At 41.3% G+C, this 52684-nt stretch overlaps 4 protein-coding genes across 5 annotated transcripts; 1 reads left to right on the top strand and 3 right to left on the bottom strand.

The window, feature by feature from the left end:
- Nucleotides 1-4017: 4017 nt before the first annotated feature.
- On the bottom strand, nt 4018-16679 carry rgl3a (ral guanine nucleotide dissociation stimulator-like 3a). Its single transcript, XM_079158699.1, has 17 exons — nt 16456-16679; nt 14918-15207; nt 12387-12431; nt 12072-12241; nt 11854-11981; nt 11448-11759; nt 11241-11344; nt 10960-11044; nt 9957-10007; nt 9214-9300; nt 9103-9135; nt 8822-8943; nt 8526-8621; nt 7911-8046; nt 7068-7334; nt 6287-6401; nt 4018-5866 (listed from the first exon to the last, which is right to left on the bottom strand). Exons 1-17 carry the CDS (start codon nt 16477-16479, stop codon nt 5712-5714), a joined length of 2220 nt encoding a protein of 739 aa, XP_079014825.1. The 5' UTR covers nt 16480-16679; the 3' UTR covers nt 4018-5711.
- Nucleotides 16680-23406: 6727 nt separating this feature from the next.
- Nucleotides 23407-28832, bottom strand: odad3 (outer dynein arm docking complex subunit 3; the record flags this gene model as incomplete). The annotated part of the gene is made up of 13 exons (XM_079160051.1): nt 23407-23584; nt 23664-23751; nt 24894-25043; nt 25219-25375; nt 25480-25640; nt 25780-25929; nt 26147-26269; nt 26536-26661; nt 27353-27454; nt 27593-27784; nt 28085-28162; nt 28546-28667; nt 28754-28832. 13 exons carry the CDS (start codon nt 28830-28832, stop codon nt 23445-23447), a joined length of 1668 nt encoding a protein of 555 aa, XP_079016177.1. The 3' UTR covers nt 23407-23444.
- A 700-nt stretch (nt 28833-29532) lies between these two features.
- slc44a2 (solute carrier family 44 member 2 (CTL2 blood group)) lies at nt 29533-45645 on the bottom strand. Of its 2 annotated transcripts, none has more exons than XM_079159178.1 (22): nt 45508-45645; nt 40154-40202; nt 39962-40035; nt 39425-39509; nt 39210-39294; nt 38995-39114; nt 38845-38905; nt 38588-38714; nt 37435-37518; nt 37023-37135; nt 36820-36951; nt 36625-36724; nt 35854-35946; nt 35373-35457; nt 34915-35177; nt 34678-34772; nt 34050-34153; nt 33895-33968; nt 33707-33777; nt 33509-33597; nt 33331-33415; nt 29533-30362 (listed from the first exon to the last, which is right to left on the bottom strand). In XM_079159178.1, the coding sequence occupies exons 1-22, from the start codon at nt 45542-45544 to the stop codon at nt 30253-30255; spliced, it is 2136 nt and encodes a 711-aa protein (XP_079015304.1). In that variant the 5' UTR covers nt 45545-45645; the 3' UTR covers nt 29533-30252. The 2 variants fall into 2 exon arrangements, with proteins under 2 accessions (XP_079015304.1, XP_079015303.1); XM_079159177.1 differs by lacking the exon at nt 29533-30362 and adding an exon at nt 30373-33093.
- A 1834-nt stretch (nt 45646-47479) lies between these two features.
- Nucleotides 47480-51970, top strand: gcdha (glutaryl-CoA dehydrogenase a). The gene is made up of 12 exons (XM_079158716.1): nt 47480-47506; nt 48180-48289; nt 48475-48507; nt 48627-48767; nt 49126-49188; nt 49341-49511; nt 49609-49738; nt 50221-50437; nt 50536-50639; nt 50815-50940; nt 51030-51190; nt 51559-51970. The coding sequence occupies exons 2-12, from the start codon at nt 48187-48189 to the stop codon at nt 51630-51632; spliced, it is 1323 nt and encodes a 440-aa protein (XP_079014842.1). The 5' UTR covers nt 47480-47506; nt 48180-48186; the 3' UTR covers nt 51633-51970.
- The last annotated feature ends 714 nt before the right edge of the window (nt 51971-52684 follow it).

Below are 52684 nucleotides of genomic sequence, written 5' to 3'. Positions count from 1 at the left end.
CACACACACACTGAACAAACATTCGCTCACATGCTTACATTTTACTGTATGCTGACATGCTCACAGTGACCTCTGTCTCACAAGCAAGAAAACACGCACGCGTACACTAATCTGTGATTAGTCGTTAGTTATTATTCTCAGTGAACAGGAGACTTGCCACTCAGGTTGCAGGTTTTGCACATCCCTCCATACTGACAGAGTTAGATTTAATGTATTTTTGCATTTATTTTGTCTCCTTATAGTCTCTTTGTGATTGTTTAATTGAGTTTCCAACAACTAATGTTATAAGCATGTTTACTCCGATTTCTTTGAAATTGATTAAACTTATTCTGATGAAAGCCTAAAGCCAAAATGCAAGGGCCAGAGCAGATCATATTTCTGATTATGATCTATGATTTATTATTTCTTGATCAGCAGCATGAATACATGTAAACTTACACTCTAATCTCAAAATATCCCTGCATGTTTCAATCAATCATATATATATATATTTATATATATATATATATATATATATAAAATACAGAGTATCTCTATATATATATATAAAAGTTTAGAATATACGTTTTGAATAAGTTTAATTCATTTAAAAAACCCTAGAAACAAACTTATAACATTCATTGCTGGAAAGTAAATCAAAAGATTACAAAGAGATGCAAAATAGCCACAAAGAGACACATATGACAATATATCGATGCTGCCTAATATCGGTACCGGCCCCAGAAATCCAGTATCAGCAGGGCCCTATTACACAGACATGTGGCCTTTACTGTAAGCAGACTGATCATGCTTACTTTCATGAAGAACTGACCAGGTTGCCCCGAAAGGTTTCTATGGAACGTCTGTAACATTTTGAAATCAAACAAACTATTATTTGCATCACAATCTGAGCAACTATCAAATCAAACTATTGAGGAGTTGTTTTTTTCTGCAGGTCTAATTTCTACCATTAAAAGGAACAAATGCTCCATGAAACACAAATCATGTAAAACTAATTTCAGCAGCCCCTAAGTGAATCTTCCGTGAGTCTACCCGAGCTGAACTTAGACTAATTTATATTCGTCTCTCACATGATACCAGTTGACTGAATGGTTGGTCAGCCGATCGATTGATTCGACAGTCGGTAAACTCATGACAGCAAAGTGGCCCGATCTGGCTCCGTGCAAACGGGAAGTCATTAAGACTCAATTAGCCATGAGGCCCCAGGGCAGAGGAGGACAACAAGAAACCACAAGTGAGGAAAAAGAGACTCTGCTCTTCCAAAAACAAACGGATGCCTTGATGTAATACAAGCGATCAGGTAAGGGTGAAGGGAGCATGTGAGTTAAGTGTCACTGAAACATCCTGCACAGGTGTCAAAACTAATAAAAGGTAATCACACACATGAACAATTGATCTGCCATTTGATGCATTTAAACTAATGACTACAAACCATCATCAACACCACATTCTGCACATATAGACCAACACGGGCTAGAGAGGCTGTAGTTTTGTTACGGCAGATAAAAGCGAGAGAATCAAAAACAAGGTTTAAAAGGATAAACGGAGAAGAAGAAATAATAGAGCAAGTATAGTTATAGTATACCATTCGCATAGTGCATTGAGGAATCTAACCCCTTTCCTACAGTTAAGGTGTTAATGAGTGTGTGTGTTCGAAATATGGAAATTAGAGCTCCAATAACACGCAGAACTGGTCAGACAGGTCACAACCTTCCACTGCCACAAATGCACACAGGGACATCTGTCACTTTGACCTCTGACCTCACGCTGTTTACTGTTTCATCAGGGTGCAGAGGCAGGAGAACAACCCCGCTGACCCGGGTCTCCTCTCCTCACGCACTTTTAGCAACGTTTCTGCAGATCTTTAGTCTCATCTCTGTCTGCTGAGACAACGTTGTTTCACCACAGAGGTTTTGTCTGAGCTCGCTTTACACTGCCCAAAATGTAGGTCACCCTGACCAGACTGGATGTTTGACTGGAGGATAAACTAGTTAGTTTGTTTTTGGATGGTAAACTGTGCGGTGAGCAAAGCGAGACAAAATATTTAAAGTAATGGTGTTTGGCTCCACCTGGTGGTCAGCTATAAACCGTGTTTATCCAGAATTCAGTTTATAAAATATTATCACTGAAACTACAACTTAAGCCTGAATTGAATATTAACCATAACAGTGAACCAACAGCCCAAATATCAGCCATTACTTTTTTTTATGGACTCTCCTTAATCATAAGCAATACAATCACAATCAGGTTTATGGGCCAAATATGTGCGCACACACAAGGAATTTTAAATGTTTTTTTTTAAATCTCTCTCAATGTACTTACACAGAAATAGAAATACTAGCTAGGGACAACAAAGCTGGTAAAGGTAAAGAATAGACAGTACTGTTAAGTACACATGTAGCGAAAAAAAAGGTGTAAATATAAATATTATACAAATATATACAGTATATATAAAAAAGTACCAATGACCAACAATAAAATAAGAAAATGTAAAGTCATGTGTTCTGTAAGTTGTAAACAACACAAATAGTGCAAAGATATACATATTGAATGGATATTGCATAGACTGGATGACATTATGTACATAAAGGTCTATATATGTTCCTATGAAAAACAAATTAAAAAGTCCAGACTCATATGTAGTGAAGACTTTGAATTTAAAATAAAGGTGTATTTTGGCAAATGGAAGTTAAAACTATATTGACATGATTGATTCCAGTGAATAATACGGCATCTTCACTTAAGTGACTATTCTCTCGTCACATGATGCAACGACGCCCTCTGTCCTGGATGTCATTCAGGGAGAGGAAGTGAAGAACCTTGGGGTCCAAATCAATAAAAACGGGTCTGGACTCACAACACTGTTCAGGAAGGGACTGAGCCGACTGTTCTTCCTGAGGAGACTGAGATACACTCCTGCAGATCTTACATTAGCCTGTATGAGCTCTGTTCTTCGCAGTGGTGTGCTGGGGTTCTGGCATCAAGGCTTGGAGGTCAGCAGTCTCAACAAGCTCTTAAGGAAGACCAGCTAGGTGATCAGGTTGGAACTACACAGTGGGGTAGGAGAAGACGATGAGGGACAAAATAACCATTCTCACTCTCTCTTTGACGAGCTTTGGCAGATTGGCAGCGCGTTGCAGAGAGAAGGATGAAGGACGAGATCACAGCCTGGGAGTTGTTCCTCATCCGAGTCGTGAGTCTAAGGATAGAGGATGTCGTCTGCTGTGCAGTTGGGAAGCCTCGAGGCGAACTTTTGATTTGTGATACAAGGATATATGAATAAATATGACTTGGCTTTGTAAAGCTTTGTTGTTCTTCTTCTGCTGAATGTCTATTAGCGTGTAAGTTCACTGAGAGAAACAACGATCACAGTCAAATTCCTTGTATGTGTTCACGTGCTCGGCCAATAAAGTCGATTTTGATAGAACACAAAAGTTGTAGCCTTGACAGATGAGAATGTTTCAAATACGCCTCCAAAAGGCTTCAAATGCTAAAACGTAAATGCTTACACACACACACACACACACACACACACACACACCTCAACCCAGCAGCGCAGCACAGAAGATCTCTATACAATCATCACAGTTTCAAGGTGGCCACCCAAGATCAGCGTCAACAATTCAGTATCCGACCAAATGGGAAATATGGTCACAATCTCCCCCTTTTGTTCTCAAGGCATGAAATAGTGGCCAGAAAAATAATATGATGATGTTGCAGCGAAGTTGACCTCGTGCATATACAATGTCATGACTTCCATCATTCTTATCAATTCTAGAGTGATGGCCAAAAGGGGGTTTTGTGAGGTCATAGAGACCTTTGATTACCAAAATCTACTCAGTTCATCATTGCGTCCCAGTATAGATGTTCTTGCGAAATGTGAAGAAATATCCTCCAGGTGTCCTCGAGAAATCCCATATACGAGAATGGGACTGACGGACAAACTAGAAACATTATGTCTCTGTGACAGCCGTGAACGGAGACCCATTCTCGTGATGAAAAAGAAACACTATGATAAATAGTAAATTGGCTTTATTAGTGTACATTAATACTAATAATACACATTAAGTGCTAGCTTTAAAAATAAAGAATCTGTGAAGAAAATATTAGAACGAAGACATTTAGGCTTCAGTTACAACTTGCGTACAGTAACTTCACTTCCATTTCAAACATACTGGAGAATAGACATGAAAACCTATAATAATACAGCGGACAGACGGACAGAAAGACAGATGGACACAGCAGATGTCACTCTGTCGACTCCTCCTTCCTACTGTATACTTATTGCAGCTGCCAGACCTTTGTTATCTTAACCTTTCACCTGACTTACAACGAACCACAGCAGCATTGAAGCTGCACACAGAGATGTAAAATCCTGCCCCAAACTGAGGAGAAACTTCACCAGCGTTTTTTTTTTTGTTCACTTTAAACAGGAATGCAAACCACTCTAAAATCTACCTTCACACCAGTTGTCTCTTTTAATACTTGCAGAAAACTGCCTTAAGAGTTTTGGGGAGGATTTCACATCACTGAGAGGATTGTATATTACATCCACATACACAGACACTTCATTTTCACATACATGAACCATTCTTCAGATCATTCACAGCCTCACGGGGAAGTGAGCTTCGTACCACTCCTTGTAGAAAGTCTGTTGTTATTTAATTGCCTCATGATTACAGAGTGCAGTGACCAGCAGCCTCACCCGAATCGCACCCTTCACCACCAGTGAGGAAAACACACCAGAGACTTCTACGTCAGCAATACAAGTCCTATTCAAACTCTTGGACATAAATGCCACAGTCCAGAGTCTCCTTTACAGCAGACAGTTAAAAAGTCTTCACTCAAAATAATGCAAACTTGTTGAGTTGAGCTTATTTAAGTACACTTAACAAGACTGGAGAGAGAAACAAAACAAACAAAAACTCAAAACACATTTTCCTCATGCCCCTTGTGCTCTAAAAGCTGAATACTGAAATGTATTTAATAATTTAAGTTGATAAAAATTACCTTAAGTTACAATAAAACATTTAAATCCACAAGTAGAAGACAACTGAATACTTATTTCAGACAAATGAAAACTCACTGTCAGGAGTCCAAACAGTGTTTCAAACACCATTTGATTTAAGGGCGTCTTGTTGCTCTTCATTGAAATGTTGACTCATCAACTAACAGTAGGCAGGATCCCTACTTAGTCACTGAGCTTGACGTGGTTAAGAGTTAGTGAGTCATTCAGCCACACAGGCTGAAGGAAAAGTCCCACATCTGCTGTACGAGTCCTGCAGCCTGATTCTGCAGCCACAATGAACACACATGAATGTTTTCAACCTCCTCCTGTTTGAGTGAAAGTTGGTGCATTTATCCAAAGATGTTGATGTTTAAGATGAGAATCCTTTTTTCTTTCTCAGTTTCTTCTTGGTGTCTCACCGCTGTGTACTTGGGCATTCCGCTCCTCTTGCATTACTCTTTAAACAGTCCAGAGTAATTCTTGGTATGCCACATTTCAGTGTTGCTCCCTTGACGAGAACTTCTCAGGACTATTTGTCAGCATTGGTTGTTTGTGAGTCTTGTCTCAGAGCGGCTGAGAGACAATCTCATGGCGGTGAGTCGACACAAACGGCCATACGAGTGCTGTTGGGGTGTTGTTTGCAGATGAGCAGCCCCCTCGTCTTCTAGATGAACTCCTAACATTCAGCCAGGACGGATGCTTGTCACTTGGCGTAAAGGCTCTTGGGTTGAGCTCCAGGACTGGAGGAGGAGCCCAGACGTCTCCCGTGGCTCCTCCAGCGCCGACGCAGCACAAAGTCATAGTTGGCGGAGGTGCACATGGCATAAAATACGTTGGCTTTGTCGGGGATCTGAAGATCTGAGGCAGAAAGAGGAATGAAGGGGTGCAATTTGTTTTCCATCAGCCTGCATCATCTGCTTCTATTTCAGTTAGTGATTACTGATTTTTCTCAGAATGATACGAAGGGTTATTTTTTAGAAATGCCGGCATTTTAAAAAAGGTTGATTTTTCTAAAAGGAACCAGAAGAATGACTCCTGTCTATTAGACTGTAAGTGTTCGGTCTGATGTTGCTTGACTGGCAGCTTTGTAGTTCATTATCAGCTTTAAATTCTACATGCCATTTGGTGGTCTTGTATTTAATCACAAGTTACTGACAAAAAGGGAAACCCGGTGTGCAAAAAAACAGAAAAGTAGGCCTTAGAGTTAATCCTGTCAATCCATGTTTTACATGTAAACATTAGACTGCTAGAGGAAAAGCCTGGGGAGGAAATATTCACCTTTTCCATTGTTGAGCATCTGGCAGAGGTTGAAATTATGGCAGCTGACATCCTCCATGCTGTGTTTTTCAAGAGCCCTCTCGATCACCTGACGTGTGTGGTCCTGACTGGTCAGCTGGAGATGAAGCAGACAACCAGATGTCAAAATACAACCAAGAATGTCATTCAGAATATCGACAGATGTGACAACCACCTACACTTTAAAGCCAGTAGGTTTTATTTAGATAGATAGAAGATAAAGGATATTTTTGTGGGTATTCCTGCTTTTAATAGTGACTATTTCTAAAGTCATAAAGTAAATACACAGTTTTTGATAATTAATAATTTACTAAGTAGAAATTTGTAAGAATTGTGAAACATTTTAGACTCTGGTTACTTGCATTGACATTTATCGTCATTATTTTAAGCCTCACATTTTTTTTTTTAATAACATTTAAAATAGAAAATAACTGTTACTTGCAGTCTAAATTAATAATGCTGTCTTTAGGGTTCATTCGTAAATATAAGGCTGATAACAGCATAGCAGCTATATTTGCATATCTGATTTTCTGATCATGCACAAATCTTTGGTGTTATTTTTAAATGCTCTGAAATGAAACACGTCAGTTTTCTTTCCACATAATGAGGCTGACATAAATGACTCAGCAATGCCAACTCCTTCCTCTTCTTCTGTCTTTTCATTTTGTTTTATTCTTCTACTTTCATATCTCAGAAAGCGTTTAGACGCCCAGTCAACCATAAAACCAGCTGTCTGACCTCAGAAACACAACATTGCTCTCACCAGAATGCTCTTGTAGACGTTTCCATTGCTGACGGACTCCACGCTGACCCTAATGATACACGAGTCAGCAACCTGCTTGTTGTAGACGGGCAGCACGGCCTGAGAGGAGCAGCTGGACGAAGATGACTCTGGGCTCAGCACCAGAGAGGAAGAGCTGAGGTCTGGAGGGGAGGAGCTGCAGGAGGAGCTGGAAAGACTGGGAGAGGAGGACGACGAGGAGCAGCAGGAAAAATCCTCGGCAACATCATGGGGAGAGCCTGAGAGAGACTGAGGGAGGGAAAGAGAGAGAGACGGAGGAGAAAATATGAATACAGTGGAAACCTCTTATGGTGATCACGTCTGTCGGGGTCAAATTGATCACAATACAGTACTCTATATATAATATAGCCTACTGTAGGCCAGCTGAAGGGGTATATGTGAGCGGGCATTTCTCGTTGTTTGAGTAGATGACTAAAGGTCGCCTGAGGAACACTTTTTTCGCTGCTACATCTCGTTGAGGTTTAGTTTTCCACAAGCTTTAAGGAGATTTGACTCCGTTTCCTGTCAAGATTTCAACGTTCTCGCAGCACCAATCTCAGGTAACTGGAAACAGACTAGTGACCGCAGGGCAAAGCATCATGGGAGTAAAGTAAAAATATTAAAAAGTAAAATTACCGTAGTTTTAATTCTTTCCCCCCAAAATGATCACTGTAAGTGGACTCCACTGTATTATGTTCCAGTTTTAAAACAATTTCCCACGTTTTTTTTAAACCAACTAAGTAGAAAATCCTTGTGAAATGTTGGTTGTTTTAAGTTTGTAAACTATGACCCTGATGATCTCCACACACTGCAACGATAGAGCACCTTGAGTCTGTGCCTGAGGGGGGAGGGCTGGGGGACAGAGAGGTCCTCCAACTCTGAACTGCTGGAGCCAGACGATGACACACTGATCTGGTCAGCGTGGGTCTTCCTCAGGGAGTTGTAGCTGCCTGTTCGCAACCTACACACACACACACACACACACACACACACACACACACACACACACACACACACACACACACACACACACACACACACACACACACACACACACACACACACACACACACACACACACACACACACACACACACACACACACACACAGTTTAGATGTGTACCTTTTTCCTGGATAACCTTTTGCAAGATAAAGATGTGGGAACCATTTAAAAAGGACTCATAAACTACTCTATTTGCTTGAATTAAAAAGTAAATCTGGCTCATGTGTCTCATGACTGAATATGTGTATTTGGCTGCAGATCAAAAATATTTACATTTATCTTACCATTAACATTACAAATTCAAAGTCTTCTGGGTCTAACAATACATACATACATACAAGGGGCTGAGGATTTATATCAGAGCAGTCAGCTGTGGTTGAATCTTACAGGCTGGAGGTGGGTCTATACGTTGCGAGAGGTTTTTATCCAGACTTACAAGGCAAGTTTCTTAGTCAGCAGACGACTGCTCCATGAGTTGGGAGAGCTGGGACAGGGGTCGACTGGAGGCTCCAGGTCACGAGACAGCTCATAGCTTCAGTAGACAGAGAAAGGCAATTTTAGGAAATGAGATGAAAAAGTTAAGAAATGCAAAAGTCCTCAATGCTCAACCCCAGTGAGTCTGCGACGTGCTGGCAATGGAACACATAAAATTGGCCGCCACTCTGACCATCCTGTTACGTTGATTTTAATGTGAATGTCCGTTTATTTCCTACTCTATTTCTATGGTCTCACCTCTCCTGGTCTGTGAGCAGCGTGTGAGCCTGCAGCCAGACGGCGATATGAGGATTTACTGGGAGGCTGTAGCGGGAGCAAGAAGCCTGAAGCTGCTGAATCTGAGAGAGAATCTCAAACTCCTACAAGAGAAAGAAACAAAACCAAGCACAGAATAAACCATAGAACATAAAAAAGAACATGGCAGAACATACAAATATTGAGTACAAGTCAGCACTGATTATTAAATTGATAACAATTGTAGTCATTCATGCAAAACACCACTAGGAGGAGACACCTACCCGTCTGCGCTTCTCAAAGTTGATGAGTCCGCCCTGTGTAAAAAGGAACAGCGTTACAAACATGGCATCAGAGAAACTACAGGAGGGTTTGGAGGCGAGATGCGTCCTTACCTCTACAGTGTCAGTCAGAGCTGTATCCAGCATGGTGAGGACAGTCAGGTAGGTGCCCAGGTACGGCACAACACCACTGCTGAAGCTCTGAGGTCACAAAATCAAGACGCATTTTACATTTTGGTACCCACAATGGCTGCACAAGTGACAATCAACTTCTTGCAAATATTTAATTTAACATATTTGCAAAAAAAGTGAAAGTGTTTCATTAGTACTCTTTAAATTGGCTCTAATGGAAAACTAGCATGAAGTAAGAAAGAGTAAGAAACTCACTATGCGTCACATCAATGAAAATAAAAACATCTACTCTCACTGAAGTAGACATGTACACAGAAAACTGGAGACATAAGACCATTGCTATTTAAACAGAGTGAATAGGGGGGTATAAAACAGCCCCACCCGGACTAAGTAAACTGCCAATCTGTGAGAAACATTGCACACACGTCAGCTTTTACACCGTTAAACTGCGTATGGGGGGAAACTAAACTGCCAGTTATATTTGTATGAACAGACTGAAGAAGGAGAGGGAACTGGAAATCTGGTGACTATTTTAGAAAATTATATCAGCTTGAAAACATGTGACTTTTAGGGAAGTAGAATTGATGATCCAGTAAAAAATAAAGACCTCTGCCTTTCATTTTTAAGCGGTATAGCCGAGACATTCATTTCACTTTGGTGATCAGACCCGAAATTGAAAAACCACTAAAGGTTATTTCCAAACAAAATGATGACGGTTTTCTTACAGGTCTGGTGGCTGAGCCCGGGGTGGCACTGCCATCTGGATGAGTCCCATCCTGCAGAGAATAGACAACATGCCATGTCAACTTTGATGAAACACAATAACTATAATTAGCATGAGATGACAACAAAACACATTTATACAATTATTCTCTTCAGGGTGGAGCGCCTGCTAACAGGGTGTTGCTGGGTGTCTCTGCAGTAACTTCTAGTCATTGCCAAACTTTTATTTGTAGTTTTATTGTGTTGGCTGCCTCTATAGAAACTTGGCTGCTGATAACAGCGCTAAATACACATTCTTATCAATTAGTTTTCACAGCGAAACAAAGGACACAGAATGGCAGGTGAACTGGAGACTGAACATTCATAAAATTTGGTGATAAGACAAGAGTAAGTAATTGGATTTTCATGTTCACGTTTGTTTAACACTTTTACTTATACACTAAGGCATAAACTTACAATTATTTTACTTATGCTTGTTCTGTAGATTATTTTTCGATAATGACGAGATCTTCAAATATCTTGTTTTGCCTCATCAACACTCCAAAACCGTCAATGTACAATGATATATATATATATATAACAGAGAAAGGCAGCAAATCCTCACATTGGAGAAGCTACAAACAGAAAATGGTTTAAGTTTTAATAACCAGTTGATAATCACAATAGTTGCCAATTATTTTTCTGTTGACTGAATATCCACTAATTGTTTCAGCGAATATAATTACAGTTTGCACAAATAGAGGTCAGGGACAAACAGTCCGTATGGTAGAAAATGCACAAGCAACCTGTTATTTTCTTTCTGCATTCAATAGTGTGTTCAGCGACTCCTTTAGTGCTGGACTGAATTAACCCAATTAACTAAGAAAACACCCCTCCACCCAAGCCTCTGAACATACGTGGGACACTGATAATAAGTACACAGATAATTTCCTCATTAAAATCGGTCAGAACCACCAGTCCCCATCATCTCACGTCTGTGTTTACATCAAACACACATGCAGTTACCTCCAACAGGATCTCTCTGCTGGTTAGCACACAGTTCTCGTCGGGGAAAGTCTCACTCAAGTGGTCAAAGGTGTTCATGCTTTCCCTGAAACCAAACAAACAACATCTGTTAAGACAGTCTTCTTTTAGCGTCACTATTCCCCTTGAACAAGGCTGCATGCTCAAAAACGATAAAGGATTCAGAGAAACACACTATGGAATTGATTTTCTTTCTTTATTCAGTGTTGTACTTCAGAGCACTCTGTTTTATAAGGTATAGTGTCTGGCAATAGTTTGCTGACCTGCTTACGGCAGCCCAGGTCTTCTTGAGGCGATACAAAGAGTTGGACTGCAGGGCTGAAAGGATGGCCCTCAAAGAGGAGAAATTCTTCAGCTGTCTGCACTCCTGCAGGGAGAAAATACAGTTACGTTAGTGTTGTTTTGACAAAAGTTGTGTTCATTTATGCATTTGATGATCAACTCAATTCGAAACTTGTTTTGACCCTGACCTGAGCAACAGCGATCCAGCCCTCGATGATGCGTGCCCTGTGTCCGGGGCCGGTGTGAGAGCAGCGAGGTGAGCTGGGAGCAGTGGAGGGGTACAGGAAGGTAGAGGAGGAGCTGGGTGATGAGTTGGGAGAGGAAGTGGAAGGGCTGGGAGAGGACGGGCAGAGGAGTGAGGTGATGACACGGTTGGTGACGGCGTTGAACTGGGAGATGGTGGCGCGGACGGTGGGCGCCAGGTTTCTGTTTTCCTTCTTGTCGCGTTGTGACCAGACGCAGCCCAAACAGTGGAAGGGCTCCACTCTGACGAACAGCTCCTGAGGGACAGACGGAGACAAGGAGACACAATATGAATGAGTGACCCACACCGACACAAAAATGAGCTTCGAGACATTCGTAAATGAAACCTACAGCGTCCAACCGGGTCAGCTGCTCCGCCACTTCTCTCACAGCGAAGTCCATAAAGTTGTATTTGTCTTCCTCCTTAATGGCCGTCTCTCCGCTGTCCTCCTGCTGCTGTGACGAAGACTGGCTGCAATCTGTCAAACAAACCAATTCATAAATGACAACGAAACTGGATATGATATTATCCACAATCCATCATAATCACGTCCGCTAATCCCCTGTACCTTGTTCCTGGAGCCTCTTGAGGAGGCTCTCTGCAGTCTGAGCCAAGCGTCTGAAACGGAGGCGATGCCGCAAGTGGACGCACAACAGCCGGAGGGCCTGATACTTGGGGGGCTCATGGAAGTCTTCACCATATTCCTTTAGCCACAGCCGGATCACCGGGTATAAGGTACTGATGGAATGATCAGGGACATTAAATAGAGTGAATTACAGTGTGCCAGTCCTCTTCATCTTCAGGTTCATCAACAATGTTTTCCTCCATCACATCCAATTATCAAAACTAATTCTTTGCTACATCGAGGAGTGAGAACACTCACCTGCGTTGGCAGATGGTGTTATCCAGATTGGTGACTGAGTCATCTCTGTGGAATTAAGGTAAACACAATCAGCTGAGAGCTACATTTCAGTGAAAATCATTACATGAAGGGACAACATGTTGACCTCGTGGTGATAGAAGACATCCTGTAAACAACAAATGTCCCAGGGTTGGTCCTCTCTAACAGGTGGTTCATCCTGTGGAAATGTCCTGCAACACTCTGCATCCCTGCAGAGACACTGTGGCCTTAAATCAAGGTCACACTACAGGACTTTTAAAGTCATCAGATCGCTGTTCACACTACACGACTGGCTGTCTTGTTGTTGGGAGTCTTAAAGTCGTTGTGGTTTTCACACTACATGACTGACAAAGATCTTTCACCAGGAGGAATCCTAGATGAGGTCTCCAAAGCCTCTGAGCCGCTGCAGTTAACAATAAAAGCTGTAATATGTCACTTTATTAAGTTAAAGCGGGAAAGTAACCGATTTCCAGTAGGTAATAATACCCGTTATTTCTTGCAACGTTTTCAGAGATATGACGGCGCTGCTGGCCTCAAGAACGGCCCGGCCTTCACGTGAGCGTTTCAGCATGAAAGTTCTGCTGGTTTATTTCGTAGTACGAAGTGCATTCTGATTTCGAACACAACCTCTTTGTCACGTTTATTCATGCAAACATCAAACACCCTAGGTGCAACAGCAACTTTGGTACGTGTTGCAAATCCAACACATACAGTGAAGTTCCTATTGTTCCAGGTGACCCCTGTGCCAGGTTTCCCCTCAACCCTTGTCTCACTCTCTCATTGGCTGTCGCTCCCTGTGTGACGCCCCGACAGGTCACCCACCGTCTCTGAACAGTTCACACACAGCGCTCGAGTGCCAACGTGCGAGCGCTGAGCCGACGCAGATTTGCCTTTGATCTGGAGCTTTTGACATTCGCTCCAAAAACTGTGTTGGCGAGCGGAAAATCATGGCTGAAGTCTTTTAGTGTGAACTGGGCATTACAGAGTGTCGGGTGTAAACAGACACATTATGACATAATAAAAATACATGTGCAGAATAACTGAAGCATATCGCCGTGTTAAAGTTGTATAACCTGGTAATTCTCTTTCCTGCATCAAAACTTGACACAAATGATCAGAAAGATAAGATAAGTAAATTGTAATTTACATAGCACCTATCAAGTTTAAGAGCAGGTTGTTTACAAGTTAATGCCACAAAATGACACATCCTCTACAAAATCCTTTGAGGCAAAAGAGGGAAAACTGTTCACATGTTGTCCTGACCTCACATGAAGCTCACAGGAAATCTGTTGCCACCAGCACCACAGATATGAGGGCGACTGTTTGGCGAACAATATATCAGCTGAACAGCACTAATGGCCACAGTTTTTTCAGTACATTCAGCAAAGGTGAGCTGTAAGGACCTGAGAGAGACAAAAGAGCAGTTCTGTGAACTGGATGTGTTTTATCTGAAACTAATAATACGTCAATATTAAACATTTCTTATGGAAATCTCCTTAAAACCCAATGAGGCTCTCTGTGTCTAGCCCTGACATGTATTAAATGCATTCTTCACGGTCAGTCAAATTAAATCTCAGTGTTTCAGGTTACTGAGCTTCAGTTGGATGTAGAAGTGCCTCCGCTGGGTGTGGAGGGTGCAGTCATGACCACACTGGAACGGAACAAAGCTCCAAACTGCTTTGTTTCGTTCATGGCAATAACACCCGTCACAGAAACCTGCCACGAGTCACTAGAGCTTTGCCTTGTGAAGAGCTGAGGCGACATGAAGAGGGTGTTTAATAGCTGCCTCCTCTGAAACATAATTTGTGCATCTGGCATCTTGTAAAAAACCTGGTTACGCTCCACTTACATACAGTGACGACCTTTCTAAAAGTAGCACATGGTGGCAAAACAAACCAATGTCAATTAGTTCTGAAGAAAAAATGAAAGCCGCTGATGGCGTTAGTGGTTGTGAAAAAGGGCTCGGTCGATGTGAACAATTACAATAACACGTTGATTTTATTGGTAGATAGTGGAGGGAAGCTCCAGGGTCCAGTCTACATTTAAAAACTGCACACGCTACCTTGTTTGCGGTCAAAACTTTCCCTCTGCTAATGCAAACTCTCGCTTTAGATCTTAGAATGTAGTGAAGTGCACAAACTTCACAGGTACAAGTGAGCACAGTCTAGGTCAGACATTTAAGGGGACATAAACATAAGAAAAAACACATTTTTGAGTGGAGGGGATCTTGAATTTTAAATTTAACCTGAAAATCGAAACATTTTGGGGCTTTCTTGCCGAGAGTTAGTTGAGAAGACCGATACCACGAACTAACAATCTTCTAACCAAACTCTATTAATCAGGATAAATCTTAAGTGCTAAACCGTGAAGATCTCTTTCTGAGTCAAACAGCAAAATATACCTCTCATGTGGGCTTGCACACCAGCGGATTGAACCCTTATGTGGTGTGTTTTTTTTTAACATGTCTCAGTTCAACAAAAGTCTTCAGAGCTTTGGTGTGGACGGTTTCTCACCTCTGAAACAGCAGCACGATGAGGGTGCTGGTGGAGGTGAAGGCCCTGTAGGTGCAGAGGAAGACCCGGATGAAGTCGGGCTCCTGGTGCTCGGTGTCCAGCAGGTGGGTGACCAGGCGCTCCAGGGTGCCGGCCTTCAGCCTGCGCACCTTCACCGTGTGGTACTGGACGAAGCTGAAGGCTGTCGGGAGCTCCGGCGTGTCCGAGCTCGGCAGGACGGGCTCCCTGCGCAGCGTGACGCCAAACACAGCCCCGTCCTCCTCCTCCTCCCCCCACTCCTGCACCGGATCCTGCCGGACAGAAAGCAAGGTCATCAAGATCTGGCGAATAATAACTCAAATACGCGATACAGCCTTCTATTGTGTTCCTTTCTTCATGACATGGCATGATAACACAGACTTCAACGAGCTTGAAATCTTGTCCAGGTGTCATATACAACATAACAGAAGCACGTGAAATAAGTCAATAAACCCATGACAAATTCAATACACCTCCAGACTGAGTCATTTTGTCAAACTCAACGTCAATTAACTTCATTCTTGAGATCCTGCGTGTGACGCAGCCTTGAACTGACGCAGACAGACACCTGGTGACTGGACCGATCACTGGGCAACGACACATCCACCGCTAGATCTGTTTGTGTCCACAAACACAGGGACAACGTATACCGACCCATGACACCACTTTCCCTTCATCTCAGTTTTACTTTGCACCTGTTTAGAACAGCAACAGTCGTACGTCTCCCCACACACACTACATGTTATTAAAACTGTAGAGAAACAATAACAAAAAAACTGTCCAGGTTTGTGTAATAAGTGTGACTCATATATGAACAATAATCATTTCACAATAATTGTCGCAGCATTAGCTGTAGAGCGTTTACTTGATAAAGTACATCTTCTTAGGTCATATTGGTTTTTTACACTGGATTTTACAAAAGTAAAAATGTGTTACTAAACATGTTATTGAAAATCTTATGTTGTGACAGACATTGATACATTGTATTTATGGGAGCTGAGAAAACAAATACCTCCAGGTGATAACTGTATCATATTTGGAGTGATATTAAACAATATCAAATTACGGTCCAGCACTAAGAGATTTTTATTGTCACACCACATGGCAATTTAGTGGAAGTGTCACATGTCACAGCTAGAAAAATCCATCTGCGATACATCACGACATCTCTTACTGGACAGTCAACTATTTGTCCTTGAGACAAAACTATTTGATCCAAGTTGATCCAAGTTATCCGTTTATTCAATTACAGGATTTATACACAAGAGGCCAGACTGAGAAATATAAGGGTTTGTAAGCAGAGCATGCACAAGTTATATCACACGACAGAAACTCAGACAAAAACAGTGCGCGAGCTGCAGATACAATGAGACACACACAGGTGGATCTACATGAAGGAAAGCATTATATCCGCAACACATGTACAGAAAACAAACAAGTTAAACATAGTGGCATTGTAAAGACAACCTTGTGCGTCAACCTATTCCAACTCCTTTAAGAATGCATTTCATTGGACGTACCATCGATAAGTGCCATTTTCCCATGTTTGTGTTGGTCTCCGAGAGAGGAAATAATCCCAAAGTCTCCTTGTGAGTCTTTAAACTCCTTTTGTTTTGCTGCAAGTGATAAATCCGCAGCACAGGTGGAATTTAAGGAATTAGCGCCGTCCTCCGGCTGTTCACTTCCGTCTGAGTTATAGCTTTCATTTTTGAGAATTAACGAAGCAAAGCATGATACGGTAGAGTTGAATTGTGTCCAGACGTCGGAGTGTCACATCGACAGAGTGACAGCGCGTGGGCCAGTGAGGAGGACAAGGAGGGAACCCTCTGCCAGGGGGCGGGGCTAATGAGACAGACATGGGCGGGGCTAACTCTACTGACCAATGAGGATAAGGGGAATAAAATGGAATGCCACTGTATTTCATATTTAATAAATAAATTAGCCTTTAAAATAAATCCTGAAATAAATAAATGTGGCAAAACATATAGAAATAAATGTATGTAAAATATTGAAATAAGTCAATATAGTTCAACAAATAAATGTTTTCTATTTAAAAAGGACGTTTTTTAAAAAGACTACTTTCATTTATTCCGGAGGACTTTAATTTCCTAATGCCTATCTAGCACACCATGCAGTCCCTCCGCTAAAAGGTCCGTCTCCTGGGCTGCAGTCATTCTCCTTCTGAAAAAGTGCAGGCTTACACTTACACACACACACACACACACACAGCTCATCCTCGATACAATAAACTGTACGAGTACTAGTCATTCATACATGGCTTGTTTGTTTTTCTTTAAATCAATCACAATCGTCTTCGGCTAAGCACGGGATGCAGTGACAGTGCCCTTTGCAAAAATAGATTGCGCAGATTTCACAAGGAGAGTAGAAAGCCATGTGAAATATGTGGTAGGCCGATACTCAGAGTGTACATTATGTTAGTCAGACTAAACTTTAACACGGTATTCAACCCCGAGGTGATAAAAGCTCTGGGCTCAACAAGTGGTCTGATTTGTATCCTGCGTCTCTGATAGACCAACAGTTGGTTTGCTGGAGATGAATACACTCACTTTTTTTGAAAGCACACAATAAACAAAAATGCTGTCCCAACTGCAATTACAATAACCACCATGATGTTTGTAAGACCTTCAAATCTTTCAGGCAAAATGGGGAAAGAGATTATGAGATGTTGTTATGCCTGACTACAACGCCTTCGGTATAAAACACATAAAGCGTTATGAGGTCTTATATCCTTCTTGTGGTGCTTTGACATCCATGTGTAATAGTAGTGTGGCTTTATTCCAGCTCTATGTACAACTAATGACACATTTTTGCATTTTAAATATAATATCTTAAACTTTTTCCTTACAGAAACATGTGGCAAAGACAATACTGTGATATCTGGTGGCCAAAGTGTAAACAGTAAAAAGACAAACTGTCTGGATCAAGAGGATGCTCATTATAAAAACTCCAGTAATCATTTTACAGGAAAATGCAAGATGCAGAAGGAAATGTTTTCAGGCCAACGTCAACATGCTAGTGCCACTACCCGTAAAGAATCCAGTCGGGACAGTTTTTGTCGGCAGCCAGGAGCTTATGTTCCTGCCCATGGTTTCAAGGGCGTGGCGACGACATACCACATCAGACAGGTCTGTTCTGCTCCTAAACACTGACTTCAACATTGTCAACACATCCAGGAAGTACAAAATGAGGAAATTGTACAAATTAAGAGCTTTCAGTACTGAAAACGTGGCATTTCATTACATCCACTGACAAATTGACACAACACATTGCGGTACCACCGATAAGCTGAGCAGATGGGACGTCTTTAAATCCGGCTGTCCACTGCTCTTTCAGCTCGAAAATAATGAGCTTTTTGTTTCTCTAATGAGCCTCTCTCTGAACTAACAATCTACCGTCATTCTTCCATGTTTGCCCATACCACCCAGCTTCTCTACAAAGGCTGAACAAAAGAGCAGAGAAAGTGCCAGGAGATATCTCAATTAGTTCTCATTAGACACATGAATGGGTGATGAGGTGACAGGCAAGCAACAATTGGAAGCATGCATGCAAGATGATGCCGAAAACATGCTGGTTGACGTTGTGTCTGTGATAAAAAGGCTTACTTTAGCTGAAAACTCTCAGCACACCCACAGAAACACAATATACTTCCCAGAGAGTGTGTGATGTATTCTTCATTCTCAGTGTCAGTAAATGTCTGCTGGCGTGGATGATGTCCTGAGTGAAACAGTTTAGAGCTGAAGGAGAACAACAGCAAGAGTTCTCAGGTAGAAACCTGACGTAAACAATGACTGAATGTATGAAAGCTGTCACGCGACAGATGTGTGCATGAGTCAGTAGCAGACCAACTCCAGCGCATAATCAACAGAGTAAGCACTGTCACACCAGAGGACACTAAATACAGTTAATAATAAACAGTTAATCTAATCTAAGGAGTCCATAAATATCAATCATTTAATACAACACCACAGCTACACCAAAAAAGGTTCAAGGTTCGATTATTAAGAAAAATAAGATAAATATAAGCGTTAGAGCCGAAACGATTAGACAATTCACTGATTAGTACATCGGCAGAAAATGACTTGACATCCACGTTGATGATGGATTAATCATAATTCTTAATTGATTGAAAATAGTAATTTTTAACAAGAAAGTGGCAAAAATCCATGATTCACATTTGTTTTTTCAGTTTCATAGAAAATAATCTGTAATCAAAATGATCATTAGTGTCAGCTTTCATTTCCTGGTTCTAGCTTTGAAAAAGTAAAGACATGATATGATGGACATTTCGTTATTATTATTTTGTAATTTTTTATGAAGATATTTGACAGTTGAATCAACAAGGAAATATGAATTACTTGTATCCTTAGGGGTGGATGATGTGGAGTCATTAGTAATGCTGATGCGAAGGTCATGTTGACAGAAGCAGAAGAAGGATCTTTCACTATAACAGCCAAATAGCCTCATGCAGCCATAAAACGTTATGATAACGTTTAAGGTCACATCACAAGATGAAATATTATTACCTCCTTGCTTTAGGTGGAATACCTCAGTAATATTTTCAGTTTCAGTGATGAAGCCTCCTACATTTGAGAGAGCCTCCTACGTTTGTTGTGTGTGTGTTTGACCAAGAGCGTGGACAATAAAACTGAAGTTCACAGGGGAGGAACTTGTTTTCACTTATTATTTCCATGCATTACATCCGTACAACAAAACAGATGTCAGGTAACAGTTGTAAATGAAGTGAGGTTTGAGTACAACAAGAGCCGCTGTCACAGTAAACAGCAGCTAAGGAACAAATCCCTTATTGACAATCACAGAAACCTGTGGTGTGGTTTTGTTCTGACTCACCTCGTACTGTCCATCGGTGTCCAACAACTGGAAGCCGGTCAGCCACACGCCGGGCTCCGTGTCCATGTGGACGTCCACGCAGTGACTCGGCTTGAGCCACAGCAGCTTCTTCATCCTGCCCACCCGGCTGCGGAGGCCGCGGGACTCCCCTCCATCACCGCCTCCGTAGACAGGAATAATAGTCCTCATCTCCAACTCTGTGTCACGCTCACGGGCCCACACACAACTCGTCAGATCTCTCCCACACCTGCTGCCTCGTCTGTGCTAGGGAGGAGAGTGTGAAAGCATTAGATATAGACCGTCATGGTCCCATTTTCTTGCAATTTTATGTGTTTTTTTTACAACCATCAAAGAGGGTACCTCAACGTTAAAATCTAAAAGATCAGTACTAATAAACTGCGTTAGTTGTAGTTGAAACTGAGCATAAAAATGTATGATTAGATTTACCAATCTGGGACAGAAATAGGGTTTAGTTTAACTCAATTCATTGGGAGTACAGCACACTTGATTATAATTCAGTTAATCCCTTCATAACAAAAAGGGCATGTAAAACATAAAAAGTCATTTTTATCTAAACTGAGGAACCCTCTATACTGCTTTTAGCTGGAATCTGTGTTTTTAAAAAAAGCACATACTTTTAGAACATTATTTTGTACTGAGATGACAATGAACATGATCTACATAGTGTACATTATATTAACTGTATTTGTATGATCATTAATACAGTCTCATTTGGCTTCAAAATTACCACATCATGAGAACAATCGATTGAAAGATGAAGACTGCGATGCAATACATAATATAACTATCATGTCAATACTCAATATGACCATAAAAATATATATTTTTCAAGATATTAAATCCACATTCAGTTACATATACAATTCACAAACAACCGTAGCTATTGAGAACAGTGTTTCTTCTACAGCATCCTCAATACAAATCTGGATATCATCATAAAGCATATAATGATATCTAATGATATAAAGCATAAAAAACATTATCCTTACTTAACCACAAGCCTGCATCTCCTGAATCCTGATGAAGACCATGTTCAGAGATATGTATGTCCAGAAACAATATCCATGTAGAGACAGTGTGAAACTTGGATGCAACAGACTCTGGTATTCATCACTGAGGACTGATTGTTCTTTGTTTGTGGGCGGAGGATGCTCTGCGCGCATGGTCTGTGAGTGTGTGTTGGGTTGGCCTCCTTCCCGGTTGGCTGTACCACTGTGATATATAATTATGTCCCATTTTGGTTTCATTTCACTTCCTATCATTCCAGTTCACTAGACTACTCATTAGAATAAAGCACACACTCTCTGTCCTAATTTTCACCTTCACCTCGGAGTGATACACAAGGTCTCCAATGAGGTTTGTTACTCACTTGACACTGAAATGGGTCTCTGAATATTTCAACGCTACTCAGTTTTAGCATTATAAACACGTAGTCTGTGGTATCAGACAATATAAATATGAAATATACCATGTAACCTTAATCCCTGACTATTTTGAATTTAGGAATAACTTTATAAAAAGAATATTTCTTCATACGAGTGAAAACTAAACCTGCCACAGCCAACATTTACCCTGTCTTTGGCAGGTTCTAATTTCATTGGCTGTTAATACAAACATTGAAGCACGCATATGGATGATTTGTGTACAGATGATCAGAATCATCTACATATTCAGCGTGTATAAGCAATATGAACTCGACTTCCTGTTGACATCAAATAGTTTGCCGATAACCTGTCACGGGCTGAAATGCGTCTTACCTGAGGTTGGGTTACAGTACACTGTTCTGACAGTGTGCGCCTACAAAAACGTGACAATTAAAATGCCCTAGACCCCTCTGAAACATGTTGACTTAGAGGCCTGGTGGCGCTCACTCGCGCTGCTTGCAGCCACTCAAAGTCTGCAGCAGTCTGCACGCGCAGCCCCGCCTCCTCCTACAGATTGGTGGATCAGCTAAAAAGACAAAAACACACCAACAGAATCACTTTCTACAGATAAACACGTACATACAACGATGGAGGTTCATTTCTGTGTGTGGAACAGTCAATCAAACTTTGGATTGAATTTGAACTATTTTTAACTATTTTTGAGTGAATGCATTTAACATTTTAGTGTATTATTTCTGTGATGAGTAACACCTACAATTATTCCAACTGTAATGTAGCATGGACAGTGAGTGAGTCTGTCACAATATTGTGCAGGCTATGGATGTAAATAAAATACATTACACTTTTTATGCAAAAAACACATTTATGGTTCATTAGTTTGTTTAGTTTTATCTCGTATTTTTGTCCCTTGTCGAATGTGTTTTTTGTTTTCTTCTCTTCTTTTGAGTATTTGAACAAACGTGTCAGATGACACTAATCCAATCCAATTAATAATCCAATCATTCTTTTTTCTTTATGTCAATTTTATTACTTACTTTTAGGAGATAAGTTTATTAGAGGATTGCTGTGAATTTATTCTTCATTATGAGGTCTAAGGAGAGGGGCATATCTGAGAGCAGGCCCCCATTTTTCATAACATAGATGTAGTTTTTTATTGGTTCCTTCACAAAGATCTGAGAATGATTTCCTCTTTTCTTTTTTTTAATCAAGCAATGTTTAGGATTTCATTACCTTACTTTATGAGGTGTTTTCTGCAAAGACAGTTGGTGAAGAGTTTTAGTTTTGCTTTTCTTGTGAAATAAAAGTCTTCAGGACCACAAAAACCCTTCAAATGAAACAATATGAGGAGGAAAAATCTCTCGCATCCACACTAAGGCAATAACCTGTGAGTAGATGTCATGGAGATTCTTTTAAAACACTAGAAGCAAACACAATTAAAATCACAGACCCTGATGGATTTGAAGATTATTGAGACTATTACTAAATGTTTGGGATCTAAATAAGCTGGGCAATTAAAGACACAGAACCTCCTTTAGGTTACACTTTTGTTCTGCCAATAACTCACAGACCATGAAAATCCACCTCACTTCCAAGAGCTGGCTCCCTCAATCTCAAAGTATTTGAGCAAAGAGGAGCAATCATTTCTGAGATGCTGAACATAGCAGAGATGTGTCAGGTATTCAGGCGCTGCATGTCTACGTAAGCAGTGAGGGTTTCATACGCAGCTCGCATGTTATACTGGGACAAAGCATCTGCGTCTCTATTGTCAATGTGATTTAGCCATAAAATAAAAGGCTGGATTTGTCACAGGTATTGGCTTTCACTGACCTGCATCATGTCTGCAAGATAAAAACCTGTTACATTCACAATGTTTCAATAGGTGGCAATCAGCAAGACAACAACAGAGAAAACCGTTGGGCACAAGTTACCTGTTTCGCCCACATACAGCAATTTATGGTAATTTATGGCTTCCCATGAGGCAGAGGGAGCAAACATTCATACAGCAAATATGACAACAAACAAATAATCTAAGAGCTTTTAAACTGTGCTCATCTTTCTTTTCTAAAAATATATTCTCATTTGTAATTTCAGCTAAAAATTACTTGAAAATCTATGATTCTTTGTAACAACGCCTGACAATAATTGTAGAGGTGAAAAATTAAATGGCTTGAAAAGCAATAATAATCTGGAATGGTCCTTTAATTTTCTTTGAGTCTTGAGACGGTGCTGTCGGCTCAGAAATGGCCCTCCTTCTTCTTCTTGTTCTTCTTCTTCTGGGGCTTCTTCTTGGACTTACAGTCAATGATCAGCTGAGACTGACGCTTCAATTCCTCACGCGATATGATGTCAGCCTCGTCCTCTTCACTGTCGTCCTCTGAGACACAAACGGTGACAGTTTAGACTGTGTGCTTGTATTAGTGTGTGTGTGTGTGTGTGTGTGGCTCCCAACTCACCGTCACTGAAGAGGTCCAGTCTTTGGTCCTCGGGTAGCTTGACACGCGTGTTGTAAGCTGGCAGTTTCCCTTCAATCTTCACATAGAACTGCTCAGAGCAACAAAAAGAGAACAGTCAATGACTCCCACCAGTAAAACATGTATTTTATATTTCATGAAGATTTTCTTTATTCAATATTGATTCTCAAAATCCCGGATTTGCATGGAATCTGGCTTTATGTTTTTTGTCAATGTCAAGTTTTTTTCTTGGGTAGGATATTGATTTTTTTAAGTCTTATAATAAAAACAGAATTTCACATTCATTTCAAATTTACCTATTCACAAGGAAATTAGTGTTGGGGAACTTTAGAAACAAAACCTTAGAGCCAGTTTGAAGTTGTGGGAGAGTTTTTTTTAGATGTATCTACAACAACCACTAACCAATGTTTTATCATGTTTACATCATCATACACGTCAGTTGCATAGGCCAAGTGGTGTTCACCTATTATGGTGTATGATAAGTGTTAACACTGAGTACTTTTGGGGATGTTTGTGTCTCAGGTGCAGAAGGTCGATCTTTCCCAGAATGGATGTACTTCTTAAAGGTAGAAGTGATGGTTGTTTGACCCGGACAGCCGAGCTGTTTCTTGCAGTAGCAGTCAGGCAAACAAGGCTGCACTGATTTTGAAATTATCAGCTCAGAGTTACGTCAATTACAAAGATTATGCTTTCTAAAAATGGACCTTAGAGTAAAACGGTCAATGTCATTAGCAATGTCCTACAGTCTGTTACGTATTTCCTATAGTACATTCTGATATCCTACAGTGTGTTCTCAAACAGAGAAGGTGCTGCCAGGCGTTAGTAATCAAGAACAAATACTTCAGGTGGCTCTAATGGCTGCCTTTCCATTCAGATAAGCTATGCACGCACAGCTGCATACATGCGCACATGCTCAACCTGCCATGCTGTGTTCATTTGTCGCACCTTGCAACTACACACCTCTAAGGTTTCGTGACTGCATCTTGCACATTGTGACATTATCACGTTGACAAAGTCGGTCCACAGACAGACATGTGCAACGAGGCCAAACACACACAGAGACTCACAGGGCATTAACAATAATAGCCACTCGCTGTCGCAGCTGCCAACCACATGCTGTTGTGGTTGGTGAATATCCAAAACAGAAATATGACATGTATTTAAAACCCCTGTGAAGCCAGAGGAGTGCTGATGAGTGAAGTGTCGACTCACCTCATCTTCCTCCATCTCCTTCAGAATAGCAGCCAAATCCTTTCCCTGAAGCTCCTCGTGCAGCAACTGGAACTTCAGCTCACACTGGGTCATCAGCTCCAACACAAACTCATCTGAGTCTGGAGACACTTCCGCCACCGTGTCCTCAGTCTGGAGAGAAATTGATTCATGATGAACACACATGCACTTGATTATCACCAGAAATTCTGAGAGGAAAAGAATTCAAACAAGAGATGGATGTGTTTTTAGGGGATAAGTAAATCGACCCACATTAAGTCAGACCATAAGTTTAGCCTACAGTCATGATGGTTGAAGTCATATTTACCAGTGTGATGTGATGAAGTTTGTCTGCGAGGTGCTCCACTCCGGCTCGGACAGTACCGCGGGCTTTAACAAGACACTCCAGGCGCTCTTTGACTGCATCGCACCTCTGCTGTTGAGCTTGCAGTTGCATCTCACACTCCTCCAGCATCTGTTGGTCACTAGTAAAACCACAGAAAAAGTGTAGAGGCTTGAAACTACACATTACACAGCTGCATCCACAATTACTTCGTTCCACTGCAGTACTACTGTCTGAATGTCTCACCTGGAGAGTTTAGCCTCTCCAGAATATTTAATATCCTGGAACTGTTGGCTCAGGAGCTCCTTCTGCTCCTTCAGCTGCTGCAGCACCTTCTCATTTTGTCCCTTCAGCTTCTCCAGATGTTGGTGCGTCTCCTTCTGTGAGATGACGCGCTCCACTATTTCCTGCACACACATGTCCAAAAAGAAGAACCTTATATGTTAACACTAACCACATACCTAAATACATCCATGTGCAGCGTGTGTTTTTGTGTGCATGAATACACAGCTGGTGTAGCCAGTCCTTCTATTTCCACATCCATACCTGAACATCTGTGACCCCGGTGGCCTCCTTGATTTGTTGGAAGGCCTCCTCGAAAGTGGAGATGGCCTTATCCTCTTCACCCCCCATCCTGGGGGTGCTGCGCTGGGCATCACTGCTCAGCTCATCTGGCTGCAGAGTTGTTCTCTGAGCCTCAAAACATAAATAATGAACTACTATTATTTTACTAAACATGAGATAGTAATGAGGGTGACTGAGTATTGTAGGCCCTTCTGTGGTCATGTTTCTTGATGTCATGTTTCATCGTGTGCACATGGCCAGTGAGAAAGTAGGTGATCAAAAGAGGGAACATCAAAATAATGTTGTTGAGGTGTACATATATATATATATACCACCATGTGTATCTCACCCTTCTATCGACTTTTTCAGCCTGGGCCTTGCGCTCCTCGACCTTTTTCCTGTAGCTTGCTATAATACGCTCTCTCTCCTTGCGCTCCTTGTAGAGCAATTCTTCCTGCTGCTGTAATTCAACCTGGTGGGGAGACAAAACGGGAAGAAGAGTGACATTGTTTGGGAGAAAATTGCTGTTTGCACAATGTATAGTGACGAGGTAATGTATCTGTTTTTCTAAGTTGTATTTATGCATCAACGTGAAAAGGTGGTGAACAAACACTGAAAAAGCCGCTGTGACTCATGTAACTTCTATAGTTTTAGTAATGGTGAGTCAATCATCCTTATGACACCTTCACTAGTAACATGCATGCTGAAAACGCATAGCAGAGGAGGCTTGCAAGTCACCTTAGCAGTGTCTTTAGAGAGCTGTGCCTTGTTGTTCATGACCTGCATGTCGTGAAGCTCGTCTCTGTGCTTCAGGATTTCTGCCTCCAGACGGTCCAACTGGCTCCCGAAAGTCACACTCTCCTCCTGACGTGGAGACAGGACAGGAAATACAGATGTAGAAAGTGAGAGTGGCACTGAGTGTTTCTAGAGTAAAGTAAAGGCTCATAAGAGGACTGTTGCAATACCGCGATCTAAACCACTGCATTATATATATTAGTGGCTAAAAATGAGGGTTGTGATCTGGAAATAAATTCCCGAAAGCTTGATCTATTAACGCGCTTTAGCTGCACTGGATAACAAATAAAAAATGTAACTGTGAATAGATTTAAGTGCATTGTCTAGCACCGGTAATATCAAAAAAATGTCTTTAGTACAAAAAGGAGAGGTCAGGTTTAGTGCAAACAAAGGTAAAGTGAGTACTGTACGACTGTGGAAGTCTCACTCAACGTTTACATATCACAAACACAGGGGCACAACAAAGTGTCGTAGTACAGGCCATTACCCTGCAGAGAAACAGCGCACATCCATTTTTTTCTGTATATGATGCCTTTAGTATTAGCAGACTGTGTACAAAACACGGCCTCAAAAGGGTGTCTGTTTATGGAGAATGCACAGCTACCACATTTGTACTTACACAAGTTGCAAAATAATGTCTACAATATGCAGCTCAGCACAACGACACACTAATTATTACAGGAGGCGGTGACAACAACACCTCCGTAATATGTCCAGCAGGTGAAGATTTGTACAGAACCGTATACAGTGTTGGACTGACCTGCAGGTGACTTTTGAGTTTCTGATAGTTAATCATGATGGTCTCGGCCTCTTTGCATTTAAACTGGTTCTTCTCCAGACTGTTCTCCAGCGCCCGCAGGTTCTGAAGACACACGTGCACATTGCTTACAGGCTGTGTACTGTGACGACATGTATTTCGTAAAAAAAATGAACATTAGGGAAAAAAACAGGAAAATATAATTAGTTTTATGTTGTGCGTATTTCTTCATGAGGTAACCACCATGGCATCTTCCTCCTTCTTCTGAGTGCGAGCATCAGCAGACGGTGCTCCACTGCTGCCCTCTGGTTTCCTTCTCTGGCATTCCATCTGCAGCTCTTCGAGGCGACGCTGGTGGGTCTGGGTGGTGTGTTTTAGGGCATTGAGCCGCTGCACCTTGGACAGCACCCTCTGTTCGAGTGTTGTCAGCGCTGCCTGAGAAAAGACATGAAGACAGTGAGCGGGAAACAGAGAGAGTTGCAGTCTGTGTCAAACTGTGATGTCACTTCTATTGGCCACAAAACTGAGAACTTTCAAATTGTGTTGTAACATAGCTATCGACTATATTGAGGGGTTAACAGTGGGGAAACCTTTGGTGAAACTAGTCCAACAATATCATTTTGTAGTACACTATATGAAAACATATCTAAATGATCTATTCATAATAATAAGGGTGAACAACAACAGCTGCTATGAACCATAATATCACACAGTATTGATGCTCCTTCCTCTCACCTTGGCTGACATGTTGCGGTAGGCATCCTTCTCCAGCCCTCTGTCCTGAAAGGCCACTTTGACGACATTTTCATCACCCTGTAGGAGGCGAGACACCAAAAGGAACAAGATTGTAATTGGTAAGAAAGTCAGTGTTGATGACGAAAGATAAGTGAGGACAGAGAAGAAGCAACAGCGATGGGAACGTTGTGCTCCCAGTAGACCACCCAACACTAAAAATCTGTGCAATATAAAAACACTGTGCAATAGTACAATTATTCTGTTATTGTGGATTTTTTTAACTTTTTTACTTAGTTAGTATTCTTTACTGTTTATTACTTATTTATAATACTTGTTTTGATCTTGTTTTGTTACAATGTACCTTGTTTGCACTATCCACTATGCTGCTGTAATCCTGTAAATGTCCCCACTGCGGGACTAATAAAGGACTATCTTATCTTATCTTTTATTGTGGCACTTACAGCATTAACGTCTGCCAGCTTCCTGTAGAGCTCCTTGTTCTCCTGCCTCAGCTGGAGGACGTACTCTCTGTTCTTCTTGATCGCGCACTGAGAGCTCTCATAGGACGCAGCTCTGTCGCACTCTGGTGGACAACATGGAATCATTACATCGACACTACGCGGGGTGAGATGTGAGTCTCGTTATCAACGCTCAGATGAACAGACTCACCCAGAAGTTGGATCTTTCGCTGCATCTCCATTATTTGGTCGTGCAGAGGAGGTTTCTTCGACTCGGCTCTGAACGCCATTTCCGTGTTATTGTTGTTGTGTTATCAGAGGAAACGTGCCCACCGTGGGTATTAGCGTGACCGGCACGAAGTCTTCTGGTGGTGTCCAGTGTTGCCTAGCAACCTGTACACGCGACCTTACAACTTCCCATTAACCCTGTCGGTCTCGCGCGTAATGGTCTCATGGTCAGTTTATTTCTTTTAGAAATACCACAACTGTTGGGGAACTACCATGTATGCTGCTCCTGTAAAAAGTAATAAACAAAGGCTTCCAGATATAGGAAGCATAGTCAGAAATAATTTGTAAACGTTGTACTTCTATTGTTCGATTATGAGCAATGACCATTTTACAAATGTCATACCTGAAACTATATGTCACGCATGACTGTACACAATACATATTTATCTTTGTCAGTGTATAAGTTGTAGATACATTATGCATTTTTAACAAGTAGATCAAATATATTTAGCCTAATGCTCTATTTCAAATGGCCTTTTCTTCAAAAATGTCATTTGTCAGCATTATCAAAATAAGACAACAACAACAATAATCCATGTTACTGTACACATATAAACCTAAGAAGCAGTGGCTCTTTTTGTTTTGTTGTCCAAAACAAAAAAAGCAAAATGTATGGCAAAACAAAGTTTTATAAGTTTACAACACATCGAAAGGTAATGTAAAACTGACAACTTCCTTACAAACTCAACATCTGCACATTAATCATGGATATGTTGTATTTATTTGGAGTATGAATAACAAAAAGAACACAAGTTATTAAAAAATGAAGACTTCTGCCAGACCAAGTCAAATTACTTGGGTCATTTGTAATCTCTTAAGGCTTTGAGTATCATACTAAGCTTTTTATTGCGTGCAGTTTAGCAACTTTTGGTTTTGTGAGCAAATTTCAAACAATATACTTAGTACTGATAAACTGATAAAGCACAGCTTTAGTCGCGTATTAACAGGCTACATTCAACCATAAACTGGAAATCACTTTGAAAGATTCTCTTGGACTCTTCAAAGCTTCCATGTAAACTGCACGACAGAACACACACAATGTGACAACAAAATACCAAAATGTACAAAGAAAAACACTAGTTTTAAGGCAAGCTGCTGCTTAAATTAACTACAATTATCATCTGTAAATCAAGCTCCATTATTCCTTCAGATATAAAATAATCCTTGTTGGGCAAATACAGGAGCCAATGGGCTTAAGGCTTTGTAACATAATACAAAAGGATCAATATCATACAGACAACATTATTAATCTCATTTGACAACAAGACACAAACATACTGTTGTACATACACCGGAAATGGCATTGTAATTCCTCCTTAAATTCTGATTTCCTCTTAAACCACCACACACACACACACACACACACACACACACACACACACACACACACACACACACACACACACACACACACACACACACTTAATCCACAGATTTGGCTTCTTCATTGGACTTCTTTAGGAGGTTGAGCAGGTTCTGCGACATGAAATACGGCCTCTCTGCTGACCCATCGTTGCGCTCCAGATCTTCCACTGTGACATGGACAGAAGCAGATGAGGACATTTGCCCAACAGCATGCTAAAACTAAAGGGTCATTTAACTGTGTTCGTATTCATGCGTTGTCTATCTATAACCTGTTTTGCCTTTCAGCTGAAGAAGAATTAAAGGAGTACTGGAACAATGTAATATTGCCCTTCAATAAGGTAAGTAAGGTAAGGACACCTGCGAGAGACAGTTGAAGAGTAACTTAAAGGAATATTTCACCTCCAAAATGACCATTTGTATTTCAATTACTCACCCTGTGAAATTCTGATTATATTTAAAAACCTTGTACTTCTATTGTTTCTCACATACCTCAACAGGGAACGAAGAATCAAAACAACTGAGAGGAGTCTTGACGAATTGAAGTAAATGGGGCTCACTTTTAACAACAGCGAAAACGTTTTGGTGGCGTGCGAGAAAAATAGTTTTCTTCAAAATTCAAGGTAACATTGGATGGGTAATTGATATAAAGATAGTCATTTTGGGGGTGAAGTATTCCTTTAACATTAGTTCGTAAAGCAGTGTTTTGCTGCCCTCTCTGGTTGAAAACATCAAGTCCCTAGGGAGTGGTCTGAAGTGTGTTCCACTGGCCCTGTAACTAAACAGTGACCTTATGGGATCCTGGAGAACACCTGTACATCACTCCAGCAAGGTGAGAGGATAAACCTCTACAGGTCAGCAAAAACAATGTTTTCAAGTGGTGTTAAGTTGCTTTTTAACTAAAGAGAATAAAAGAATACTCTAATTCAGTTTATGCCAACCTGGGGATCGGGTTTCAAGACTAATTTGAGGGGTCAGGAGATGATTAAATGAATAATAAAGGGGGGAAATGCATATATCGGTGACAATGAATTGTTATTTTTTCCTGACTTTTTTCAGATTTTTCCTTTTTGTCTTAATATTCTGAATTCTATATTAATATGATGTAATATTTGGGATATTACCTCTTAAGGTATCAACATATGTTGTTAATCGATGTACCAGTGGCAGAGATATCCTGATTTTAGACTTACAATACCCACACCTTTCAAATTCCTTTCCTGTCCTCAGATTTAAGAAGACCTCCTCCAAAAGCCACAGGAAAAAACATACGGTGCAACTGTTTTAGTCAAGTGACTTTTAACATGTAAAACTGCTTGTAGTGCCCCTTTAAGACTAAATCAAAGTCCTGGCTCATTTTGTGGGACATGAAAACTCACCTGCTTCCAAACGCCAGACCGCCTTCAAACTATGTTTAACCATAACAGCATGACTATGATTAAATACAATCACCTTTAATCAAGATTTACATCCAATAAATATGGAATGTCATCAGTCATTTCATTGAGGAAATCAACTTACATCTTTCACAAGGTGACAAACAAGAAAAACGGTACAAAAGCATCCAGAGAATTAAGATGTTAGTTGGGAGCATTCAGTAGGCCATGTCAAATCCATGCAGCACTTAGACAGAGAGAGAGACAGGATAGGGGCACAGCGAGGCAGGTGGGATCAGTAAACAACTGGGGGGGGGGGGGTCCGCAGAAGAGAGGTCGCGGTGGCTGCGTCACTGCGACACAATCACAGCACTTATGCCAGTCCGAAATACCAAGGCAAATAGGTGGCAATACAATACATGGGATCCCATCTTCGATCTCCACAAGACTGAAGCCAAAAAAATACATGATAGACGCACAATGCTGTATATATTATACAAGTTCCATAGGAAAAAAAAGATCCAATATTCATACATTATATATCAAATATGTGTAACATTTTGGCGTCAGCTGGTATTATTGTAAACAGTGAAAAGAGATTCACCATTGATTGAGATGTGTGTGTTTTGACTGTAAACACGGTACTTAGTGGTTCTGTAGTGCATTCGTCGACAGGTTTAAGACAATAAATATTAGTGACAGTAATCAGGCACAGGTTCAGCACTCACAATGTTTTACAGATCTTCACAATATAAAAACCAACACTGTTCTAAAACCAACACAAGAGAGCTTTTTTTTTTTTTTTTTTTCAAGCTACAGAGATGCACTGGGCTTTTGACCTGCTTTGACATTCACATGTGGACCACAACCCTCTCCAGCTGGACACGGCACCTCTCACATAGCAGGGCCATCGGATATTTTAGCTTCATCTAACAGGCCCCTAACCACAAACATACAGTTCTTTCAGTCTTATGAGGTTTACCAAGCCTCATTTCTTGCCCTTGCATTGCTGTTGACTTCTACTCTTGTGATGCAGTGGGAGGATTTTCTTCCAAAGTTTCCTCTTTTTCCTCTTTCTTTTCGCCAGTCTCCTCTTTCTCCGCCTCCGCAGCAGGAGGCGACGCCTCCTCGTTCTTTTCCTCCTGTTTCAACTCCTGCTTTTCCGCCTCTTCTTTCACCTCAGCTTCTTCTCTCTGCTCAGCCTCCTCATCCTGATTGACTTTTTGTTCTTCATTTTTCTCCTCTTTTGGCTCTTCAGCATCCGTCTTGGCCTGCAGAGGCTGCTCCTCCTCGTTGTCCTGCTTGAGCACCGTCTGCTGTTTCAGTTGGATCTCTCCATCTTTTTGCTGCTGAAGAGGGGTCTCCTCCTCCAGCTTCACCTCGTCCACTGGCTTCGCAGAATCCTCCTGCTCGACACCATCGTGGTCGTCCTCCAGCCTCTGGGTTTTGGAGAGGATCTCGTGCAGCGAGGGGGACATGAAGTAAGGCCTTTCAGACGAGCCGTCATTTCTCTCCAAGTCCTCACCTTTTGTGTGTGCGGGGATGCGTATTTTGTGTTTTGGATTGGGTTAATGGAAAAATGAGGGGGAAATTGAAATGTAAAGTAAAGGGAATGTGTGAAAATAAAGAAAAGTAAGACAAAGAGAAGAGAAGTCAGAAACATGGCAGGAAGAAGAAACCAGCATTTCAGCTTGAGACAGTTGTATGAGTGCTTGAAAGCAGGAAGACGAGAGGAGATCTGGCTGAATGTAAAGTTACTCACAGAAGCAGAGGAACAGTGTGTCCACACACATGGCGTACACGCTGAAGAAGCCATGGGCGATGAGGTAGGATCCCACTACCAACGTCTAGGTGAAGAAAATCACATACTACATTAAGTACTCTGCTGTGGCGTCAAAGCCCTCAGGCGAGCTAAAAGGATCAATATAACTGCCTCTCACCATTATTGGCACCCAGTAGTAGTTCAGAGATGGAGCAGCCTCCTCTATCGCTTTGATTCTTCCAGAGAAGAAGAAGAAAGAGAAGATGCCTGTGCAGGACAGAAATGTGTGTTAGTGGATTTCATCTCGAAATCCAGACAGATCTGCCTCCAGAGTAAAAAACAGAGACGTTTGGTCTAAAAATAAAAGCTCTCCTACCAACGATTCCAACAATGAGGAGCTTCCCAAGAAACAGCAGGAAGTCAGTCACTTTATCTAAAACAGCCACCCTGTGTTGAAATGGGCACAGCAGAGAATATCACATTAAACAATGATTAAATGTTGAGTCTAATGCTTATAATTAAAATGTAATTAAAATGATGGATAACAATGTAATGAACTCCCACCTGATAATGTTCCTCATCAGAAGGAAAAAGGCATCTCGGGCTGAGGGACAGAAACTTTTTCCATAGATGGCAATCTGGAGGAAAAACACTAACACTTTAAAACCTGACCAGACCGGACACCTCTCACGCAGCTGTATCCTGTTACAAGGACTCACCATGATGTAAGCATTCCTGTTCAGAAACTTGATGCATTTCTCCAGACACCAGAAGCAGCACTTCATGCAGCTCAGCATGAACTTAGCAAACTTGTTCTGAGCACCTGAAGGATGCAGAATTAGATATTATTATGACATTTCGCATGACACATGCATCTGACCAAAATCCGGTTTTAAGACTCACACATTTAACAACAATATCCTACATGCATATTAAAGGGATAGTTCACCCCAAAATCAAACTTCTTTTGGTGTCAGTTGCCGAGTGAGATTTTTCTTTTAACCATTATTCCTACATGAAACTACTCACAACAAGGTCACGATTTCTGGAGAGAGACATTTTTCAAACATATTTTTGGTACATTGAGCACCACACGCAGAGCGCCATATAGTCCCAGTATATTGGAGAGAGGGTGCACATCTCTACAACTAATATCTCCAACACTAGGCAACTCACATTAAAACAATCTGATTGATAAATAGCATCACAGGTGAGAGGAAAAATATATATCTTTGATTTTGGGGTGAACTGTCCCTTTAACAGTCGGCGATAAATATATCATAGTGCTCACGATACGCAGTCAAGTGATTTAGTAATTTGTCTTGTTCAGAAGTTAAATCTTCTGACCTTTCAACTTGTGGTCCAGGTACTCCAGAAGGACCCTGATGACCTGGACCAAGGACAGGATCAGAGAGCCAAAAGCCAGGGAGCCTGTGTGGTATCTGGACACCAGGAGGGAACAGAAGCCAACCGTAAGCTTAAAAGAACTCTGTTTTTATACATATATAAAAACAGCAGATCACAAATACACGCAAGTAGACAGAATGCACACACAAATACAATAATAGAAATGCAGCCTCTAACCGAAGGGCCCGACCGAGTGAGGAGAAGATGGGGTAGGCGGGAATATCATCAGGCTTCTTGAAGGCCCAGTAATACGAGGCGAAGGCCCCCGACAGAGTGACCTGGCCCAGGGCCGTCACAAAGTTGGCGCACCAGAAGAAGAGAAAGACGTTGTAGAACTGGAACAGGATGAGGTATTTGTGGTAGAGGGTCTCCCCACCATAGAAGGCAAACAGGCACTCTGCATCAGCACACTGAGCTGAAATGTTGGAAGTGTTGAATGTCTGGAGAAAGAGAGAGAGAGGCAGAACACAAGATTATTGGGGATTTGTATATGTAGTAAAATATGATACAATGTGCGATGTTTCTTCCTTAAAGGTGTCAAATAGAAGCAGCATATTAGGTTTGGCGTTACGGCTAAACCCCACACACATCTTCAGTCAGTAAATTTCGTGAGGCAGTGACATTTAAAAGCGTACCTTGGGGTCGCAGGTCTCTCTTGAGTACTCACACTCAGAGTTGTTGAACACTTTGTACACCTGCTCGTTAGAGGTGGACAAGAAACTGGTCAGAGCGGTCAAGGAGGTTTAGTCAACATAGAGAGGATGTCTCTGAAAAGGGCTCAATCAAGAGACATCTGCATCTATTTACGGAAACGTGTCTCAAAAAGTAAACAGCATACAAGGATCTACTATTAGAACTGGGGAAATGCAATTGTTCATCTTATCTTCTTTTCTCTTCTTTTAGTAATGCTTTGGCATTTTTACTTTTCATTTGATTTGATTAAATATTTCTTTCTACATGTTTCTTCTTTATTTTCTTTTAATGCAAAATATAGGAGTTATTAATAATTTTTTTTTTTTTTAAAAACACGGTGTAGAAATAATCTAACTTGTGCAATAAAAAGTGAAAAGGATTGTGACACATTTATGTTTTGACCATGTTTGATGGGAAGGATACACGGCAGTGATGGCCCAGTAAGCGATCACCACGGCCAGGAGGGCAAAGGTCAGCAGGGGGTAAAACAGCGATGACATCACGTGACCAACAGCTCTGAAACAAGACGAGAAAAGAAAGCAACAATCGAAATGCTGTGTGAACAAATACAGTTATAATTCCCTGGAAACAAGGGTAATGAAGGCTGTGAGGATGAACCGTGACGGTAACAGTGAGCTGGAAGAAGAAGGTAAATGTGCTGACGGGACCTTTCACATTATACTAAGTGTTCCATCGAGAACCCTTTTCTTCCAAAGAAATCTTTTTGGAAGAAAGACTTCTCAAAGGATCTTTGAAAGCGCAGGTGTTAAAAGGCAACGCCCACAATCCAGCCAACAGCCCCCCAAAATACTGTGATTTTGAACCCTGATTGTTGTGGGTTGCCCTGCACCACTTCAGCCCCGGCCTTTTGGGGTTCTAGATGAAACCCTTTGAATATAAAAGGGTTCTCGGTAAATACCCCTGGGCGGGTTCTTGTTAGCACCCTTATAAGGTGGACAGTTCTGGGTAAATCCTCCGGAGAGGGTTCTGTGTGGAAATATTACACCATTGAAGGCTTGTCTGTAGAACCTCTCATATGTACCTTTATTTCTAAGAGTGATTGTCATTATATAAAAATGAATTAGTGCAAAGCTTTAAAATATGTGAGCAGCTCTGGTCACTCGTCTTCCTCAGCTGAGGAAGCAGAATAAAAAGGACGCTGCACAAAGTCAGACACGACCAGCTCAGACTCACCTGCTGGCCTCTTTGATGAGGGCGATGGCAATCATGATTCTCTTCCTGAGGAAGATGAGCAGCAGGATGATGATGACCTCCACAATAGCCAGGATGATCACTGTAAAAAAGTGAACGCATTAGATCATTGTTATTAGAGCAGAATGTATACAACACTTCATCCAGAGATGTGTTAAAGACTGAACATGTGCGTACTGAAGGCCAGCCAGGTCTGTCTGATCTGCAGGTAGACAGAGAAGTCCGTCTGCAGGCCCAGGTCACGGATGGTCACGTCAGAGCCCGGCTCTCCCTTCAGACTCGCAAACTCCATGTAACAGTGGAAGATCCCTAATAGAATAGAATATTTTAAGTTTTTCATTTTAATAAAAGTGGATAATCTCTATAAGATTAGGATTTACCGTATCCGATGACTATAATGACCAACACGATCATGACCCAGACCATGATGCCAGCCAAGAATCGCAGCAGGACGATGAAGATCAAGCTCACGACCATGGCGATCACCAGACCACTGGAGGAGGCGGACACATCAAACGTTGTGACATATTGAGAGGCAAGTTTGGCCTGTGATCTTGACAGTTGCGGTCATGCATGTTTTCTGATTATGAAATGATCAATTAGCTAAAGTCCGTCTTGAACACTCAGAAGTAAAAAAATGTAAGAGCCGTGACAACTGTGTGCGTTTTGACAGCTACAGTAGATCAGCAGTTAATAAGTAAACAAGGACATTTTCTAAAATCATTAACTAATATCTTGTGTTGGACTCCTGATGTTCTGTTACTGTTACCACTACGAAGTGGACGGACTTACAGTAAAATCCAGTGCCAGGACTGAGTGTAGTCCTCAAAGATCCTCATGGCCACCTGGCGAGCTTCAACAACCACATTTGATTTCCTGTAAAAATGGAAATTAATTAAAACCATTGCCAAAAATTAACATTGTAGACATCTGCCAAGTATGGAGCCCTGGACCAGACTACATTTAGTAAAAGGTAAAAAAGAAATAAGCCTATAACAGAACACATCAATATATAAATAATACTATTAAATAAATATTTACTTCCAATCAGTTTGTAAAAAAGCTAAACGATTCGTAACATCAGTGGAACAGTTGAGAAGGGATGTAATGATTATCATATCATCTATATGTAGCATACTGAAGTAGCATCACTGTATAACAGTAGTTAAAGCAATTTAGCCGGCGAGCTAACGCTATCAAAGTTAGCTCTTTGTCTGACACCTTTTACTACATTTGTTCAGTTTCAGGGCTTCATAGCCTGAAATAATAAATGCTTCATACAGTTGTAACTTCAGAATGTAATTCATTGTCAAGTGACTCTGCACAAAGAAATAAAGTGATTATTATGTTAATAATTCATCAGGCTCGTCATGTCACATTGCAAATTAAGATGACAGTTGAATTAATAATTTCACTCCAGCTGCTGTCTACAGCAAGAATACAACATAACAGCTTGTAATACTCATCATCTTGATAAAGAACATCCAGGGAGCATTGCAACCGCCCCCAGTGGTAATAATGTGGACAGAAAACACAAACATAAAGACCCTCCAGGGAGCATACAAATAGAGCCGAACCAAAGCAGGCGTACAATGTACCAGACACGCATGAGCGTACGTAAGAACACAAGGAGCTTTAAGTAGCCCATCAAATCACTGCAGTGAGATGTGACATGCTAGCTAAACGTAGCATAGCAACATTCGTGTCGAGATTGTCAAACCTGAACCGGTTCACTTATCTAACAACATTTTCTCTTTTTGGATTCAAAGTAAGGATTATCTTGATTTTAAAGATAATCAAAACAAATATTTATAGATTCATATTTGTTCTGATTATTTAATGGATCTAGTTGCTCAAGGTGATTTAGTCAACCCCAAAATTAATTTTCTTAAATCAACGTATTCTCTGTGTTCATGTAAGTTGCCATACAGTGAAAAGGACTCACTTGGACGCCTCCAGCACATCTGTGGCATTGATACTGAAGCCCTCTCCAGCATCTAAAGTGGTCTCGTTGCCCACCACCACCACCCCACCTTTCATTGTTCCCAAGGCAGGGAGGCAGCGACGCGTGACTGTGGAGGGAAGAGATGATCCGTTTATATATGTTTAAAAACGGTTCTATTTATTACAGCAGACCTAGAGATACAGGAGCTGCTGGGGGTGAAGTATGTTTAGGAGGTGAGGAACAAGCTTCTCACTTACAGGCTTTACTGGGCATCAGCATGGCAGGACACAAGCTATCCTTCAGGATCTCGGGAGGACTCTGAATCAGGTGAAACAACCTTCAATACACTACAGGTTTTGTTATACTAATATGCACATTCATCTATTTAAGCATGTATAAATACTTACCAGTTTGGCGAAGTTCACTCCATCCTTACAGTATTGTTGGAAGTATTCACGGTCTTCTTTGTTGCCTAACTTGGCTTTCACCAACGTCAGATGCCGGTCGGGACAGGTTTCCACACATAACTGGACACAAATAACAACATACAATCATAACACTTTGCGTGGAACGAGAAAAATGTTGCAATGAACATAGAATATGAGTAGATATCGTTTCTGACCTGTGTGGTGGGACACTGGAACTCCAGCAGCACCAGAGGGCTGGCACATTTCAGGATGTTGAAGTAGAACAGAAAAGGCTTCTTCCTGTTGCGTGAGAAAAGGAAAAGGAAACTATTATTTGGCATATATCACAAATGAACGTCTCAAATGATGGGGTATCAGATTACAGTAATACAGTGACAGTGTAAACATCATATTGTGTCAGGTGACTCACTCCAGAGGTGTTCCAGCTTGTCCGCAGAACTGCCCCCTGCTGTCCGTGGGATAGATCACTTTCCTGGGGTCACCCTGAGACCAGGCTGCATGGAGAACAATTGAAATATTTCGGAACAAAAGATGAGATCATTAGATCAAATGACAATAAATATTAAAAGTGGAAAAGTTGCTCATACTGCTCTTGAGTATTGTCAGATCTTCCTAATTATACTAAATCAAATTAATTGAATGTTTTCTGGCACATTTGCATTTTCAGATGTATGAATTATCTCTTTGCTCATGAAATTTAAATATGACTTCAGTTCCTAAAGACATGAAAAAAGGTTGCATTCTGGGAAAAAAGATGGAAAACGCAATACCTCCGAAATATGTGCCTTGCATGTTTTGTATTGATGGTGATGGCAAGATAGCCAAATTATTTTAGTAAGGGAGAGTTGTGCGACATGTTTTAATTTTGAGGGTCTTAAACAAATAATTTACACAGTTTCCAACCAATAAAACAGTACATATTGAAGTAATGTAGGATCAATCTTACCGACAATACCGACAGCAAAGTACCCCAACAAGGCCAAGATGAAGAGAATACAGCAGAGTATATCTGTGCAGCCCCTGAGGTGAGGAGAGGAGAGGAGAGGAGAGGAGAGGCAGAGTATTGTTATTTGTGAATTGTTCTGCAGAAAGAAAATTAAATATAATCATGATCGGTGATACAAAACAGACGTCTCACCTGTTGTGAAGCGGCCCTTTGAAGTTTGGGTCAAACTTCCTGGACTCCCCTGTTGATAGAAACAGACAACGGGCTTGTTAATGTCTCAGACTATGAATTTAAGTTGAAACTTTAACTTCAGTCTGATGAGACTAAAACACATGCATTCAGGAGAGTGAACCAAAAACTAGCAGTAAACCACTTTAAATTGTAAGCTCTCAATGAACACCTGAATGAACCACAAACTGCTGGTGAAAAAGATGTTTTTGGCAATTAAATAACAGTAGACCACCCATCACACTGGCCAGTTAACTTCCTAAGACAACACTATTTGAATCCCTTGGTTGTCAATACTGACATTGAAATGAATACCACAGTATAAATAGTAATATATTTCCAACATCGTAGTGCACTCTCTCTATGAACTTAAATATAATATACTGAAATGTAAAAGAGACTCTGTATGCTGTCAATAAAAACTGCTGAATTGTGGGCACAATAAGCTCGATGTATGTGTGCTCTCTCGGTACGGGAGATGCATACAGTCCACATATTGACAAAGTGAGGACACTCTCCAGAACAAAAGGATCCTTCTGCCTGACTGCCATAGCAACCCATAAAATGGCTCCCCGGCGACAGTGAGCTCCCCGCGGACATCACCAGCCGCCATGGAAACACCTCAGACACGGCAGAGGAGAAGCATCGACCCACTCTGCCCACAGCGAGCCCATCATTCTGTGTTACACCTTGAAACGCATTTTATACAGTATTCAGTAAACAATCTCGTGGACACACACACATACACACACACACACACGCACACTCTGCCCACACTGTGACTCAACTGGTACAACCACAAAGGCATCGCTGTACTCTGTATTTTAGGGAATATGTGACTTAAAGCAGTCCATTAACCATCACAATTAGAGAGCATTAATCAAAGCAGCAGAAATCTATCTGAGAAGCTTGAGTAACATCAATAAGACGATCAGTTCACCATAAATACGGACTGTTACAGTACCTTGTCCATCGTATTTTGTCATTCCGTCGTTATATTTCTGTCTCAGTGTCTGTCATGGACGGTTTTATAGAGTTTCTCTCAGTGTGCTGTGTATGGCAGTTGTTTCTTTCCGTCTCCTTCCTGTATGATATCTTTGTCCCTCTTCTCTTCACTTCCTTCTTTCAGTGTATTCAAAGCTCTGCCTTCACCTCCTATTACCTCTATCTCTCTGTGGTCCCTCTCTTGGCTCAGGACTCGTTGGGGGAATTGCAGCAAAAACAGCATTGATGGGGGAATTAGAGAGAGAAGCAGCAGAAGCAACAAAGACTTTGTAGCGCCTGTGACCCAAAACTGACAAAAGACGAGGCATGTTTTACACATCGGACTACAGGGACGTGGTCTGGAAATCAAAACAGTATTTCCCTTTGGCACCATAACCGTTATTTTAGGCTTCAACTCAATCTGTTGTGTCAACGTGGTAAACTGTGTTCACTGTTTCTTTGTTACGTCTGTTTTCTCAGCTTCCTGTTTCTACTTTCAGCTGTATTTTCCAGCAGTGCGACCACATCCTCCGTCTCTCATATTCAAATGTTACATCACTAACTTCCTAAACAATGAACATTGGGCAAACAATGGAGAATCATTGAAATGATTTCTTGCATTGTTAAGACAATGATTTGGTTATGACGAGGCGGTGGGCTGAACCGTACATCAGAGATAAGACCGTCCTACGTATTCTGTGGTGGCACAAGGTCTGCTCTGCCCACATCCGCTGCCATGTGACAGCATGCCACAGCATGTAATAAAATACCAACTACCGGTTTCACACACACCACACACACGTGCCTGTTACATACACAGTGCCGTATCGTTGCCCATGCAAACTCAACCTCGTTCTTTCTTATAAATCCAGTTTTCTTCGCCTGTATTGTAGCCCAACAGATACTGTGTTTTAGAGGCTCATATCAACATTAAAGTGTTTTGTCAGATGCATGTTTATTTGCTTTCTAGATGAGAAGATTGAACCCACAATCAAGTCTGTCAACACAGCCATATGCTAAGCTTATCATACATAAGAGTGGTATCAACCTCTCAATTAGCTTTTGGCAAGAATATGAATCCCCAAATCTGATATATTAGCCAACATTCATGATTTAGCACGGAGACATCACACAATTAAATATTTTTTGAAAATGCTTCCTTTAATTTGGTTGAATTAAAGAATGCTGATCAAACACTACCTCTAATGTACCTGTGGTGTTTCTATACTGCAATCTCTTGTTACTTTTCGGCCTACATATATGCTCAAATTGACTGATGATATCAATATATATGTGTTAATTATGCTCTCAACTGTATGTTATTGCCTATCCAGTTACTTCTGAAAACGCTGCACAGTAGCCCATTTGGTGTTTTAAAATTTTAAGATTTGAATTATTGAGATATTATTTTCAACCATAATAATTCTGGGCAATGTCAATTTACACCAGTGCACACGAGTGGCATAAAATAACAAGGAGTGTGAATGTTTTTACTGGAGTATAACCCGTTTTTTGCATAGTATTTATATAAAACGTTTAAAGGGTTTGCTGATGCTGTTTGTGTGTGTACACTTCCTCTTTCTCTTTCCTCAAGAGGATAAACATTAAAAGTAATTTCTTTCATCAGCCTTTCATTTCTTGGACCATCTGCTAATGTGAGAGACACCGCTCCATTAGAGCTGGAGGAACAGGCGGCTCTTTGACTGCTTTGTGCCATAAAACAATCTCCGATTGTGCAGAAAAAGCACTCCAGCGCAATTGTTGTGTACAAATGCTGCCAAATGTCTCGTAAATAGTCTTGTATGTAATTGGCGAATTAATGGGATAGTGGTTTACTGGTGTCAGTAGATAGCAACCGTTATTTTTAAAAAGGTGTAAATGTTGCCGATGTTTGTTTGTTTTCCCACAGGGTCTGCCCGACAATCACAGTCTGCATTCAGGTCCATGGACTTCAAGACTTCTGCCAAACCTTACCGATGTTAACTGTATTCAGTAAAACCATAAAATTATTCTTAAAAATGGAATGGAAACAAATGTGAATGCTAAAAGTGGAGTAATACAGTATAGTCTCTGCTTCTGCTGACAATATGCTGTGTGTTTCTAGTGTGTGTGTGTGTGTGTGTGTGTGTGTTAAAGGAAGTGATGATGTCATGACTGATGTGATTCACTACTGGGCCCAGAGGGGTTATCATATGAACCCTTCCTGGCTACCTTAATGGGTTAGTGGCTACTGTGGTTGCGTGCGTGTGTGTGTGTGTGTGTGTGTGTGTGTGTGTGTGTGTGTATGCTGACTGTACATGCAAGGAGACATTATGAGTACATATTCCTGACAATTTTATCTTCCTAGTTAGAATACTCCAAAATGAACGCACACCAGGATGATGTTGTGATCAGGTGCTAATCACTGGAGGCAATGCATCTCTGTATTGTGCCGACGTTGCGGCCCTCAGGCCTTGTTCAAGATCAACAAAATGGTTGATTGTTGATCTTTAAGAAGGCCTGAGGGCCAGAGTGTGCAACACCTTTTTCTTAGTTAGAGCCTGTAGATAGAGATGGTTAACATATGGGATTCACAGAAACTACTGTACTACAGTTTTACTGCCGTATCCAGCAGCTGTTACTGCTTCAAAAAACGCCTCTTTGTCAACTGCTAATGAGGTCTTTGGCCTACGTACTCTTACAAGGAGGAAACACCTTAAAGTCTCTTTTTGTGGAGACAAGTACTTGACAACCACTGGCTCAGATCACTGTCTCTCTCTCTCTCTCTACTCCTCACAGAAGCTGCTTAAATCAAACAGCAACAGTTTGTCTGATTTCCCCAAACCAACAGTCCAAATGAGAAGCGATCATTGTGAAACATTTAGTGTCTCTGCGTGTGCTCGTGCATGTGTGTGTGTGTACATGCAGTGCGTGCGGTAATGCCTCTGAGTGTGTGCCAGCTCATTATTGACTGGAAGCCTCTTGACTGTGTCTGCTGAGTTGGGTAGAGCAGGCAAGGCTGAACACAGTCCAGGCATTGCAGGCTGCAGCCTGCCTGCCTGCAATGCACACCGGCCTAGACAGAGGGAAAACGCAGTAGCAACTGTAGGCAACCAGGGACCGCTCACAAGTCCAACTATGCTAATAAAAACTGCTGTTTAAGAATACCGGCGAGCTGGAATGTGTATGGTGCGTTTGCCTCGTGTAAACCTTTATCTCTTCTTTAAAAGGGCTGTTGTTTTTGACCTTTCAGCCTTCACGGGGGAGGAGAGCCGAGGCAAAAGTGTTGATGTGGTATAAAGGATATGCTCCACAGTGGGAGCTCCGTGGATCGACTGGAGAGGACGTGCACTTAACATTCGGGGGTGTGGGCTGTTGGGAGCATCTTAGGTTGTGAAAGAAGGAATAACTTAACAATCAGACAGCATTAGGGTTGTCTTCTCAATTCAATTCCAGTGTGAAGGCTGCGGTTTGCTTTTTGAGCTGTCTCCACCCTCTCATGTAACAACACTGACAAGGGGTATTAAAGCAAGATCAACACTGGTTACAACAACTTCATGACTCAACAGTCCGTGTGAACAACGACCCAGCCCAGACACAAGAAGACCGCGTCAGGCTGCTGTGGGCTGCTAAGTTGAGAAAACGCATGTGTGACACACATAATAATCGCCAATGAGTCATGTCTTCGGCTGCTATAGAGGATGAAATGTTCCATAATATGTACATGCAAAAAAAAGGCAGTGAACAAAACTAATTAACATATGAGAAGTGCATACGTGTGTGACAGTATCAGTGAAATAAATGGCCATATGTCAAAACAGAAAATGTTTTTAAGCCCAGGAGAAAACACAGTAAACCTGGCCTGAGGGTGTGTTCCTGCAGTGCAGAATATGAAGCTAATTTAATCAGAGCCCATCAAGACAAGCCTTGTTAGAATAGATACTGTAGCAACCTACTTTCCCTTATCAGCCTGTTTTTTTTTCTTTTCAGTAACATTAAGCCATATACCAACAATAAACAACTAGGTTGAGGTGGTTTCATTGGAAGCTTTGCAGTACAGGCTGTTAAAATAGGGCAAACTAGTCAAATACAACCACCCAATTTGCAGCATGTTGCTTTCATTCACTGTGTATTGTCAAATGAAAAATCAAAGACTAGTTCAATGCGAATTTTCTGAGATTAAAGATGAGAACTCCTCTGAAAAACAACCCGGCTGTGGAGGATGAGGATGACTCCAGAGATCTGCATGAGGTCCACACCCATCCATCCCCTTGCAGTCATTGTTTCCATGTCTTCGCCCGTTAAGTGGAAATCAAAGATCGAGGAGAAAAACTGTGACATAAACCTGTAGTTACCGTATTTAGGGTCCGGTTTTTTGTCCTCCAGCTCCATTCTCACTCACTGCTCGGCTCCTCGCTGCTGATCAGACGTTAGACAGGACAGTCACCATGGAAATGTCGAGGAAAAAAAGCATCAATAACAGTGGCCGAGCGCTACAGAGAGAGAGAGCGAGAGACCATCCCAAACCAAACTGAAACACAGCGCATTCCAAGCTAAGCAGGGGCAGCCAATCGGAGAGCAGAGGTGGGAGACTGACAGCTGCCACAGCCAATCAGAGTGCGTCTGAGCGGAACAAAACCATTTGGCTTGCCGCTACTTCAATGGAATGTGCAGAGAGCATCGATAGACTGTTTCTGTGAAGACCGTAAAGCGTTTTAGAAAGACGTTTAAAATGACCGATTTCCTTTAAATGATTACGATTAAATACAAATCAGAGAGTGTTATTTATTATTTTTTTAACCCTATGCAGGTGCTTGTGTGAGAGAAAGTACTCCCAACAAATACATAAAAGAGCACAGTAGAAGTGAAATACATTACTCAACAGCTGTATTTAAGTACAATTGAGAGCTTTTTGTCTATTAAGTATTTTCATTCCACTTTATACTTTGATTTCTACTCCACTGTATATATTTGACAGATAGATACACTCACTCTGCCAGTTGTATCTGTGTGATCAGTGTATAACATGAGATTCATCGTTATAGATTAAATCCCCCAGAAGTATATAAAGTATAAAAAAAAACACCCTAAAATTCTGAACACAAGTGAATTATAGAATAAGATATTTTGCTTCACCAACACGTTTATTTTGATACTTTCGGTACATTTAGCTGCTTGTAGTACCTATTAACATTTAAAATATAAGCCTTTTGCTTAGTGGAGTTTTTATATTGTTGTATTGTTACATTTACTTAAGAATATGATGGTCATCCACCACAGCAGCCTAGGTTCTACTACTCAGAGAGTAATTACTAGGTTTCACTAGCAGAGAACCTAAACTATGGTACATTTAGGAGAGACTATAGCCCTTTGTATTTTAAAATGACTCTATACTGGCTGGATGGTGAACTGTGGCAGACAGGTGACGGCTCTGCCCCACCTCTGGCCACAAAGGTGTCAGGTGTGCCAGTAATAATTTATAGTTTCTTAAGAAAATCGTGAGGTCATTTTAGGCATCTGAAATATCAGTCAGTAAGTCAAACAGGCAATTCAATATCCTACATGTTACCACGCTTCCTGGTAACATGTAATACCAACAATAGTTACATTGTGAAAGGTCATGTCTTTTCTCATTAAAATCCAGGCTGATGGTCGTAACAATTACATTTGGTCTCAGTAGCTTTTATTGTCGTTTTCAGAATTGTCGTTTCCCTCACAATACTAGCACACCACGGGTAAACACCCCTAACCCCCACATTAGCCCACGTCAGCATTATTGACACAGTTGTTTTGGCCTTTTGTCAGCTGACTCCACCAGCAGCAACAGTGTCACTTATAAAAGTTGGAGACGAACACAGTGTGACATACAGGCAGTCAATGCACGGCTCCTTATTTTACCAGCCAATGAGCTGGAAGGGCGTGAGCCGACACCCTCCACACATCCGCTCCACACGGCCATCCATATGCGCCATTTTGAGTGTGGAAAGACGTCGGGAATTAAATCCCCTCACCTACTATAGCTCAAGTAGTTCGCTGTGCACGATACAGGAAGCGCTATCAGACATTCCCAACAGACAAAACTCCCCGAGTGAATGTCCTATAATCATTCGTCCACTCTGACAGACAGTCCAGCAGCGTTGGTTGCATAACTGATATTTACGTTGCACAACTATAGGTCGTGCATTGCCTCCAGTGTGTTTTTGCCTCACCTGTCATGGAGGGAGAGAGCTCCCGTGTCTAACGTTACGTATCCCTGTGACGTAGATGACCGGCGAGATATTACGAAAGCAACTTTCTATAGCCTCTCCTCACCGCTTCAAGTCTTCAGATCATCAGATAAAGGAAGGATAAAAGGTACTGTAGACCAAGGTCTCCTTAAACCTCACTGAATGTTGTCATTGTTGCACGGACAAGTCGATTTAGGATGTATTTGAACGTTGCTCACAAAGGGACATCATGCTATTTTGTTCTGATGAGTGTCTTAACATTAGACAGTTAGATTTTTCTTACTGAGAAAACATTTTAAGTAGTAATATAATCCAGTGCCTACTCAATAATCAAACCACTAACTTAAGTCCTGCATGGAGTGATTATAATAATAATGTATGCTGTAGCTAATTACGGAAATTGTAGCGCAATGTATATTATATTTTGACAAACTTACCTGATTTTCACTGATCTGGCAGCTCAACCTACAACTTTGTTGCATAACAATGTAATATTAACGGTGAATGTGCTTCACCCAAGGACATATATACCTGCAATAATACTACAATACACTGTTGCCTCTCTATTTGCACTGTTCACTTCACTTTGTACTTCACCTTTAACTTTAAAGATGTTTACTATCTTGTATATGTCACCTATTTTGCTCATTCTGGTATATTTTTAACAGGCATACAGCGGTTTATGATTTGTTGAACTTATTTGTGCACTGCCTGGGATTTAGTTTTCTAAACATGTCACTATACCTACTTAAATAATAAAATTTTTAATTATGTTTTATCTCCCTTTTCTCTTTTTTCAGTAAACAGATGGCTCTCAGGGGTGCTGTCACCCGTCTGCTCACCAACAGCCCAAAATGTGCTGCTGTCACTGTGTCCAGAGCCCAGGGCACAGCTGCTACGGCCGTCAAAGGTATATTTCAATTTATTTATTAATTCTTTGAATATTTAGGGGAAGAAATGGTAAAGTACTGTCTTTAGGGAAATATCACCATTGCTGAAGGAAACACTTCACTTTTGTACAAGGACAAAGGAACTGACAGGAGGTGAAAATAGATATAAGTTGTTTACATTTTTCTACATTTTTCTTCTTTTTAGATGCTGAAGAAATCAAAAAGCCTGCCAAGGCACGTAAGTGAACTTTTAATAAGTTGAACCCGGCCTGTTCAGATGCCTTCACACACTCATCTGTCACATGTCTGCAGTGACATAACCACTGCATGTGTCTGTGTACATGTTTTGACCCTCAGCCAAGGTGCTGTTCAACTGGCGGGACGCTCTGAATCTGGAGGGTCAGCTGACAGAGGAAGAGATCATGATCCGGGACTCCTTCCGCGACTACTGCCAGGAAAAACTCATGCCCCGCGTCCTCATGGCCAACAGACATGAACGTAAGCAAAGTACACATCCATGATCATAGCAGGAATTATGTCTATGGAACCTTTCATTGCCATTCAGTTTACTTCCTGTCAGCTACTGAATTAACAAACATTGCAGCAGGAAACACAAAAAGGTCCCATTTACAATGTTTATGTTGTCAAGTTTAAAAATGTCCATATCGGACTAACCTATGTCAAGCTCAAAGAACATGAACTTACTTTTTTGTTGTCTTTGCAAAGTCACGTTTTGGCTTTTTACTCACTCCGCGAGTTGCAGCTGTTAGGTTAGTTTAGGTGTCCAAAAATGTTTTATTTTCTCATTAATATTTAACTGTCAGTTTCTATTTTCCCAACATGCACCGTGCCACAGATTTCCACCGTGAGATTATCTCAGAGATGGGAGATTTGGGCGTCTTGGGCCCAACTATTAAAGGTAAACAGAAACAATAAGACATTATTATTATTGTCCAACCGAATATATGAGTAAGAGCATCTTTGTTCTGCAGTATTTCTTAATGTGCCTTTACACGTGTTTTCTTTATGTTGGGGTGAGGATTACTTCACACTGTTTTCTTTACCCTGCAGGCTACGGCTGTGCAGGCACTAGTTATGTGGCGTACGGCTTGATTGCCAGAGAGATTGAGAGAGTGGACAGCGGGTATCGGTCCGTCATGAGTGTCCAGTCTTCACTGGTCATGTACCCTATCAATGCTTATGGCACTGAGGCCCAGAAGGAGAAGTACCTGCCCCGGCTTGGTGAGGGGGACATTTTCTGCAGTTGTACATGACATTGTAAAAAAAATGGCAAAGGCCGGTCTTTAGTTTGTCCATCATGTTGTCATTTGTCTCACAGCTCGTGGAGAAATCCTGGGCTGCTTTGGCTTGACAGAGCCCAACCACGGCAGTGATCCCAGCAGTATGGAGACCAAGGCCAAATACAACCCATCCAGTGGTACCTTCTCCATCAGTGGAGCCAAGACCTGGTAGGTAGACAGACACATACAAGATGCAGTGTCTTCTCTTTTAACTCAAACATGAAGATACGGAGACCAGTGCTGGACACAGATTTGTGTTTTAGAGGGTATTAGATGCTTGTTTGTTTGGTTTCATTGGTCCTATATACTGAGGAAAACTCATAGAATTAAAATAATAAATTAGGGCAAATCAACCCATTTAAAAGTCATGTTTTACTCTGCTTTAAAATGAATGCTGTCCCAGTGTGGCCTTTAGTTTTGGACTTTAAATGGAAGTTTAAATGAAGATAACTTTCACTAAAAATCAAACAGATTGTTGACAAAGCCTGCTCCTCTCTAATAGTGTAGCTTAGAGATTAGGTCAGTCAGAACTGCAAAATGAAACCTTTGAATAATAATTTGGACTGTACCAAGCCCTTGAAGTGAAATACTTCAATGTGTAATCATGCAATTAATGTGTTTCTTGTTCCTCGCTCTCCTTCCTCTTTTAGGATCACAAATTCCCCCGTGGCAGACATTGCAGTGGTGTGGGCCAAGTGCGAAGATGGCAAAGTGCGGGGTTTCATCTTGGAGCGTGGAATGAAGGGTTTAGCCACCCCCAAAATTGAGGGCAAGTTCTCGCTGAGGGCGTCCGCCACTGGCATGATCCTGATGGATGAAGTGGAAGTTCCCCAGGAAAACCTACTGCCCAACGTCTCTGGTCTAGCTGTACGTTGCTGCCCTCTTAGTTCAGGTTCAGCTCCAACAAAACCTAATAGACTTCCCCTAAATCTAACATTTCTTTTGTTGTTGACCTTTTCTACCAGGGTCCCTTTGGCTGTCTGAACAACGCCCGGTATGGCATTGCATGGGGAGCTCTGGGAGCTGCTGAATTCTGCTTCCACGCTGCCCGACAGTACACTCTGGACAGGTACATGACGTTCTGTCTACAGTATGTGCTCTCTCTGAAGTTAAGGTCGGGTGATCTTACTGACATGACAAAGTCCAACTCCAGTGAGAAAAGTGTTAACCACACTGTATGTATCCACATTATCTCCTCATGTCAGAGAGGGATTGGTTTTCATTTCTTTCTCACCTCCAATCAGAATCCAGTTTGGGGTGCCACTGGCCAGGAACCAGCTGATGCAGAAGAAAATGGCTGACATGCTGACAGAGATCACCCTTGGGCTGCAGTCATGTCTGGTCTTGGGAAGACTTATTGATGACAAGAAGTGAGTCTTCTCTGTCTGTCTGTACTTTCCTGTCCGTCTCTTCTACTAAAAACATTTTTTCTTAAATGCGTTCGTTCTTATCCTAATAGAGCCGCACCAGACATGATCTCCATGCTAAAGAGGAATAGCTGTGGCAAGGCTTTGGATATTGCCAGACAAGCCAGAGACATGCTGGGAGGAAATGGCATCTCAGATGAGTACCACATAATCCGGCACGTCATGAACCTGGAGGCCGTCAACACATACGAGGGTAGGCACACACCAGTGGGTGCATCTGGTTTTCATTTTTAGCATAAAGACTGACAGAAGGCATTATGGCAGTGGAAATGATTTCATCTTTAAACAGCAATTATGTAAATCTACCACTAGAGGGCAGCAGTGTATAGAGTACTACAGGTTGATTAAGAGAGACATATTTCAGAACTCTATGTCCACTTTTGATCAACTTCATACAAAGTACATGGTTAAGAATATATATAAGCTATCCTGACATATATGGACAAATGTGTATTCTCTTACCTATAGAGAGTTAAGTAAGGTTTGGAAAATACCACAGAAATACTGTGATTTTACTGACAACTGAATGATTTATAATGTTTTTTTCATTGTTGTTTATAGGAACTCATGACATTCATGCCTTGATCCTGGGCAGAGCCATCACCGGACTGCAGTCTTTCACTGTTGAAAAGTAAAGGCTGAATTGGACTTGATTAGTGCTGTGCTATCCGTTTCTCATATGTGTAGAAACATGAAGTGCACTTAATCTACCTCACATTATGAGCTTTGACACATATACATCATTACATTTATATGTTTTCAAACCCGTGATAGGAGCCTCTGTTTGGCATCTTTGGTGAATATGTAAGGAGGTCAACCTAACTGAGCATTGGGTCCAACTGTAAGGGCATTTGTACAGTTAAGATGTCTGAAATATACTTCAGGCACTGACTATGCATGGTGCATGTAAAAGTTGTGGCATTTGGAGTCCGTGTGGTAATTGTTTCTATGTAAATAAATGGCTTTGAATGAGTGGAAATGTATGAGTGAGTGTAGCTGAGACCTTATTAGAATCCTTATTCTCTTCTTTTGTCATTTAACACAATCATATTACATAAGTTACTGTAGGTCCGTAGAGCCGTGTCATCTGTGCTGACGCATTTAAAGTTTCGGTGTAAAATGTTAACCACTGAGAGACAAAAAATGGGGTTTATTTTGTTCTTGTTAGTTTTATTAATTCAACTGAAAATTGTACATATATAAAACCTGTTTTCAGCTTTTTTTTGTGGTATTTTTTGCAATCAAGAGCTGTGAACTGAACTACTGCCCTAACAACAAAGACACGGTCTAGCGTGTATTCTCGGGAAAAGAGTAAATCAAAAGTGATAAAGTCTAACTATTCTGAATACTCAACACAATAAACTAAAGAACCCCATTGACTAATTCAGAACTAGTTCAAAAACAATACCAACATCACAACAATAACTAGTTTACCAGGGTTCTGATGTTTTAAACTCTGAAACTCGCCAGTGCCTGTCTGGCCTCTACGAGCTCACTGTTCAGCTTAGTGCAGTTTCCCAGCACCCGAGTCAACTCCTGCAGCTTCACATGCATCTCATTACTGTTCTCTTCATAGATCATGTACAAGTGCTCCTTCATCTGCTGACACATCTCTGTCACCTAGGGAAGAAAATGTGCGGTGAAAACAAAATCAGTCCATTGACACACAGTGTAGGTGTCACTCCAC

This window comes from Pholis gunnellus, assembly GCF_910591455.1.
Source record: "Pholis gunnellus genome assembly, chromosome: 5".
Taxonomy (NCBI): Eukaryota; Metazoa; Chordata; class Actinopteri; order Perciformes; family Pholidae; genus Pholis; species Pholis gunnellus.
This window is presented reverse-complemented; position numbering and strand designations above follow the sequence as displayed.

Excerpts from the sequence above, each read along its gene's own strand:
- gcdha (XM_079158716.1), top strand. The coding sequence starts at position 48,187 with ATGGCTCTCAGGGGTGCTGTCACCCGTCTGCTCACCAACAGCCCAAAA. Across the intron at positions 48,508-48,626 it reads CAAAAAGCCTGCCAAGGCAC|CCAAGGTGCTGTTCAACTGG; the intron begins GTAAGTGAACTT and ends TTTGACCCTCAG. Across the intron at positions 50,640-50,814 it reads CGACAGTACACTCTGGACAG|AATCCAGTTTGGGGTGCCAC; the intron begins GTACATGACGTT and ends ACCTCCAATCAG.
- rgl3a (XM_079158699.1), bottom strand. The coding sequence starts at position 16,479 with ATGGGAAAATGGCACTTATCGATG. Across the intron at positions 12,242-12,386 it reads AACACCATCTGCCAACGCAG|TACCTTATACCCGGTGATCC; the intron begins GTGAGTGTTCTC and ends TCATTCCATCAG. Across the intron at positions 9,136-9,213 it reads CTCTGACTGACACTGTAGAG|GGCGGACTCATCAACTTTGA; the intron begins GTAAGGACGCAT and ends CTTTTTACACAG.
- slc44a2 (XM_079159177.1), bottom strand. The coding sequence starts at position 45,544 with ATGGAGCTGGAGGACAAAAAACCGGACCCTAAATACG. Across the intron at positions 40,203-45,507 it reads AAAACCGGACCCTAAATACG|GGGAGTCCAGGAAGTTTGAC; the intron begins GTAACTACAGGT and ends TTCTATCAACAG. Across the intron at positions 33,416-33,508 it reads ACTACTGGGTGCCAATAATG|ACGTTGGTAGTGGGATCCTA; the intron begins GTGAGAGGCAGT and ends TTCTTCACCTAG.